Consider the following 72,089-nt stretch of genomic DNA (forward strand, 5'->3'; position numbering starts at 1 on the left):
TCTAGTAGCAGTGGCCGTTGGATGTCCCTCCAACGGATGCTGTGCTTCTTCTTCAATCTTGGATATTCTAGCTTCACCCGCCCAAAAAATGATTCCTCCCACTGACATCTGGGGCACACCGTTTCAGAAGCTAACCTGTGGGCCTACTGAGTTGACGTACCAAGGGCTTTGTCAACTTAGTCGATATAAACGATTCTAGCTGCAGTGACTGTACGATGTCCATCCAACGACCGTCGTGCTTCTTCAACCTCTAGTCTTCTTTTGCTCCAGCCGCCCAAAGCAGCGCCGGTCGTGCCGCCTGATCCTGCCTCCCGTGGCCGGCTGTGCTGTCACGGAGGCCTCACCGCCCCCTACTGCTCCCACCGTTAGCCAGGCCATCCCTCGACTCACCCACACCCCCTATTATTCTGCGGCGACGGCAGCGCAGCCGAACTAGTGAACCCTCGTACTCCTCTCCACGTGTGCATCCACTGCCGCGTCTTCCCCGGCTCCGCGTCGTCCCCTTCCTAGGCCTCCCCGTCCTCCATCGCCCTGGTGCTCTCGGCGCGGCGTGGTCAACGTGGTCAAGGAACGACTTCCATCGGACGTGGACTGTACGTGGAGAGGCTGACAGTTGGGTCCACGGCAGCCGCAAGGAAGTGCCTCCTTATTACAGTTAATGTCAGGAGCGTTAGTATGCTTACGGATTGGAGGCACAAGTTCTTCGACTTCATGGATTTCGGAAGGCTGTCTCTTCCCTTCAGTGTCGTAAGGCGGCTGGAAATGAGATAAGTCTGTGTCTTCTGCCAGTTTGCTGGCTATGGGCCACATCTCCTTTGTCAGCCTTCGGAGATCATCATTGTCGAAGTTTGAACCGTCCTCCTTCACACCTGGATATCCTTAATGATGTCATCCGCTTCAAGATCCGGAATCCATGCTTTGTCCTGGATTAGTGCGGTCAGCGCTCCTGCTCTTGCGGCTACTTTCTTCAGTTCAGTAATCCGGGCTGGTAGCATGGCCAGCTTCTCAAGGGTTTCTTTTATCAGTGTTGGTGCCGGTTTATTGTAGGCTGTAGTGCATATCGCACGCTGGGATCTAGAGTAAAGCTGTTCTATTAAGGTGTACGCCGCTTTAAGCTTCATCCGCATATCAGCGCCCAGATGAGTAATGCGAGTGCCTGTCATGGTTTAATGGCAGCCAGACTGGTAAACAATAAGATCTCATGAATTGGACAAACAGCATAAGGAGATACTTACCAGATACAGCGGACGTCATGGCATTGATTTGCCGCTTCAAACCAGTTAGTTCATCTACAACTGGCTTCAGGGCTGCTTCGGCATCCTCAGCTCTTTTGGTTAAACCGGCCTTTTCGGTTTCCCAGTCAGCACGTTCCTTGTTAAAAGACTCCTTTAGCTTTTCCATAGCTGTCAGGACTTTCGTCAGCTCCTCCTTGGCTTTCGCGGCCTCTACTTGTTGGGACTTCACGTTCTCTTGCAAATCAGCGGTTCGGGCATCTCTATTGCTTAGCTCGGTCTATAACAGCGAAGATATGTCAACAACAGGATATGTATTTTCTAAGTACTAAGCGTATAACAAGTTATGCACTTCGTACTTGGGGGCTAATGCCTTTGCTCTATTATCAATACATCTTTTATAAGTCTCCAGAACAATGCAAGCATTATCCTTGACACTTGGGGGCTAATGTACATTTGTTCAAAACGGATGCATGAATTCAAGACCCGGATTACCTCGCAAAGCTAAACTGACCCTTGGGGGATACACTGAGGAAAGCTACATAATTACATTGGTAAAATATTGGTTTTGTTTTCACTAAGGACTTGACATTTTGAGGGTCAGCAGGAGAGGATTAAAGTATTACTAAGTCCCGGTTTAAGATTAACATCATAAAACGGCCCTTGGGGGCTACTTGGGCTAGTGTTTCAACTTTGGAATCAAGAAATAAAGGGAGATGAAAATACCTCATAGCGTTCCTTCATCAGGTTCACCAAACCGGCTTCATAGTCACAGTTTGAGTGCAGACGGTTTAAAAAACCGGAGTGAAGTTCTTCAGCACTGAGATGAGCATAGCTTGATAAGTCAGTGCTCCATTTACCCTTTTCCCTGGCAGCACGCTCTTCTTTGGCACTATGTTGGGACAATATTACAGGATGGCCAGGAGAGCTGTGGCCCATGCTAGAAATGATAACATCATCTCCTTGGCCTTTAGTAGTTTTTGCGGGTGATGATGGAGTATCAGTACCTCTCACCGGACTAGCCCGGTTTGGAGCTGCTGGTTCAGTGTCAGGCATAGCAGGATCAGCTTCTGGTCGTTCATCAATATTCTGGTCTTGAATGGGCGGTTCATCAGAGGTAGCTTCAGGATGAGGACCCTCTGGTTCACAAGTTTGGTCTGGTTCACCTATTTGCTCTTCTTCAAAAACCGCCTGGTCTTCTGACGGATTGTTGACCCGAGCTTTCTTGTTGGGTCTGGCTTTGGCTCTGCAAACAAAATTAAAAGAGGTTTAGCATCTTATTCAATATTTGCAACGCATTTGAAGAAAGGGTTTGAATGCTTACCCAGCTACAGTTTTAAGAGGAGGGAGTTGGGTTGCTGTTGACTCGCTAGAAGATGAGGGAGGTGTCACCTGATAATTTGAATCAGACGGATTAAGAGGTTGTCTGAAATAACCTGCCTTGGGATAAGAATTGTCAGAAGTGGGGAAGACCTCAGATCGGCACTTCCGAACTGGGGTATCAGGTAAACCGGCTGAAGTGACTTGTTGGCCGCTGTGCCAGGTTGTTCGGCGAGCTTCATGCTGCTGCGTCTTCAAAATAAATGTTGGATCCAAGTAAGCAAGAGGATGAGAAAAGCTTACTTTCCGGATCACTTGACGGGTTTTTTGTGTTGGCATAGAGTCTGAACCGGAGGAAAGGGTAATTACCTCTACATCATTAGCATGGCTGCCTTCTACGTCCTCCTGATAAAGATCATTGTTAATGAGGTGCATGAAAAGGGAGCCAAGTGAGTCAAGTTCTACCTCAACTTCCGGATCATCTGCATCTTCATCAAGTTCCATGTTGATCCGGTCAGCTATTTTCCGCTTTGAGGTACGCTTCACGGCTTTCGTTTTGGGACGGGATGGCTTTGCCGCTTTATCTGCGGATTTCCGCTTCCAGAAGGGATCATCACCCTGTTTATACACAAACAGAAGAAAGTTTACAAGTTGAACAATTTAAAGATATCAAAGATAAAAAGGAAGCATAGTGCGTACAACAGACGGTTTATTTTGAGTGTTCAAGCCGGTTTGGCGACAGACTGATTCTGGTTCATTCAAAATTTTCTTAACGCCTTCAGTGACCTCTTCATCGGTTATCTGAATGTTGATGTGGCGTTGGTGGTCTTCTAATTCACCAGTATACTCACACATTAAACTGGGGCGGCGGCTTAGTGGCAAGACGCTCCAAGATATCCAGCAATGCACAAAATCAATGCCTGATAAACCGTTGGCCATAAAGGCCCGGAGCTTGGCGAGTTGAGGGGCATATTTGGCCCGTTCTGCAGAACTTAAACGTTGCGGCATTGGATGAGTGTTGGAAAGCCGGTGGTCACGGTAGCCTGGGAGAGGGTTCTCATCTTCAGGAGAGGTATCTATGCAGTAGAACCAAGTCTGGTTCCATTCCTTAGGGTGACTGTGCAGTTTGGCATGAGGGAATTCAACTTCTTTCTGCTTTTGAATAGAGACACCACCAAGTTCAGTGTTGGGACCATTTACAAATTCTGTACACCGGTTCAGATGAAAAAGTCCCGGAACAGCTCAGCAGTTGGTTCTTCTTGTAAGTACACTTCACAGAAGACTTGGAAGTTGCATAGATTGGACACCAAGTTGGGTCCGATATCTTGAGGATGGAGTTGAAAACTGGCAAGAACATCTCGGAAAAACTTCGACCCGGGCGGTTTGAAACCACGGCCTATGTGGTCGACAAAGACCACTACCTCACCCTGCCTCGGGGTAGGAGGATTCTCTGTTCCTGGAACTCGCCACTGAATTTCCGTTTTCTTGGGCAAGGTGCCGATACTGACCATTCCATTCAACTGTTCTTCGGTGATCCGGGAAGGAGCCCAGTTGCAAGCACAAAACTATTTGGCCTTTGTGAAACGAAAAGCTGAAAAAGAAATGTCGGTTTACGATTCATTCATGGTGGTGCGCAAGATGCGATGGAATAAAGATATACAGATGTGTGAAATTGCGTAAACCGGAGACTGATACAATAATGAATGACAAGGTCATATCAAGGGTATACATGTGTTGTTAAACCGGACTGTTACAATTAATGTAAAGGGGGTTTGCCGGTTTACCAGGGGACTAATGGTATGAGATAGATTGTTTTTACAAGGGTAAACTGCCTACATGGTAAAGAGGATACAGATCTAAGGCAAAAAAGGCTAAGTAAGGTAAAACAGATTTCACAGTTTGGCATGGGAATTTCAGATCTGCCGTGCGTTGGATAATCAAAATATATTCTGTTCTAATCTCAAGTGCTCAAAAGGTTCAGTAAGTTCAGATGAGTTTGATATCAAGCAGATGCCTTAACAAGAAGAAAGGAGTTTCAGCTACAGAGGGCGCAAAAAACAATCAGATCTAACTGGCCATTGGTGTTACTAAAGGAGGAGCAGTTTTAGGTTATGAAGAACACCGAACCCTAATGGTGGATCTGGGGTGAGGAGAAAGGAACTTACTGGTGCAGGAGGAAGCAGCGGAGGGTCACCGCGTGTCTCTGGTAACGGTCAGGTTGATGCAACAGCCTTTGTCGAAGCAGAGGTGAAGCTCGTTGTCGGCGGCGGCGCTCTGGAGCAGAGATGTCGCGATGAGGAATAAGAAGCGAAGGAGATGAAGGGGAAAAAGGAGAAGGACTTGTGGTCCTATTTATAAGGCGAAGTGATAAAGCGATAAGTGCAGAAATCGAGGAGCTGGAAATGGATAAGTATTAAAGATGACGCCTCGAGGGTTGAAACGATCATTAATGAAAGGCATCTTAGGCTTCAACGGGTAGATGACATCATAATGATTGGTTGCGGATTTAAAGGATGACGTCACGGTGATTTACCAGATTTATACAAAGATGCCAGAGCAAGAATTTTTCTAAGTATTGGAGATTGACATGAACAGGTTCAAATCAATCTCGGGCCTAATGTTGGGGATATAGTTACTGGAGGTAAACCAGCTAGGCATGGCCGGATTAGCTCCATGAAGATTGAAGCCCATGAAGATGGCAAGATACTGGCGCTTTAAGAAGGCCCAAGGCCCAAAGACGGATTAAAGCCTGTAGTTGTGAACCGACATTATCATGTAAACTTGTATTGTAAGTTAGAGGAATAGAGACCGAGCCGGACACCTCTATGATCCGGCCTCGGGACTCTGTAAACCGGCGGGCATCGACCTGTGTATACAAAGGGACGACCCGGCCACGGTTTGAGGACGGGAAACAACAACTCGAGGGCCAGTCAAAGCGGATTCGCTCCCTGGTCATCGAAACCCTAGCAATACCAATGACAACTAGACGTAGGCTTTTACCTTCATCGAAGGGGCCGAACTAGTATAAACTCCCCGTGTCCCCTTGTCCAGTTTAACCCCTTTAAGCTAACCTGTTGCGATGGCTCCACGACTAAGTCCTTTCGCAAGGACATCTGCCGTGACAAACCCATGACAGTTGGGGTTAGAAGGGTGTAGCTGGGTAGGGGTACAATCTGCGAGAGTCTGGGTTTTGTGTGGTGGATCTGGTCCTTGGGCAAGTACAACCGTGATTCTATCTGCATCAACTAGTAGCACTATCTTTTCTGAAGACCGTGTTGTTACTCCCTTAGATACTGCCATCACGCTCTCCAATTCAAATGGCTGATAAACAAGAAAAGTAATTGTAAGTATAGACATTGTATGATAGATAGGTGCAATGGATAGTGGGGAATAAAAGAGGGCATGAAATAATTCATATTTATGTTGTCTAACCAAACAGGATAGCATGGCACACTTTCACATATATGATGGCTAACTAAACAGGATAGCATGACACAATTTCACATTATGATGGCTAACTAAAAAAGATGGAAAGACATAGTTCAAAATATGAGACTATGTAAACAGGATGACATGACATAACTATATAATGTGTTTATTAAATAGGTTGGCATGCCATAATTCACATACATTCACGGATAGAATGCCATAATTTAAAATATGATGACTGTAAACACTAAATAGGATGAGATGATATAACTATATGATGTCTTTATTAAATGGGTTGCCATGCCATAATTCAGATAGATGATGTGTATGTACTATGTAAACATGATGGCATGATATAATTCAAATATATGATTTATATAGTAAGCAAGTAAGCAGATGGCAATCCATATATGATGTAAAAACTAAGCAATGCAAGACAACATGCATGACATGGGTAATATAACCCTGCCAAGTTTGAGCATAGACCTCAGGGGGGAAATAGGACTGGTCATCAGTCTTTGAATCCTCCTCTGAGGAGCTCTCTGTAACCAGCAAGATGTCTGCTTCAGCAGGTAGCATTGTCTGCTTTGAATACCTTGTTTTCGCTCCAGATACTTCCATCACCGCTTCAAATGGCTGATGCACAGGAAGAGTAGTTGAATATACAAATGTTGTCGACAAATGGAACACATAATACAAAAAAATGATAGCATGATATAATTCACATACATGATGATTGGCTAAACAGCATGGCATTGCATAATTCACATATATAATTCCTTTGCAACAAGATAGCATTGTATAATTCACATATATAATGTCTTGCAACAAGATGGCAATGCATAATTCACATATATGGTAATTAGACACTAAACAGGTGGCATTCACATAAAGCATGTATAAACTAATCAAATGACATAGCAATGCGAGACACCATACGCATGATATGAGCAACATAACCCTGCCAAGTTAGAGCATACACCTCGGGGGGGGAATAGGAGTGGTCATCTATCTCTGAATCCTCCTCTGAGGAGCTATCCGTAACCAGCGAGATATGCGCTTCGTCAGATAGCATAATCTTCTCTTCAGACCTTGTTTTCACTCCAGAATTTGCCATCACCGTGTCAAATGGCTGATGCACATGAAGAGCAGTTGAATGTACTAACATTGTTGACAAATGTAATATGTAATGAAAAAAAAGGATGGCCTGATATAATTTACATATAAGATGACTGGCTAAGCAGGATGGCATTGCAAAATTCACATATATGATGCCTGGCTAAACAAGATGGCCTTGCATAATTCACATAAACGATGAATAAAATAAACATATGGCATTCACACAAAGGATGTCTAAACTAAGTAGATGACATATTTGATCTATAAAGTAAGCAATGCAAGACACCATATGCATGATATAACCAACATCAGCATGCCAAGTTAGAGCGAAGACCTCAGGGGGTAAATAGGAGTTGTCTTCTCCTTCTGAATCCCCCTCAGAACAGATATCTTCCTCTCGATTACAATCTGAAATGCGTGGAGGGGGGGCTGCCTTTGCGCCTACCATGGAGCGACGTCTGCATGAAATTTTATTGCCACGCAAGGCTCGTCTCTTTTGCTCCACATGTTCAGTTCCATTGTTTACAATAATTGTCATGCATAGGAATAAAACATAGTGACAGTATGTAAGGAGTGCATGCAGAAATCCAGAGTGATGGTAGCAACCTGTGGATAGACCCAAAACCAATAATAGCAGGCAGATAATGGCTTCAGTTAAAAAATACAGATAATGGCTTCTTTACTGTTTGTTTCCCACCCAACAAGAAACTCATAGTAGACACCAAAGATTAACCAGATAGTAGATAGATACTATTGATAGCAGCCCCGATATGTACCCCACAACCATTTAAAAACTCAAGTTTGACCATTAGTTTGGAGCTGACTCAGAGTCTAATCGGTGAACAGGATGATAAAGTAGCACGTAATATTAAGCGATGCATAACGTAAGCAGACACGAAAGAGTGCGACCTCTCTTGCGGACCCGTGTAGTCCTCGAGGTCATCTGCCTGGTTGATGATGGTAATGCAGTTTTCATGGCTGCCAGCAACGGGGAAGAAGATCTGAGGCGGCGAAAGACAGTCTGAAGGCTGGATCCCTGCTGTGCTAGACCCTTCTGTCGTTGGAGCAGCTGAGCTAGGGTGGACGACGACGCAGCAGGAGCGGGACAAACCATGCAAGGTTTTCTTTGACAACTATCTATAAGAGAAGTAATTCTGTAAGGGCTCGTTTGAATTGGATGTAGCGACCAGACCTCAACCAGTCTGATCTCTGTGCATCAGTGTCATCCCTGGATCAGTAATGCTGACACGCACAGTACTTGCAGGATTTATAACAGAGTAGCAATCACACACTTATTACATTGAATGTCTCAAGAGAGAACTTATTACAATAAATATGGCTTAAGGCCATCTAATAATGATAACAGCGGAAGGCTTGGAAGATAAGTGAGTCCATCACCTCCAACGGCATCACTAAGTATAGAACCACGACCTAAAGGCACCTTACTCGTCGTCTGAATAGTCTGCAACATGAACGTTGCAGCCCGAAACGGGTCAGCACATGGAATATGCTGGCAAAGTAACACATAGAGAGTAATGAAGGAAATAGGCTATACTAAATGCATATATGGCTGGTGGAAAGCTCTATGGTTATAGTTTTGCGTAAAGCCAATTTTTCCCTGCTACAAAGGAATAAATTTTATTTAACTATCATGGTAGTTGTTAAACATTGAGAAGATAGACATCCTCTCAAACCCAATTAAGCATCATCTTTAAAACCCAACAATATTAATTAGAGTAACATGATGAAATTCACATGATAATCCAAGTACTAGATACTCAAGACATCCATAACTGGGGACACGGCTAACCATGATTAGTTTATACACTCTGTAGAGGTTTGCACACTTTTCCCCACAAGACTCGATCTCCTCCGTTGGGATTCTCGCACTACATGATGTTTGAGAAACGGATGACGGAGACATAGTCTTTCAGAAGCGCTAGCACCTTACGATCAGGTAGACAGTACCAATCTACATCCCCTACATCTGCTAGTCTACCACTGTAAGAGTTTGCATGACTTAGTCAACTATGCTAGAGCCCATAGTAGCTTGTGGCTGCACACGGAAGTTTCTAGTATGAATAATCTCATGATCCCTTTGAGCCTAGGTGGCGGTCCATAAAGAAAATAGGCAATCGCTGGACTACCTAGGTGCCTCAACCACCCAGATGTGTGTTTAAGTTGCCACCTTAAATAAACCATTAATTTAACAATCTCACATCTGTCATGGATACACTCACCCAATCCACGTCTACTAACATAGCATGGTAATATAAGCAAACATAGAAGTAACTCCCAAAGGTTTGATAATAAAACAGGAAATAGGTACTACCTCATCTACTTCCCAAAACCCACAATTTAATTAGATCCCAATCATGCAATGTTTGAGGATTGATCTAATGCAATAAAACTGGGTAGTAAAGAGGTATGATCAAAGTGTTACTTGCCTTGTTGATGATCCGCAAAACCTAGAGATTCGAAATAGCAAGCGGCGCACTCCGGGTACTCTATCGCAAACAAACAAGCATACAATAAGTACTCATCTAATGCACAGGTAAAACTCAAATAAGAGAACTAACCAGAAAGTTGAACTTAAGAACTCCGGTTTGCAAAAACAATCAAATCGAACAAAGCAACGAAAGTCAAACGGCGAAAGAAACAAACTTCGTTTACTAATCTGTATCTAGGTCAAATTTTACAGGAGCAAAAACTTGTTTGAGTTGGTTAATTGGAAAGAGGGTTTTGAGATGAAACTCCAGGCGCTTGAATCGCCCGATTCCGATAAACGAGCGAAAAGTTATACTAGAACGAAAATCGGATCAGAAATCGCGATCAGAAATAATCACGGAAAATCCGAGAAAAAGAAAACAACGAACAGATTAACGAACGAACGTTTGTTTTCTGCAACTAAACGGTGAACGCGTTCGTTAAAACGAGCGAACGAGCGAACGCTCGCTAAATAAACTAAATCGGAAAAAACGAAACGGATCTAATAAAAAAACCGAATGGAAAACCGGGCGGTTTTCTCGAGGAAACCGGCGGTGGCGGCGGTGGTCAACCTCGGCGGCGGGGCGGCTCCGGGCGGCGGCGACGGCGGGCGGCGGCGGCGTTGGGCGGCGGCGGCGCTAGGGTTTGGGGCGCCTCGGGCTGGCGGCGCTGGGGCTCAGGGTCACGGGCTTTTTAAGGCCGGCCCGAAAGAGTCCTGGCCGAAACCGGCCCTATGCCGGTTGCGCATTTTTTTAAAATAATTATGTGCAGAAAAACAAATAAAAGAAATACTAAACGGACTCCAAAAATCCCGAAATAAATTTTCCCCGACTTTTAAAATCAAGCCGGACAAGATGAACATTTATTTGGGGCCTAAATGCAATTTTGAAAAACGCGCATTTTTTTCCCAAATTCAAATAAAATAGCAATAAATCCAAAATAAAATCTTATTTGATTTTATTATTAAATCCTCAATATTTCTTTATTTTGGGAAAGGCATTTTATTCCCTCTCTCATATTTTTATAATAGAAATAATTGAAGATAAATTAATGAAAATCAAATGATCCTACTTTGAAAATTTGAGAAAACCCAAATATGAAAATAACGAAATCCCCAACTCTCTCCGAGGGTCCTTGAGTTGCGTAGAATTTCTAGGATCAAACCAAAAGCAAATAGAATATGATATGAAGTGATGATCTAATGTATAACATTCCAAATTGAAAATTTGGGATGTTACAAACCTACCCCCCTTAAGATGAATCTCGCCCTCGAGATTCGGGTTGGCTAGAAAATAGGTGAGGGTGGTCCTTCAGCAGATCTTCCTCTCGCTCCCAAGTGGCTTCATCCTCGGTGTGGTGGCTCCACTGAACTTTGCAAAACTTGATAACCTTGCTGCGGGTGACTCGGCTGGCATACTCAAGAATCTTGACTCGTTTCTCCTCATAGGTCAAATCACTGTCCAACTGAATCGATTCCAGCGGCACTGTATCTCTCAGCGGTATATCAACCATCTCTGCGTGGCACTTCTTCAACTGGGAAACGTGGAATACATCGTGAACTCCTGACAATCCTTCGGGTAATTACAATTTGTAGTCTACTTCTCCCATACGCTCGAAAACCTTGTATGGTCCTACAAAACGTGGCGCTAACTTTCCCTTAACTCCAAAGCGCTTAACTCCTCGAAGTGGAGATACTCGAAGATAAACTCGGTCTCCGACTTCGTAAACTGTCTCCTTGCATTTAGAATCTGCATAGCTCTTCTGCCTGGACTGGGCTATCTTGAGCCTGTCGCGAATTAATTTCACCTTCTGTTCAGACTCCTTAATCAAATCCGGTCCAAACAACTGGCGGTCTCCAACTTCATCCCACGACAATGGGGTCCTGCACCTCCTCCCGTACAAGGCTTCGAAAGGGGCCATCTTCAAGCTGGATTGATAACTGTTGTTGTAAGAGAACTCTGTGTATGGCAAATTGTCGTCCCAACTAGATCTGTAATCTAGCGCGAAAGCTCTCAGCATATCCTCCAAAATCTGATTGACTCTCTCGGTTTTTCCATCTGTCTATGGATGAAAAGCTGTGCTGAACTCTAGCCTGGTACCCAAAGTCTCGTGCAACTGATTCCAGAACTTTGAGGTAAACTGGGTTCCTCTATCTAATACAATGCTCCTTGGAACTCCATGCAGACATACGATCCTGGTCATGTATATCTTTGCCAACTTAGCACTGGTGTAAGTAGTCTTCACTGGGATGAAATGAGCTACCTTTGTCAAACGTTCGACTACTACCCAAATCGAGTCATAGCCTGAACGAGTTCTGGGCAAACCTATGATAAAATCCATGCCTAGCTAATCCCACTTCCATTCGGGTATTGGCAATGGCTGTAACAATCCTGCTGGCTTCTGATGCTCTGCCTTTACTCTCTGACATACATCACAAACTGCTACATACTCCGCAATATCCTTCTTCATTCCGGTCCACCAGAAAGTATCCTTCAAATCCAAATACATCTTGGTATTTCCTGGTGAATCGAATATGGTGAATCATGGGCTTCCTGCAGAATTAACTTCCTGATCTCCGGGTCATTGGGCACATAAACACGGTCTTCAAACCATATGGTATCATGCTCATCCTCACGAAATCCTTTAACTTTTCCTTTGCTCATCTTCTCCTTTATAGAGGCAACCTCCTTGTCAGTCTTCCGAGCTTCTCTGATATTATCCATCAAAGTAGACTAAATCTCCAATGCTGCTACATAGCCTCTCAGAACTATCTCCAAACATAGCTCACGAAGGTCCTCGGCTAACTCCTTCGGTAAATCTCCCGTCATTAGTGTGTTGACATGGCTTTTATGGCTCAGCGCGTCGGCTACTACGTTAGCCTTTCCGGGATGATAATGCAATATCATATCGTAGTCCTTGATGAGCTCCAACCATCTCCTTTGCCTGAGATTTAGATCCTTTTGTGTGAAAATATACTTCAAACTCTTGTGATCCGTGTACACTTCATAATGGTTTCCAATGAGAAAATGTCTCCAAGTCTTTAATGCATGCACTACGGCTGCTAACTCCAAATCATGCGTGGCATAATTCAACTCATGAGGCTTAAGCTGTCGTGAGGCATATGAAACAACTCTTCCCTCCTGCATAAGCACTGCTCCAAGTCCTCGACGTGAAGCGTCGCAATACACCTCATAATCTTTGTTCTGATCCGGCAAAATCAACACTGGTGATGTAACCAAACGTTTCTTCAACTCCTGGAAACTGGTCTCACATTCCTCAGTCCGTACAAACTTGGTATTCTTGATAACCCACAAGTATAGGGGATCACAACAGTTTTTGATAAGTAAGAGTGTCGAACCCAACGAGGAGCTAAAGGTAGAATAAATATTCCCTCAAGTTCTATCGACCACCGATACAACTCTACGCACACTTGACGTTCGCTTTACCTAGAACAAGTATGAAACTAGAAGTACTTTGTAGGTGTTGTTGGATATGTTTGCAAGATAATAATGAGTACATAAATAAAAAGTAGGGCCTGTTTAGATAAAGAAACAATAAAGTAAATATAGCGAGTGTGGAGAAGTGGTGGTAGGAGTTGCGAAATTGCCCCTAAGCAATTGACTACTTTACTAGACCGATAGCAAGTATTATGTGGGAGAGGCCACTGCTAGCATGTCATCCCTGACTTGGAATTCTATGCACTTATGATTGGAACTATTAGCAAGCATCCGCAACTACTAATGTTCATTAAGGTAAAACCCAACCATAGCATTAAGATATATTGGTCCCCCTTCAATCCCGTATGCATCAATTTCTATGCTAGGTTGAAGCTTCTGTCACTCTTGCCCTCCAATACATAGTCCTATCAACATACAACTAACCCTATGGTGTGATCCACGCGCACAATCATATGATGGGAACCAAAGGACAGCAACATAACCACAAGCAAATTAAATCAATCATAGCAATTCATCAACCACCAATAGGACAACGAAAATCTACTCAGACATCATAGGATGGCAACACATCATTGGATAATAATATGAAGCATAAAGCACCATGTTCAAGTAGATGGTACAGCGGGTTGCGGGAGAGTAGACCGCTGTAGATAGAGGGTGGGGAGGTGATGGAGATGCTGGTGAAGATGGCGGAGGTGTTGGTGTAGATCGCGGTGATGATGATGGCCCCCCGGTGGCACTCCAGTGCCACCGGAAGCGAGGGGGAGAGAGCCCCCCTCCTTCTTCTTCTTCCTTGACCTCCTCCCTAGATTGGAGAAGGGTTTCCCCTCTAGTCTATGGCCTCCATGGCGTGGGAGGGGAGAGAGCCCCTCCAAGATTGGATCTGTCTCTCTGTCTCTCTCTGTTTCTGCGTTCTCTTCTGGCTCTGTTTCACCGTTTCGTATATATATGGAGATCCGTAACTCCGATTGGCCTGAAACCTTCGCCGTGATTTTTTCCGAATATTAGCTTTCTTGCGGCAAAAGAAGAGCGTCAACCGCCTTACGGTGGGCTCACGAGGGTAGGGGCGCGCCCTAGGGGAGGCGCCCCCTGCCTCGTGACCACCTCGGGCACTGGTTCGCATTGATTTTCCTTCTGAATTTTCCATATTTTCCAAATATAGGCTCCGTCCATTTTTATCCCGTTTGGACTCCGTTTGATATGGATATTCTGCAAAACCAAAAACATGCAACAGACAGGAACTGGCACTGGGCACTGGATCAATATGTTAGTCCCAAAAATAATATAAAAAGTTGCCAAAAAGTATATGAAAGTTGAATAATATTGGCATGGAACAATCAAAAATTATAGATACGATGGAGACGTATCAGCATCCCCAAGCTTAATTCCTGCTCGTCCTCGAGTAGGTAAATGATAAAAAAGATAATTTTTCATGTGGAATTCTACCTAACATAATCTTGATCATATGTCTAATCATGGCATGAATATTAAGACATGAGTGATTCAAAGCAATCGTCTATCATTTGACATAAAAACAATAATACTTCAAGCCTACTAATAAAGCAATCATGTCTTTTCAAAATAACATGGCCAAAGAAAGTTATCCCTACAAAATCATATAGTCTGGCTATGCTCCATCTTCACCACACAAAATATTCAAATCATGCACAACCCCGATGACAAGCCAAGCAATTGTTTCATACTTTTGATGTTCTCAAACCTTTTCAACTTTCACGCAATACATGAGCGTGAGCCATGGACATAGCACTATAGGTGAAATAGAATATGATGGTGGAGAAGACAAAAAAGAGAAGATAGTCTCACATCAACTAGGCGTATCAACAGGCTATGGAGATGCCCATCAATAGATATCAATGTGAGTGAGTAGGGATTGCCATGCAACGGATGCACTAGAGCTATAAGTGTATGAAAGCTCCAACTGAAACTAAGTGGGTGTGCATCCAACTTGCTTGCTCATGAAGACCTCGGGCATTTGAGGAAGCCCATCATCGGAATATACATGCCAAGTTCTATAATGAAAATTCCCACTATTATATGAAAGTGATAACTCAAGAGACTCTCTATATGAAGAATATGGTGCTACTTTGAAGCACAAGTGTGGAAAAAGGATAGTAGCACTGCCCCTTCTCTCTTTTTCTCTCATTTTTTGTTTTCTTTTTTTTTCTCTTTTTTGGGCCTTCTCTTTTTTTGGCCTTTCTCTTCTTCTTTTTTCGTCCGGAGTCTCATCCCGACTTGTGGGGGAATCATAGTCTCCATCATCCTTTCCTCACTGGGGCAATGCTCTAATAATGATGATCGTCACACTTTTATTTACTTACAAATCGATATTACAACTCGATATCTAGAACAAATATATGACTCTATATGAATGCCTCCGGCGGTGTACCGGGATGTGCAATGATCTAGCGTAGCAATGACATCAAAAAACGGACAAGCCATGAAAACATCATGCTAGCTATCTTACGATCACGCAAAGCAATATGGCAATGAATGCTCAAGTCATGTATATGATGATGATGGAAGTTGCATGGCAATATATCTCGGAATGGCTATGGAAATACCATGATAGGTAGGTATGGTGGCTGTTTTGAGGAAGGTATATGGTGGGTTTATGGTACCGGCGAAAGTTGCGCGGTACTAGAGAGGCTAGCAATGGTGGAAGGGTGAGAGCGCGTATAATCCATGGACTCAACATTAGTCATAAAGAACTCACATACTTATTGCAAAAATCTATTAGTCATCGAAACAAAGTACTACGCGCATGCTCCTAGGGGGGATAGATTGGTAGGAAAAGACCATCACTCGTCCCCGACCGCCACTCATAAGGAAGACAATCAATAAATAAATCATGCTCTGACTTCATCACATAACGGTTCACCATACGTGCATGCTACGGGAATCACAAACTTCAACACAAGTATTTCTACAATCCACAATTACTCAACTAGCACGACTCTAATATCACCACCTTTATATCGCAAAACTATTGCAAGGAATCAAACATATCATATTCAGCGGTCTACATGTTTATGTAGGATTTTATGACTAACCATGTGAATGACCAATTCCTGTCATCTCTCTAAATAGATATAAGTGAAGCAAGAGAGTTTGATTCTTTCTACAAAATATATGCCCGTGCTCTAACAAATATAAGTGAAGCAAAAGAGCATTCTACAAATGGCGGTTGTCTATGTAAAGAGAAACAGGCAATCCAAACTTCAAATGATATAAGTGAAGCACATGAAGCATTCTATAAAGCCATACTCAAAAAATATAAGTGAAGTGCAATGAGCATTCTATAAATCAACCAGGGACTATCTCATACCAGCACGGTGCATAAAAAGAAAAATAAAAACCTAAATGCAAAAGACGCTCCAAGAATTGCACATATCGCATGAACGAAACGAATCTGAAAACATACAGATACTTGTTGAAGAAAGAGGGGATGCCTCCCCAGCATCCCCAAGCTTAGACGCTTGAGTCTCCTTGAATATTTACTTGGTGTGCCTCGGGCATCCCCAAGCTTGAGCTCTTGCCTCTCTTCCTTCTTCTCACATCGAGACCTTCTCAATCATCGGACACTTCATCCACACAAAACTTCAACAGAAAACTCGGTAAGATCCGTTAGTATAATAAAGCAAATCACTACTCTAATTACTGTTGCAAACCAATTCATATTTTGTTTTTGCATTGTGTCTACTGTAATATAACTTTTTCATGGCTTAATCCACTGATATAAATTGATAGTTTCATCAAAACAAGCAAACTATGCATCAAAAACAGAATCTGTCTAAAACAGAACAGTCTGTAGTAATCTATACATTAACCATACTTCCGATACTTTAAAAATTCTACCAAAATTAGGAAAAATAAAAACTTTGTGTAGGAAGGCACTGCAAAAAGAATCAGAACCATTTGACGTTCCAGCTAAAAATGTAAAATCGCGCACTACAGCCAAAGTTTCTGTCCTGCACCGTACAAACCATCAAGCAAATGTAAACATCCTAAAGGCAAACCTTGGCACATTATTTTTATAATACAATGGAATTTTACAAGGGGATAATTATTTTTGTTGAAAAGTTTCTGTAATCAAGATTCACAAAGTTGCCGTGAGCATGAACAAAGTTCAAGGAGCTCTCCCACTTCAACAGTGCTTGTCTTTCTCACTTTCACTTTCCTTTTTGAAAAGTTTTGGGTTCCCCTCTTTATTTTTGTTGTTTTTAAACTATATGAAAGCACTCAAAAGAAATAAATGACTCTCTAAAACTTCCGGGTTGTCTCCCTGGTAGCGCTTTCTTTAAAGCCATTAAGCTAGGCATATAGTGCTCAAGTAGTGAATCCACCCGGATCCCAAGGTATATCAAAGCCAATTTTTAATTAACAATGATTTGTAATTTAGTAGTGAGCACAAAGCAACATATATCAAGCAATGACGAAGTCTAACTCTCTTCATATGCATCGGCATGTCATAAAAGAACAATTCATGCACACCTAGTAAAGGCCAATGCATAGTATAAACATTTTCTTGCAATTTTATCATGTTGGAAACATAGAGAGGTGGAGATATAGTTCCTCTCTCATAATAATTGCAAGTAGGAGCAGCAAGCACATGCATATTATATTTATCTAAATCATCATGTGCAACGGTAAAAGGCAACCCATCAATATAATCCTTAATAAGTGCAAACTTCTCCGATATAGTATAATCGGGAGAAATCAAAAAGATAATAGGACTATCATGCATGGGTGCAATAGCAACAATTTCATGTTTAACATAAGGAACTATAGAAACTTCATCTCCATAAGCATAATTCATATTGGCATCTTGTCCATAAGCATAGCAAGCATCATCAAAAAGGGATATTTCAAAAGAATCAATGGGATCATAACAGTCATCATAGCAATCATCCTTTGGTAAGCACGAAGGGGAATTAAACAATGTATGAGTTGAAGAGTTACTCTCATTAGAAGGTGGGCACGGGTGATCAATCCGCTCTTCCTCCTTTTGTTCTTCGCTCTCCTCATCATCTTTTTCATCCAATGAGCTCACAGTTTCATTAATTTCTTCTTCCATAGACTCCTGCAAAATATTAGTCTATTCTTGGACAACGGAGAAGTACTCAATATATGGTTCAACATAGGCATTAGAAGCATAATTATCATAGCAATATTTAAGTATGGCAAAATTTTCAGATTTGTGAAGAGTAGCATCATACTTTTCAATCAAAGAAGCAATTTCGTAAGCACCCTTAAAAGCAACAAATTCTTCAATTTCTTGAACATCATAGTAATTGTAAACACCCTTAGCATACGAAGATACGATTCCATTATCACTAAACTCGCATTGATAGGGAAGGTGTTTCTTAGGGTTTTCAGAACAACAAGTAAAATCATATATTTCACATAAATTCCAAGCATAGCATTGCAAATGTTGAATTTGACCCCATAATAGTTTCTCTTTTTCAGATATACGGTGTCGCACATAACAAGCATGCTCATCTAAGGATTTGCCCTCAACTAAGCTAATTGGGGTTTCAGCACGAGCACATAGGGATCGAAGATGATCCAAGTAATAAGCTTCAGCAGTGTGATAGATTTTGATTGGTTCTTCAACCATTGGTTCAGTAGGTACAACTAATTTTTTTTTGGTATTTTGCGTTTCCTACCCATATCTAAAGATAGAAAACAACTAAGAACAGCAAATAAAAATTACTTAGTGATAAAGCAAACAAGCACACATAAGAATATTCACCCCACGCTATTGCTCCCCGGCAGCGGCGCCAGAAAATGGTCTTGATAACCCACAAGTATAGGGGGTCACAACAGTTTTCGATAAGTAAGAGTGTCGAACCCAACGAGGAGCTAAAGGTAGAATAAATATTCCCTCAAGTTCTATCGACCACCGATACAACTCTACGCTCGCTTGACGTTCGCTTTACCTAGAACAAGTATGAAACTAGAAGTACTTTGTAGGTGTTGTTGGATATGTTTGCAAGATAATAAAGAGTACGTAAATAAAAAGTAGGGGCTGTTTAGATAAAGAAACAATAAAGTAAATATAGCGAGTGTGGAAAAGTGGTGGTAGGAGTTGCGAAATTGCCCCTAAGCAATTGACTACTTTACTAGACTGATAGCAAGTATTATGTGGGAGAGGCCACTGCTAGCATGTCATCCCTGACTTGGAATTCTATGCACTTATGATTGGAACTATTAGCAAGCATCCGCAACTACTAATGTTCATTAAGGTAAAACCCAACCATAGCATTAAGATATATTGGCCCCCTTCAATCCCGTATGCATCAATTTCTATGCTAGGTTGAAGCTTCTGTCACTCTTGCCCTCCAATACATAGTCCTATCAACATACAGCTAACCCTATGGTGTGATCCACGCGCGCAATCATATGATGGGCACCAAAGGACAGCAACATAACCACAAGCAAATTAAATCAATCATAGCAATTCATCAACCACCGATAGGACAACAAAAATCTACTCAGACATCATAGGATGGCAACACATCATTGGATAATAATATGAAGCATAAAGCACCATGTTCAAGTAGAGGGTACAGCGGGTTGCGGGAGAGTGGACCACTGTAGATAGAGGGGGGAAGGTGATGGAGATGTTGGTGAAGATGGCGGAGGTGTTGGTGTAGATCGCGGTGATGATGATGGCCCCCGGTGGCACTCCGGTGCCACCGGGAAGCGAGGGGGAGAGAGCCCCCCTCCTTCTTCTTCTTCCTTGACCTCCTCCCTAGATGGGAGAAGGGTTTCCCCTCTGGTCCATGGTCTCCATGGCATGGGAGGGGCAGAGAGCCCCTCCAAGATTGGATCTGTCTCTCTGTCTCTCTCTGTTTCTACGTTCTGTTCTGGCTGCTTCACCGTTTCGTATATATATGGAGATCCGTAACTCCGATTGGCCTGAAACCTTCGCCGTGATTTTTTTCCGAATATTAGCTTTCTTGCGGCAAAAGAAGAGCGTCAACCGCCTTACGGTGGGCTCACGAGGGTAGGGGGCGCGCCCTAGGGGGGCGCCCTGCCTCGTGACCACCTCGGGCACTGGTTCGCGTTGATTTTCCTTCCGAATTTTCCATATTTTCCAAAAATAAGCTCCGTCCGTTTTTATCCTGTTTGGACTCCGTTTGATATGGATATTCTGCGAAACCAAAAACATGCAACAGACAGGAACTGGCACTGGGCACTGGATCAATATGTTAGTCCCAAAAATAATATAAAAAGTTGCCAAAAAGTATATGAAGGTTGAATAATATTGGCATGGAACAATCAAAAATTAGAGGTACGACGGAGACGTATCAGTATCCTTCTTCAACAACTCCGTCATAGGCTTCGCAATCTTCGAGAAATTTTCAATGAATCTCCGGTAGTATCCTGCAAGTCCAAGAAAACTCTGGATCTCTCCAACTGTTGTTGGTGCTTCCCAATTTGTCACAGTGACAACCTTGGTGGGATCTACTGATATACCTTCTCGGGATATAACGTGTCCGAGGAATCCAACTTCCTTCAACCAAAACTCACATTTGCTAAACTGGGCATATAATTGATGTTCTCTGAGCTTCTCAAGTACCAAACGCAAATGCTCCTTATGCTCATCTTCATTCTTCGAGTAAACCAGAATATCATCAATGAACACTACGACGAACTTATCCAAAAACTCCATAAACACTTTGTTCATCATGTTCATAAAATAGGCAGGGGCATTATTTAGACCAAATGACATAACGGTATACTCGTACAGCCCATACTTGGTGGTAAAAGCCGTCTTAGGTATATCCTGTTCTCGAATCTTCAACTAATGGTATCCTGATCGCAGATCGATCTTGGAAAATACCTTAGCTCCTTGCAATCGATCAAATAGATCATTGATCATCGGTAGTGGGTACTTGTTCTTGATGGTTACTTCATTCAATCCTCGATAATCAACAACCATCCTTAACGATCCATCCTTCTTCTCCACTAGAAGTACTGGCGATCCCCAAGGTGAAGAACTTGGGCGAATATAACCTTTATCCAGTAACTCCTTAATCTGCTTCTTAATCTCCTCCAAATCCTTTGCGGGCATCCTGTATGGTCTCTTAGATATTGGCCCTGTGCCTGGCAAAAGTTCAATCAAAAACTCAATATCTCTATCCGGTGGCATGCCTGGTAACTCCTCTGGAAATACGTCAGGGAAATCCTTCACCACTGGTACTTCCTCCTACACAACTCCTGATAAGGAATTTACTTGAGTCCTCTTACGGGCACATGCCTGGGAACTACTACTTGATCACTTCTTTCCCTTCTGAGCGGTCGTACCGTCGCTGGAATTGACCTCTTCCTTGGCGCATTGGTGGCATTGTGTTCCCTCTTTTCATCTTCGAGTAACTCAATCCCAACTTTACGGGCATGAAGTGGGGAAGATTTGTTCTTTCCATAGCTGGAATATTACTATTCACTAGACTCCACACAGCTAGCTTCTTCGAGAATGCATATCTGAGTTAGGGGGTCCGAGGGACAACATACACATTTCGAGGAGATATTATTCCCACACATGGCAGCTTAAAGATGGGTAACGTCAGATTCAACCACACACATAGGGTCGCACTTGAAAAGCTGGGCGCATTCAATCTCGTGTTCTCAGGCGTGAGGTGTTCACTAAAACTGTGTAATACTGGGAAAATGACTTTGTAGGTCATCTACCAGAGGGCGAGTTAGGACGAAGCCTTATGGAGCAAAAGTCCCATTAATTAATGATTATCAACCCTCAAAGGCAGCGGGCAAATTCCACAGCAAATTGTTCCACGCATTTTGAGAGCTAGCTATGAATAGATAAAGAAAAAATGTATGAATGCGATGCACACATGATTCTGTCACTGTTCAGAGATGCAGGCGGAGTGAGTTACATAGTTTTAGACTTCTTACACAGCGTCCTCTCCAATAAGAAAAACTATGACCTTTATCTTATGCATCGGCTACGGGCGAGGGGTCCACGTAGTAGCTTCAAAAAGGGAAGCTTCGTCCCCTCAAGAAGTATCGTAGGAGAGTGACCGTTCTATCAAGTGATCCCCGCTCAGACTAAGGAGGAGGCAGAGGTTCTTCGGGTCTATTCTCCCACAGCAAGCTTCCCGCAGTGCCCCATTCTCAACACCATTTCCGGTCGAAAGGATGTCATCTGGACATTCATTGACTGGGCAATATTGTCCGGCATGTCTCTTCCTATGCTCTGGCCACTCGCAGGAGGAACAAGTGCTTGCTTGCGACTAGAGTTCCCTCTCGGTTATCGACCACGGGTGTTGAAATGGTTGGTTAGGGATGGCAGTTTTGTCCATGGGTATGGGTAACCTGCGGGCTACCCTACCCGAAAACAATGGGTATGGGCAAGACTTGGAGAGATTTTGTACCCATGGGTAATGGTACCCATACCGACAAAATATTATGGTAGGGCATGGGTATCGAGAGAATTGTGCCTTGTTGCACCACAGAAGATTCTCTGGGTAACCTCTATCCATCAAGTGAGACATACCCAGATAATATTCACCGATTATGTGATTATATATCCTATGTCTTTGGAAAGGACGTGGTACGCATACGCAAACAATCCACTCCTATGAGCCACTCTAAATACAGCCCTCACCAAGTTTTGCAATGAATCATTCTTCGCATACATTGAACTAGGAACAATCGGTGTTCCACACCATGTCCTCGGACACTTCCGAGTGATACAAATTCCCACCAGCAGCCACCTAGGAACGGCGAGGTCAAACTTCCGTCTGGGAGTACCCGGCGCTTCTCAGTCATAGAATCTCGGGACGGAGATCCTTTGCCACCTCGTATAGGTTCGCTGATCGCGAGTTATCTTGAAGCTCCATACCGGAAAATTGTAATTTACCTTATCTAGTGTTCATTATGCTCACAGGGCACACCATGAACGAGGGCATACCTGTGGCATGATAGTTATTCCCCGGGCTGCATAAGTGTTAAATTTATTTTCCTCGGGTTCGGCCGTCTATGCTACTCCAGATTTTTTTTTTAATTGTTTTTCTATATTTGTTGTCGGCTCGTGTCATGGCTCTTATACATAAACTTATAATGTCTAATCAATTACATGCACGCTATGATGCATTGCATACGCTGTTCGTTGGCGCCTACTAATACAGGACGGACCGTGGGTAGGCATCTGTGCATTCCGCGGTCGGTTTGATCTTTATGCCCAGTTGGGCTATATTGTTGTGCAGCTGGGCGGGTATTTTCGTAAAGCTTTCTGTGTGGCTAAATTCGCGGGTTTGGGGTCCTAGATCATAGTCTCATTTCCTCTCCTGTGTTGTAGTCGTGGATTAACAAATTTTGCCGGATTCGACCCTAGGACTGTTCGCGTAAAGCGAGGCATTCCTGCCGGGTTTACTAGCCTCTCATTCCGGTTACCGGTTACTATCCGGGCGGATTATGATTTACTTGTGCAATTATTTCGGATCCATTAGATGTGTTGGGACTTTCCGGTTGTGGTACCTTACTCCAACGGTTTTAAGGGGTCACGAGGGACGGCTTTGTGCATGATGGCCCGTGGGGAGTCTGCTTGCACCGGCGAAACACCAGAATTGCTCATTCAATTGTCTGTGGATCCATACTACCTCGCAGCTTTAAATCTGCTGCCTCCAAAACCCCTCCATTTCTTCTTAGAGCGTCGTCTTCCTTATATAAGAAGCTAGCAGATCTATTCACGATTCGGCCCCAATTTGGTAAGTTGTTTGAAGCCGTTGTCACCATCAAGTACAATAGATCCACACATCATTCGTTCATCTGTACTTCCACTACTGAAACTTCTACTCTGGCTTAGTCTGACATTTAGGACCCAGTTCACAACACGAGAGACTCTTTCGGGAGGCAATACTACTTCTCGCCTCACGTTACGAAAGATTCATCCCTACGACCATATCGCGGGTCACACTCCTTCCGGCGCCCTGTACCGTCATCCTCCTTGGCGCAGTTAACTCACGCTTCTTCAATGGTCATAAGTCTACTGAAATGGAAAGTACGGAAGCCTGCTGAAGAATGTCACCGTGGCAATAGGGTAGGTGATGCATAGTGGTCCATCTCTCCCCGGCATGACCTGACTGCTGGTCCAACTATCGTTCCGAGTCGGCCAGCACAAGCCGCCACTTAGTGGCAGCATGAAAGATAATTCTGTAGTGGTTAACTCCCTTCCTATTGTGGCGGCCATCATTCTGCTACTAAGGGGCCCACTCTTGGGTGCGTTATGATAAGCCGGCGGCGCTAGAGAGCCCCGGTGGTGCTTCGCTAGAAAAGGGCGGCGTTACGGGCGTGGCAACTCAGGGGATCGGTGGTGGTGGTGGCGGATTGGTGGTTGTTGTTGTTGTTGTTACTGATCCGGGACGCGGTGCCGGCGCGCCTCCTGATTTGGTGGACTAGCACCGGCGCATCAACGTTTCATGTTGGCTGGATCAACCTTTGAGGGTGAGCTTCTCATGGTGCACAAGGGCCTTCGCGCCAAGACGCCCATTGTCACTGTCTGCGAAGGTTAGAAAGCCATCAGCCCTCGAGGATCCTGTGACAGACATAGAGAGAGGTCGTAGAGAGAAAACACTAACACCATCAGACTCTCTCGCCACAGGGAGCCAGCCGACCCAGCCCTCCCCCGCCTCCCTCCACCACGGGGGCCAGGCTTCCCCACCGGCAGATTCTTCGTCACATGAGGCAAAGCAAACAATAAACTTATTCAAATCAAACAAGGGCATACCCCAATCGGTCCTAACTATCGGAAAAGTTGCTGCGGACTACTCTTATTTAGCGAGTGGCGGGAGGATAACTACTCTCTTCACATTACACTCGTGCGCTGGTCTACTAGAAATGTTCTCTTGCGCCAGTTGCCAGACTTCATGATAATCTTCTCCAGCTCATCACATACGTTCTCTCGATGCTCCGCCTTCCGCTGATGCATGGGTCTCAGTCGTAGGTCGCTTCGTATGAGTCGATTGTAGTCTTGTGGTTTACTTCGATGACATTCTGTGGCTTTCCTAGATCTGGTCCTAAGGGTACTGTAGCGACCAGACCTCAAACAGTCTGATCTCTGTGCTCCGGTGTCATCCTGGATCAGTAATGCTGACACCACACAGTACTCGAAGGATTTATAGCAGAGTAGCAATCACACACTTATTACATCGAGTGTCTCAAAAGAGAACTTATTACAATAAATATGGCTTAAGGCCATCTAATAACGATAACAGCGGAAGGCTTGGAAGATAAGTGAGTCCATCAACTCCAACGGCATCACTGAGTATAGAACCACGACCTAAAAACTCCTTAATCGTCGTCTGAAAAGTCTGCAACATTAACGTTGCAGCCCGAAAACGGGTCAGCACATGGAATATGCTGGCAAGGTAACACATAGAGAGTAATGGAATGCAACAGCTATACTATATGCATATTTGGCTGGTGGAAAGCTCTATGGTTACAGTTTTTGCGTAAAGCCAATTTTTCCCTACTTCAAAGGAATAATTTTAATTACTATCATGGTGGTTGTTAAACATTGAGAATGGTTGACAGCATTCTCAATCCCAATTAAGTAACATCATTAAAACCCAACAAAATTAACTTTAGAGTAACATGTTGAGATTCACATGATAATCCAGGTACTAGATACTCAAGATGTCCATAACCGGGGACACGGCTAACCATGATTAGTTTTACACTCTGCAGAGGTTTGCGCACTTTTCCCCACAAGACTCGATCGCCTCCGTTGGATTTCTCGCACTACATGGTGTTTGAGAAACGGATGACCGAGACATAGTCTTTCAGAAGCGCTAGCACCTTACGATGGATAGACCGGTACACCTACTTTCCCCTACATCTGCTAGTCTACCCTGTAAGAGTTCGCACGACTTAGTCAACTATGCCAGAGCCCATAATGGCTTGTGGCTGCACACGGAAGTTTCTAGTATGAATAATCTCATGATCCCTTTGAGCCTGGGTGGCGGTCCAAAAAAAACAGGCAAGTCCTGGAATACCCAGGTGCCTCAATCCACCCAGATGTGTGTTTAGGTTGCCACCTTAGATAAACCATTAATTAACAATCTCACATCTGTCATGGATATCACTCACCCAATCCACGTCTACTAGCATAGCATGGCATAAAGCAAACGCAGAAGTAACTCCCAAAGGTTTGATAATAAACAGGTAATAGGTACTACCTCATCTACTTCCCATCCCACAATTTAATTAGATTCTAATCATGCAATGTGTGAGGATGGATCTAATGCAATAAAACTGGGTTGTAGAAAAGGTATGATCAAAGTGTTACTTGCCTTGCTGATGATCCGCGAAACCTAGAGATTCGAAGTAACAGGCGGCGCACTCCGGCTATTCTATCGCAGACAAACAATAAGCATACAATAAGTACTCATCTAATGCACAGGTAAAACTTCAAATAGAAAATCTAACCAGAAAGTTCAACTTAAGAACCCTGGTTTGCAAAAAGAATCAAATCGAACGAAGCAAAAGAAGTCAAACGGCGAAAGAAAACAACTTCGTTCTAGTAATCTGGATCTAGGGCAAATTTTACAGTAGCAAAAACATGTTTAAGTTGATTATTCGGAAAGAGGGTTTCGAGATGAAACTCCAGGCGCTTGAATCGCCTGATTCCGATAAACGAGCGAAAAGTTATACTAAAACGAAAATCGGATCAGAAATCGCAATCAGAAAATAACCGCGGAAAATCCGACGAAAAAGAAAAAAACAACGAACAGATTATTTTTTTAAACGGCACGGAAGTCGAGGCAGCGGCGAACCTCAGGTGGCGTGCAACTCCGGCGAGTCGGCGGCGGGTCCGGCGACGGTGGCGGCGGCGGCTATGGGCTAGGGTTTCGGCGCAGGCGCGGCTATGGGCCTGGGGCTCGGGCGCTTCGCTATATAAAGGCGCCCCCGGGCGGAGTCCCGCTCGGATACGGCCCATAGTCGGTTTCGTTTTTTTTAAATAATTACGCTCGGAAGAAAAATAAAAAGAAATACTAAACGGACTCCAAAATCACGAAATAAATTTTCCCGGGTTTCTAAAATCAAGCCCGATAAAGTGAACATTTATCTGGGCCCAAACTACAACTTTGAAAAACGCGCATTTTTCCTAAGTTCAAATAAAAATACCAAAAACTCCGAAATAAATCTTATTTGATTTTTTTATTAAATCCTCAATACTTCTATATTTTGGGAAAGTCATTTTATTCCCTCTCTCATATTTTTGTAATAGAAATAATTGATGATAAAATAAATAAAATCAAATGATCCTGATTACATAATTTGAGAAAACTCAAATATGTAAATAACGAAATCCCCAACTCTCTCCGTGGGTCCTTGAGTTGCTTAGGATTTTCTAGGATCGAAACCAAAAGCAAAATAAAATATGATATGCATGATGACCTAATGTATAACATTCCAAATTGAAAATTTGGGATGTTACAAACCTACCCCCCTTAAGATGAATCTCGCCCTCGAGATTCGGGTTGGCTAGAAAATAGGTGAGGGTGGTCCTTGAGCAAATCTTCCTCTCGCTCCCAGGTGGCTTCATCCTCCGTGTGGTGGCTCCACTGAACTTTGCAAAACTTGATAACCTTGCTGCGAGTGACTTGGCTGGCAAACTTGAGAATCTTGACTGGTTTCTCCTCATAGGTCAAATCGTTATCCAACTGAATTGCTTCTAATGGCACTGTGTCTCTCAAAGGTATGTCAGCCATCTCCGCGAGACACTTCTTCAACTAAGAAACGTGGAACACATCATGAACTCCTGTCAATCCTTCTGGCAATTCCAACTTGTAGGCCACATCTCCCATACGCTCCAAAACTCGATATGGCCCTACAAATCATGGCGCTAACTTCCCCTTAACTCCAAAGCGCTTAATCCCTCGAAGTGGGGATACTCGAAGATAAGCTCTGTCTCCGACTTCGTAAACTGTCTCTTTGCGTTTAGAATCTACATAACTCTTCTGCCTGGACTGGGCTACCTTGAGCCTATCGCGAATCAACTTCACCTTCTGTTCAGACTCTTTAATCAGATCTGGTCCAAACAACTGGCGGTCTCCAACTTCGTCCCATGACAACGGTGTCCTGCACCTCCTTCCGTACAGAGCTTCGAAAGGTGCCATCTTCAAACTGGTTTGGTAACTGTTGTTGTAAGAGAACTCTGCATATGGCAAATTATCGTCCCAACTAGATCCATAATCTAGCGCACAAGCTCTCAGCATATCCTCCAAAATCTGATTGACTCTCTCGGTCTGTCCATCTGTCTGCGGATGAAAAGCTGTACTAAATTCTAGCCTAGTACCCAAAGTCTCATGCAACTGCTTCCAGAACTTTGAGGTAAACTGGGTTCCTCTATCTGATACGATGCTCCTCGGAACTCCATGCAAACATACGATCCTGGTCATGTATATCTTTGCCAACTTAGCACTGGTGTAGGTGGTCTTTACTGGGATGAAATGTGCTACCTTCGTCAATCGATCAACTACAACCCATATCGAGTCATAGCCTGAACGGGTCCTTGGTAATCCCGTGATAAAATCCATGCCTAGCTTATCCCACTTCCATTCGGGTATCGGCAATGGCTGCAACAATCCTGCTGGCTTCTGATGCTCTGCCTTTACTCTCTGACATACGTCACAAATTGCTACATACTCCGCAATATCCTTCTTCATTCCGGTCCACCAGAAAATATCCTTCAAATCCAAATACATCTTGGTATTTCCTGGGTGAATCAAATACGGTAAATCATGTGCCTCTTGCAGAATCAACTTTCTGATCTCCGGGTCATTGGGTACATAAACACGGTCTTCAAACCATAGGGTGTCGTGCTCATCCTCACGAAATCCTTTAGCTTTTCCTTGGCTCATTTTCTCTTTTATAGAAGCAATCTCCTTGTCAGATTTCTGAGCTTTTCTGATTCTATCCATCAAAGTTGACTGAATTTCCAACATTGCTACATAGCCTCTCGGAACTATTTCCAAACATAGTTCATGAAGATTTTCTGCTAACTCCTTGGGTATTTCTCCCGTCATTAACGTATTGACATGGCTCTTGCGGCTTAATGCATCAGCTACTACATTCGCTTTTCCGGGATGGTAATGCAATCTCATATCATAATCCTTGATGAGCTCCAACCATCTCCTTTGTCTGAAGTTCAACTCCTTCTGTGTGAAAATGTACTTCAAACTCTTATGATCCGTGTACACCTCACAATGATTTCCAATGAGGAAATGTCTCCATGTCTTCAATGCATGCACTATGGCTACTAACTCCAAATCATGCATAGCGTAATTCAATTCGTGAGGCTTCAGTTTTCTTGAAGCATATGAAACAACTCTCCCTTCCTGCATAAGCACTGCTCCAAGTCCTCGACGTGAAGCGTCGCAATACACCTCATAATCCTTGGTTTGATCTGGCAAAATCAACACTGGTGAGGTAACCAAGCGTTTTTTCAACTCCTGGAAACTAGCCTCACACTCCTCAGTCCATTTGAACTTGGTATCCTTCTTCAGCAACTCTGTCATAGGCTTCGCAATCTTTGAAAAGTTCTCAATAAACCTCCGGTAGTATCCTGCGAGTCCAAGAAAACTCTGGATCTCTCCAACTGTTGTTGGTGCTTCCCACTTGGTCACGGTTTCAACTTTAGCGGGATCAACAGCTATACCTTCTCCAGATATAACGTGTCCGAGGAATCCTACTTCCTTCAACCAAAACTCACATTTGCTGAACTTGGCATATAATTGATGTTCTCTGAGCTTTCCAAGTGCCAAACGCAAATGCTCCTTATGTTCCTCTTCATTCTTTGAATAAACCAGGATATCATCAATGAACACTACGACGAACTTATCCAAAAACTCCATAAACACTTTGTTCATCATGTTCATAAAATAGGCAGGCGCGTTAGTCAGTCCAAATGACATAACGGTATACTCATATAGTCCATATCTTGTGGTGAATGATGTCTTAGGTATGTCCTACTCTCGAATCTTCAACTGATGGTACCCTGATCACAAATCGCTTGGAAAACACTTTAGCTCCTTGCAATCGATCAAACAGATCATTGATCATTGGTAGTGGGTACTTGTTCTTGATTGTTACTTCATTCAATCCTCGATAGTCACAACCATCCTTAACGATCCATCCTTCTTCTCTACTAGAAGTACTGGTGATCCCCAAGGCGAAGAACTTGGGCGAATGTAACCTTTATCCAGTAACTCCTTAATCTGCTTCTTAATTTCCACATAATATTTTGCGGGCATCCTATATGGTCGCTTCGATATTGGCCCAGTGCCTGGCAAAAGTTCAATCAAAAACTCAATATCTCTATCCGGTGGCATGCCTGGCAACTCTTCGGGAAATACATTAGGAAAATCCTTTACCACTGGTACTTCCTCCTGCACACAACTCCTGATAAGGAATTTACTTGTGTCCTGTTTGGCGCATGTCGGGATACATACTTGATCCTTCTTCCTTCTGGCGTTGTGAGCAAAATTGTCTTACTGGCGCAATTGATGTTTCCTCCATACATCGACAGCCAATCCATACCAAGAATCACATCCAGACCTTGGGATTCCAAAATAATTAAATCCGTTGGGAAAACATGCCTTCCTATACCTAATGGCACTTGAAAACATCCTTGACTGGCCATGTACTCTACTCCTGGTGAGCTTACTAGCATAGGTGTTTTGAGAACCCTAGTGGGCAGGCTATACTTTTCCACAAATCCCCTTGATATGTATGAATGCGATGCACCAGTATGAAAAAGAACGAGTGCAGTAAATATCTTAACCAAAACTTACATATTACTGCATCGGGCTGAGCTTAAACCTCCTCCACATTAACGTGGTTCACCTGTCCCCTGTTGAAAGGGTTCGGCTTCTTTCCAGAGCTTCCATTGCCGTTTTGGCCTTCAGGGCATTCATTGGCATAATGTCCGGTCTTGGAACACTTGAAACAGGTGACTTGACTCAGATCTCTCTTGGCTGGGGTTGATGGGGTGCTGCGGTTCTGGCCATTGCTTCCTCCATTCCCATTACCATTCTTGGTGCCATTGTGATTGTGCGAGCTACCTACTCCATGGGTATGCTGAAAATGTCCTCCCGGTCTAGGGGTAAAACGTGGCTTCTGCTGAGCTCCTGGATTATACTTTCCTTGTCCATACTTCCTCTTGCGGTTCTCAATTTGCTGCTGCTTCCCTTCAATCATAAGAGCACGATCTACCAACTCCTGGTAGTTGTTGAAGGTGGCTACCATCAACTGCATACTCAACTCATCATTCAATCCTTCCAGGAATTTCTCCTACTTAGCTGCATCCGTAGCAACGTCATCTGGGGCATAACGTGCTAGCTTACTAAACTCCTCCACATACTGGCCAACTGTCTGTCCTCCTTGGCGCAAGTTACGAAACTCACGCTTCTTCATGGCCATTGCTCCTGCTGAAACATGGGCAGTACGAAAAGCCTGCTGAAACTGGTCCCATGTGACAGTGTCGACTGGGAAGGTGGTTGTGAAATTCTCCCACTAGGATGCTGCGGGTCCTTCTAACTGATGTGCGGCAAACTTCACCTTCTCCGCATCTGTGCATCCTGCTGTGGTCAAATCCCTAGCTGTCTTGCGGAGCCAATCATCTGCTACTATCGGCTCGGTGCTACTGGAAAACACCGGCGGATTCAGCCTAAGAAAACGGGCTAAGTGGTCAACAGGTGGTGGTGGTGGGTTGTTGTTGTTGTTCCCCTGATTCTGATTCTGAACTAGCAACTGCATCAGGGTGTTCTGCTGCTGGATCAACTGGGTGAGCTCCGGCGGAAAGGCAAATCCGGGGTCACGTCTCGAAGGCATCTGAGGGTTTAGAAAAGATGAGATATAAGAATAGAGGGGGTCTAAAGAGAAAACACTACCCATATGCACATGAGGCAAAAGCAAACAATTCACTTCATTCAAACAAACAAAGGCATACAATCGATCTAACTATCGCAAAGTGCTTGGACTACTATATTTACATGGTGGACTACTACTACTGATGAGGTGGTCTACTAGAAATATTCTACGGTTGTAGATTCCATGGTATCTGCTCCTGCTTCATCAACATAGTCATCGTTGCTACTATCTTGTTTCGGGTCGGTGCCGTCGATGATGATGTAGTCTTCCGGGCTAATCTCCTTGGGTTCTTCATCTTCATCTACTGGTGTCGGGCCTCCCATAAATATTCCAATCTTCTTGATCAGATCATCATTCTTCTCCACCAATACTTCAATTTCTTCTTCATAATCTTCACGTATAGCCTTGAGTTCTTCCCCCAGTTCCTTGATTCTAGTCTTAGCCTTCTTCAGATCTATCATGTTGGCGCACATCTGATTCTCCTGTCGTCGAATGTGCTGATTTAACTCCTGAATAAAAGCTGCAATTGATCTATCTTTCCTGGTGCTGATCATCTCCCAGTGTTCATCTCGGCGCCCACAAATCTGGTAGATAGTATCCTTGAGATCCTTGCGGTAGACTTCTGCAATGCGTCCCATGGCGATGTGAGCTGCCATACTCTTTCCTAGACTCCAAGTTGGTGCATCAAAAGAAAACTCTATGGGCTCAGTGACAGGCATGAACGTCCTTCCTGGAACTTTAACTTGAATCATCCAGCGCTCTTCTTCAGGTAAAGTGGCGTTGTGGGTTCCCATGAAGCTTGGTATTCCTATGTTCAGGTATCTAGTGATTTCCTTCAAGTGGCGTCCAAAGGGTGTATCTTCATCTGGTTGTGTGAACTTGTTCCTTGCATCCACCATCCTAAAGAGTAGAAAAGATGAGAAGTCAGAAGAGAAGAGAGTGAGTAGTGATCTAGGTCTTTAGCTTAGTGGTCGTGTCCTACAGTCAGCATGTGCTCTGATACCATCTCTGTAGCGATCAGACCTCAAACAGTCTGATCTCTGTGCTCCGGTGTCATCCCTGGATCAGTAATGCTGACACCACACAGTACTCGGAGGATTTATAGTAGAGTAGCAATCACACATTTATTACATCGAGTGTCTCAAAAGAGAGCTTATTACAATAAATATGGCTTAAGGCCATCTAATAACGATAACAGCGGAAGGCTTGGAAGGTAAGTGAGTCCATCAACTCCAACGGCATCACTGAGTATAGAACCATGACCTAAAAACTCCTTAATCGTCGTCTGAAAAGTCTGCAACATTAACGTTGCAGCCCGAAAACGGGTCAGCACATGGAATATGCTGGCAAGGTAACACATAGAGAATAATGGAATGAAACAGCTATACTATATGCATATTTGGCTGGTGGAAAGCTCTATGGTTACAGTTTTTGCGTAAAGCCAATTTTTCCCTACTTCAAAGGAATAAAATTTATTACTATCATGGTGGTTGTTAAACATTGAGAATGGTTGACAGCATTCTCAATCCCAATTAAGTAACATCATTAAAACCCAACAAAATTAACTTTAGAGTAATATGTTGAGATTCACTTGATAATCCAGGTACTAGATACTCAAGATGTCCATCACCGGGGACACGGCTAACCATGATTAGTTTATACACTCTGTAGAGGTTTGCGCACTTTTCCCCACAAGACTCGATCGCCTCCGTTGGATTTCTCGCACTACATGGTGTTTGAGAAACAGATGACCGAGACATAGTCCTTCAGAAGCGCTAGCACCTTACGATGGATAGACCGGTACACCTACTTTCCCCTACATCTGCTAGTCTACCCTGTAAGAGTTCGCACGACTTACTCAACTATGCCAGAGCCCATAATGGCTTGTGGCTGCACACGGAAGTTTCTAGTATGAATAATCTCATGATCCCTTTGAGCCTGGGTGGCGGTCCAAAATAAAAACAGGCAAGTCCTGGAATACCCAGGTGCCTCAATCCACCCAGATGTGTGTTAGGTTGCCACCTTAGATAAACCATTAATTAACAATCTCACATCTGTCATGGATATCACTCACCCAATCCACGTCTACTAGCATAGCATGGCATAAAGCAAACGCAGAAGTAACTCCCAAAGGTTTGATAATAAACAGGTAATAGGTACTACCTCATCTACTTCCCATCCCACAATTTAATTAGATCCTAATCATGCAATGTGTGAGGATGGATCTAATGCAATAAAACTGGGTTGTAGAAAAGGTATGATCAAAGTGTTACTTGCCTTGCTGATGATCCGCGAAACCTAGAGATTCGAAGTAACAGGCGGCGCACTCCGGCTATTCTATCGCAGACAAACAATAAGAATACAATAAGTACTCATCTAATGCATAGGTAAAACTTCAAATAGAATATCTAACCAGAAAATTCAACTTAAGAACCCTGGTTTGCAAAAAGAATCAAATCGAACGAAGCAAAAGAAGTCAAACGGCGAAAGAAAACAACTTCGTTCTAGTAATCTGGATCTAGGGCAAATTTTACAGTAGCAAAAACATGTTTAAGTTGATTATTCGGAAAGAGGGTTTCGAGACGAAACTCCAGGCGCTTGAATCGCCTGATTCCGATAAACGAGCGAAAAGTTATACTAAAACGAAAATCGGATCAGAAATCGCGATCAGAAAATAACCGCGGAAAATCCGACGAAAAAGAAAAAAACGACGAACAGAATTTTTTTTAAACGGCACGAAGTCGAGGCGGCGGCGAACCTCGGGCGGCGTGCAACTCCGGCGAGTCAGCGGCGGGTCCGGCGACGGCGGCGGCGGCTATGGGCTAGGGTTTCGGTGCAGGCGCGGCTATGGGCCTGGGGCTCGGGCGCTTCGCTATATAAAGGCGCCTCCGGGCGGAGTCCCGCTCGGGTACGGCCCATAGTCGGTTTCGTTTTTTTTAAATAATTATGCTCGGAAGAAAAATAAAAAGAAATACTAAACGGACTCCAAAATCACGAAATAAATTTTCCCGGGTTTCTTAAATCAAGCCCGATAAAGTGAACATTTATCTGGGCCCAAACTACAACTTTGAAAAACGCGCATTTTTCCTAAATTCAAATAAAAATACCGAAAAACTCCGAAATAAATCTTATTTGATTTTTTTATTAAATCCTCAATACTTCTATATTTTGGGAAAGTCATTTTATTCCCTCTCTCATATTTTTGTAATAGAAATAATTGATGATAAAATAAATAAAATCAAATGATCCTGTTTACATAATTTGAGAAAACTCAAATATGTAAATAACGAAATCCCCAACTCTCTCCGTGGGTCCTTGAGTTGCTTAGGATTTTCTAGGATCGAAACCAAGAGCAAAATAAAATATGATATGCATGATGACCTAATGTATAACATTCCAAATTGAAAATTTGGGATGTTACATGTAGGGTCTCCCATAAATATTCCGATCTTCTTGATCAGGTCGTCATTCCTCTCCACTAGCACGACGATTTCCTCCTCATAATCTTCACGTGTAGTTGAGTTCTTCCTCCAGTTCCGTGATTCTTGTCCTCGCCTTCTTTAGATCTATCATGTCTGCGCACATCTGGTTCTCCTGACATCGAATGTGCTGGTTTAACTCCTGGATAAAAGCTGCGATTGATCTATCCTTCTTGGTGCTGATCATCTCCCAGTGCTCATATCGGCGCCCACAAATCTGATAGATAGTATTCTTGAGATCATTGCGGTAAACTTCTCCAATACGTCCCATGGTGATGTGAGCTGCCATGCTCTTTCCTAGACTCCAGGTTGGTGCATCAAAGGAAAACTCTATGGGCTTAGTGACTGGCATGAACGTCCTTCCAGGAACTTGAACTTGAATCATCCAGCGCTCCCCTTCCGGTAAAGTGGCGTTGTAGGTTCCGGTGAAGCTTGGAACTCCGATGTTCAGGTATCTAGAGACTTCCTTCAAGTGACGTCCAAAGGGTGTATCTTCATCCGGTTGTGTAAACTTGTTCCTTGCATCCGCCATCCTAAAAGAGTAGAAAAGATGAGGAGTCAGAAATGAGAAGAATGAGTAGTGATCTAGGGCTTTAGCTTAGTGGTCGTGTCCTACAGTCAGCGTGTGCTCTGATACCATCTCTGTAGCGACCAGACCTCAAACAGTCTGATCTCTGTGCTCCGGTGTCATCCCTGGATCAGTAATGCTGACACCACACAGTACTCGGAGGATTTATAGCAGAGTAGCAATCACACACTTATTACATCGAGTGTCTCAAAAGAGAGCTTATTACAATAAATATGGCTTAAGGCCATCTAATAACGATAACAGCGGAAGGCTTGGAAGGTAAGTGAGTCCATCAACTCCAACGGCATCACTGAGTATAGAACCATGACCTAAAAACTCCTTAATCGTCATCTGAAAAGTCTGCAACATTAACGTTGCAGCCCGAAAACGGGTCAGCACATGGAATATGCTGGCAAGGTAACACATAGAGAATAATGGAATGAAACAGCTATACTATATGCATATTTGGCTGGTGGAAAGCTCTATGGTTACAGTTTCGCGTAAAGCCAATTTTTCCCTACTACAAAGGAATAAATTTTATTTAACTATCATGGTAGTTGTTAAACATTGAGAAGATAGACATCCTCTCAATCCCAATTAAGCATCATCTTTAAAACCCAACAATATTAATTAGAGTAACATGATGAGATTCGCATGATAATCCAAGTACTAGATACCCAAGACGTCCATAACCGGGGACACGGCTAACCATGATTAGTTTATACACTCTGCAGAGGTTTGCGCACTTTTCCCCACAAGACGTGATCTCCTTCGTTGGGATTCTCGCACTACATGATGTTTGAGAAACGGATGACCGAGACATAGTCTTTCAGAAGCGCTAGCACCTTACGATCGGGTAGACAGTACCAACCTACATCCCCTACATCTGCTAGTCTACCACTGTAAGAGTTCGCACGACTTAGTCAAGTATGCTAGAGCCCATAGTAGCTTGTGGCTGCACACGGAAGTTTCTAGTATGAATAATCTCATGATCCCTTTGAGCCTGGGTGGCGGTCCATAAAGAAAACAGGTAATCGCTGGACTACCCAGGTGCCTCAATCCACCCAGATGTGTGTTTAAGTTGCCACCTTAAGTAAACCATTAATTTAACAATCTCACATCTGTCATGGATACACTCACCCAATCCACGTCTACTAGCATAGCATGGCAATATAAGAAAATGTCGAAGTAACTCCCAAAGGTTTGATAATAAAACAGGAAATAGGTACTACCTCATCTACTTCCCAAAACCCACAATTTAATTAGATCCTAATCATACAATGTTTGAGGATTGATCTAATGCAATAAAACTTGGTAGTAAAGAGGTATGATCAAAGTGTTACTTGCCTTGCTGATGATCCGCAAAACCTAGAGATTCGAAATAGCAAGCGGCGCACTCCGGGTACTCTATGGCAAACAAACAAGTATACAATAAGTACTCATCTAATGCACAGGTAAAACTCAAATAAGAGAACTAACCAGAAAGTTGAACTTAAGAACTCCGGTTTGCAAAAAGAATCAAATCGAACGAAGCAACGAAAGTCAAACGGCGAAAGAAACAAACTTCGTTTACTAATCTGGATCTAGGTCAAATTTTATAGGAGCAAAAACTTTTTTGAGTTAGTTAATCGGAAAGAGGGTTTCGAGACGAAACTCCAGGCGCTTGAATCGCCTAATTCCGATAAACGAGCGAAAAGTTATACTAGAACGAAAATCAGACAAGAAATCATGATCAAAAATAATCGCAGAAAATCCGAGAAAAAGAAAAACGACGAACAGATTAACGAACGAAAGTTCGTTTTCTGGAACTAAACGGTGAACGCGTTCGTTAAAACGAACGAACGAGCAAACGCTCGGTAAATAAACTAAACCGGAAAAAAACGAACCAGATCTAATAAAAAAACCGAATGGAAAACCAGGCGGTTTTCTCGAGGAAACCAGCGGCGGCGGCGGTGGTCAACCTCGGCGGCGGCGGGACGCCTCCAGGGCGGTGGGGTCGGCGGCGGGGCGGCTCCGGGCGGCGGCGCGGCGGGCGGCGGCGGCGGCGCTAGGGTTTGGGGCGGCTCGGGCTGGCGGCGCTAGGGCTCGGGGTCACGGGCTTTTCAAGGCCGGCCCGAAAGAGTCCTGGCCGAAACCGGCCCTAAGTCGGTTGCGCGTTTTGTTAAATAATTACGCGCAGAAAAAAGTAAAAGAAATACTAAACGGACTCCAAAAATCCCGAAATAAATTTTCCCCGACTTCTGAAATCAAGCCGGACAAGATGCACATTTATTTGGGGCCTAAATGAAATTTTGAAAACACGCATTTTTCCCTAAATTCAAATAAAATAGCAATAAATCCAAAATAAAATCTTATCTGATTTTATTATTAAATCCTCAATATTTCTTTATTTTTGGAAAGTCATTTTATTCCTCTCTCATATTTTTATAATAGAAATAATTGAAGATAAAATAATTAAAATCAAATGATCCTATTTTCAAAATTTGAGAAAACCCAAATATGAAAATAACGAAATCCCCAACTCTCTCCGAGGGTCCTTGAGTTGCGTAGAATTTCTAGGATCAAACCAAATATGATATGAAGTGATGATCTAATGTATAACATTCCAAATTGAAAATTTGGGATGTTACATTGGAGGATTCCAACAATGCAGGGATAGGAAATAGACAGGAATAGGATAGGAATGCACGTGGAAAACAGAGAATTTAAAAACACAGGATTTCTGCCAATCTGGGTGTTTGATTCATAACAATTGGAAGATCACAGCATGCAAAGAAGCATGGTGAGATTAAGTCAAACCACAAGAAAATGTATGGTTATAATACTATTATGCTACTATCTCTTAGTCTTGTGCTTCATGAATAGGAATTTGAAAAGGAGGACAAGTGAAAATTAAAATTCCTATGTTTTTTCTTTCAAGGAGACACTAAAGGAACAAATCCGTGTGCTTAGTGGACACTATATATAACATGTAGAGTAAAAAGAGATGCAACAAGTGTACAACCTCTTTGGCGAAGCCATGTCGATCTCAGCGTGATTGGGTTGGCCAGTGAGGATGCTCCGGCTGACTTTGCTATCGGAGGAGGGGAAGAAGATCTTAGGCGTCTGGAGATGGAGCCCGAGGTACTGCTCCGCTGTGATGGAGGATTTCGTCGTTGGAGCAGCTCTGGTGAGTTGTACGACGCCGAGGCTGAAGCAGGACAAGAGAGACAACGAACAACGTTAACCTGAGTGGAATTCTAATAGCATCTCCAATACATGACGTAAAATACATAACCACAAAGTGCTAGATGTAAAATACATCAGCCGCTCATCTCTGAACTTAACTGTCGAAACTGAACTTAACTGTCGAAACTGAACTTAATTGTCGAAACTGAATTTTGCTGTCGAAACTGAACGCACTAGCAAGGTGAGGCCACATGTCGGTCGACTGACTTTTTCATCTTTGGTCAGTCGATTTTGCAGCCATTGGATACGAAATCAAGGGCCTGCGGTTCATCTTCAACCTCCACCCCCCTGAGCCGCCAGCCACCACTGGCCAAACAGCAGCCGCCCGCCGCCCGCGACCGGCGGTGCACCTCTCCGCCCGCCCCGAAAACACTCCCAACCGTCGGTCCGCCGCCGCCCTGGCCATCCCTCTAGGCCCCCGTGCCGAGCTTTTTCTCCGTCGATCCCCACGCCACCACCCCGGCAACGCCCCGCCACCGCCGGCGACCACCGCCCCCATCCTGAACCCTAAGATAGATAGTGGGGTACCTCTCCGGCAAGCCCCCCTCCCCGCTGCGGCTGGTTCTTCCTTCACCCCAGCGAGCCCCCCACCCCCTGAAAATCAACTGACCCAAAAGTCGATTTAGTCGACTGAAGTGTAGCTAAATCGGAGCAGCATCGCAAGCAAGAGCAAGAGTGAGAGCAGAAGCGCGAGCAAGAGCAATAGCAAGAGCAGACCAGGCAGGGGACCGAGAGCAAGAGCAGAGAAGCAGCGCGAGCGAGAGCTAAAGCATCAGCTCCTACTGATGTGGACGTCGCCGCCGAGGGAGCGGCGCCGTGGAGGAAGTGGCCGGCGACGCTACCATGGATGGAGCCGCGCCGTGTTGACTCGGGACCGAGCGCCGGCAGCACCGTGAGATCGAATCAAGAAGAAAATGTGGCGATTAGTGTACAACCTCTTTGGTGGCGCCGATTAGGCCGCAGCTTCATCCGAGGAAACAGTGATGATGATGCTCTTCTGGTGGTGCAGGTGAAGACGGCGGTGTGGGAATGGAGGTGGCGCGAAAGACGAGGGGAACATCGGGGCAGCTCCTTGGAGGTGGAGGACGGGGTGGCTGAACCGGCGAGACGATGAGATCGATGATGGATCCTCATTCGGTACGGTGGATGAGGGACGTCGAGGTGTTGCTGTGGACAACGTCGTCGGGGAAGAGGCTCTGGTTGGGTGGCGGACGGAGCAGGGTGTGGGGTTTCGTCGTGGGTTTTCGCGGTCTCGGTGTACGAATGGGTGGGCGGATGGGATGGCAGTGGGGAACCATGGCTTAGAGACGCGCTTGTCTGAAATGTGGGGTAAGTTACCAAAGTACCCCCACCAATTTGAGGCGGTTCTTTCGGTTCAGGGGTACCACGGGCATTTCGCGTGTTGGGATTTCACAGGAGGTGGGAGTTTTCGTGCGCGTTGTAATTTCGGAATAGCAAGGCCCGGGTTGAGATGGAGGGAGTTGTCGGAGCACAACGAGACAAAGATATATCTTAAATATTTTGGGCTAACAAGGCGCGGGTTGAAATTTCCGGACAAGCCTAACGTGTACTGTACCAAATCAATGCGCACTACAAATGTCATTCAAAACTTTGAATTCATGTTATGTTCAATTAAAATATTTCGCTACATGTATAATGCATGCAACCTACTACTCAAATGAATGTTTTAGTGCATTCCAAACGTATATACTACCGCTTCAATATGAACTAAATTTGAATTCATTTCTCTATTTGAATAAGATCTATAGTAATGATTGTTGTGAAGTCAAAGCATTTGAATTCGTTTCTCTGTTTTAATAAGATCTACAATCATCATTATTGTCAAGTTAAACCATCGTTTGTGTATTATCTTCACACCACACCACTTGATTAGTCTCGAGTTACATATGAACTATGTATACTATATGAACTCGAACTAGATTTTTTGAATCCACTTTATTTTGATTTCAAGTCACATTACATTTCTAGCTCTAGCTAGATCTTCATAATCTAAACCATGTCTCATATGTATAACATGTTTATCACATTATGTATGGTGTCCCCCCCCCTACGCCTACAAGTATTTAGATGTGAGTTGCAAACACCACACATTACCACAAATTCAAATAAAATGTGAGAATGTTCGATATATAGTATTGTTTAGATTGTTCGATATTTAGTTGTAAGCTGCAAACGCCACACATTATCACAAATTCAAATAAAATGTGAGATTGTTTGATGTATAGTATGGTTTAGATTTTTCGGCATTTAGCTGTGAGTTGCAAACGCCATGCATTATCACATTATGGTATAACATGTGCACAGCACGTGTATCACCGCTATATTCATGCATGCAATGTTTAAAACACTATGATCTCCTATTCAAATATATGAATCCGCTTTCATATCAAATTATGATCTTTGTTAGTCTCTTACACCCAGACAATCCTCTAACCTTTGTAGCTACCACTAACTTTCTCTCGTGCATGCACACGCCCTCCTCGCCCCCCCCCCTCCCTCGGCATTCTATACACCGGGCACATTCATTTTTTTCTTTAGGTCGTTCTCCCAGAGTCTCCACAACTCCTTTCCGACACACACCGATCGATAAACCTCTCCAGCGATGCCTTCCTACAACATACACACACACCTTCAATCTCCTCCTTTATGTGTCCTTGCCTCATGTCTCTCATACGGTCAGACACACGTGTAAACTCTCGCCCCTCTTTTCGTCGATCTGACAACCGCACACTCCTCCCCGTATCTAGCTAGTAGTTGGGCCTCTCGCACCACCTCCTAGCTCCATTCTCTCTGTCTATCCGTCTCGCTGGTCCTTATTTCCCTCTAACAAATGGACGTACACCGACCGATCTCTCGCTATACATATAGCTAGCTAGGTCCTTATAACTCATTTTTACCCACACGTCAATCGATCTACCTCATTAGTTGTGTCTCTCCCTTCCCCCGACAAACAACAATTGATCTACCGATCTAGTTAGGTTTGCTTACCAAACACATGGTTCCCCTTCACCATCCATGTATGCGTCCCGACAGATCTATCACGCACACGCACACACAGAAACACATCCCCACTCTTATTGATAACATTGCAGTTCCACCCTCAGTTTGTCTAGTACGCCTCTCCCACCATCTTTGAGAAGCAACTCCGTCACCCATCCAACACTCTTCCCCTATCCCTCCCTCTCCCTCCCTCTCTCTCTCCTCTCTCTCTCTCCGTCTCATCATATTTCCCGTCCTTCAGTTATGTATGGATGTCGATCGATCTCCCTCAAGACATAGCTGGGTCTCTCCTTCTCAACACATATACGAGTCGTTCTACCTCTATAGTTTGGCCTCTGCCTACCCCTCCCCCACCCCCTCCCCCCACACACACTGATACATCGAGCGCTCTAGTCATGTCTCCCTGCCACACACAAACTTGACATGTGCCCTCTAACGTTCCGTTAGGCCAGTCGCCCTATATCTTTGACTTGCACACACACACAATTTCGATGGTTCTCTTCATCGATCTTGCACCCACCCACTTGATCCTCTCTTCGACTCTATTGATAGCTATGACCCCTCCCTCTCTTCTCGTGGATTGCCCGACCCTCTATGTATGATATGGATAGGCCTCCATTTCACACACATTGCATGCAAAATTTTGTTTGATATGTCATCAACACATATTCCCACAAATAATTCACGAAATCAACCCCCACCCCACCCCACCCCAAAATAAAAAACACTCACTAACGCGGTTTGTATCTCTCACACACACCCACGTAGGTGGGGGACGTGCACGAAGAGAAGACGTGCATGCATGATGCACGTACTCCCGTCTCTTTCCCAACCACACCCGTGCGGGTACACTGTGGAGCTCATTTTTGTATGAAAAAGGCAGCCCACGTGGTAATTTGGCACGTGTACTGGTTGTCCACTTGGTGGAGGGAGGATCGTCTACCACGGGTGAACAAACAAATTGTGACTTGACGTGTTATGTTAAAAAAGAGGCAAACCATGTGGGGCCTACCTTAGAGGCAAGGCTCTATACACTGGAGTACTTTTGATGTGTCCCGTCAACTTGCAGAACGAGGAGAAGCTTGCTTAGTACGCCGCCTCCCCCGTTCCTAAATATAAGTCTTTATAGAGATTTCACCATGAACCACATGCGGATGTATATAGATGCACTTTAAGTGTAGATTCATTCATTTTGTTCCGTATGTAGTGGAATCTCTACAAAGACTTATCTACTAGTAATAGCTAGCCCCCACTACTAGGAATTCTCTATCCTCTCCTTGAGCCACTTCATCAAAATTGATGTAGCCGTTAGATGAAGTAAATCAGTCCATAATAGCCGTCTGATCTAGACGTTGAGAGGCTCCGCACTAAGCCACATGCAAGCATGCAGAAATACCGTGGCACATGCATGTGAGTGGGTTTTAAATCACATCAACATGTCTGCATGCAAGCATGCACCGGTAGCATGCATGTAAGTGAGCTTTTAAGTCCCATTAACATGTCAAAAAGAAAAATATAATCCCATTATGCAGTAGGAGTTGGCTGATCTTTTTTCCTTACGTGGGATGATCTAAATAATGATGGGAGTTTATTTAGTTTGGCTACTACATTTGTCATGCGGTTATAGAGTTTTTTTTAGTTCTATGAAATCGATAATTTTGCACAGAGAGATATACCGCTGTTCCGCGGCAACACGCGGGGACTCATCTAGTAATATTTAGGAACGGAGGGAGTACTATGTAAAGAGTTAGGTGTCGCACGGTGATAGTGTGAGGTGGGCCATGTAATCATTGAGCCTGCGTGTTTTCACTGCTCTTGCACGCCTCCGCTGTAAGAATGGGGAAAATTGTAATCTAGTACTAGTACCTCCTTTCACCGAAAGCGTGGGACATCCAGCAGTCCTACCACGTCAATAATAAAGACCAATGAGCCGCCAAATCACATAGACCCAGAAGTAACCATCACTCTTGCGCCAGTGAGAGGTCGCGTCCGCTCTGCCCGGGCATGAATGTGGCACCGATTCTTTGGAGCGGTGCTGACCGTTTTGGGCGAGAAGCGCGCGCGGGCGATGGAGGGGCTTTGGGTGGACCGGGCTGGTCAGGAGCGGGCATGGCAGCTGTTCGCATGTCCCTACCGGACACGCCCGGAAATGAGAGGATGCACCGACTCTTCGCGGCTAAAATCGTACACTACACAACATCTCTCTGTAGGAGTAGGTCGATCTGTCGCTCTCTCTAACACACACATGCTATTAAACACACACAAACACGCGCGCGCGCGCACGCACCTTGGTCCCGTTGCACCTTCTAACTTGAGGTCTCGGGTTTGATAACTACACTTCAGCATAATTTGTGCCAAGAGGATTCTTTGACTGGTCAAAATGTTTTCTAGGGTTTGCATGCTTCACACTCTCTCTCTAGTATATATATACACGCTGGAGCCTCGGCGCTTGTAGTTGCTCTCTTCACACTCTCTCACCCTCTCCCTCCGTTCTGAATTACTTGTCGCAGGTATGGATGTATCTAGATTTATTTTAGTTCTAGATACATCCATTTCTTCGACGAGTAATTTGGAACGGAGGGAGTAGTTTCTCTCTTCACACTCTCTCGCCCTCTCCAGATCTAAACAAGACTTCGTTGGCCTCTCTCTCCCCTCACTGCTGCTCAAAGACCCGGCAGGATTCGTCCGCCAGGAAGGGAAGGAGGCTTAACGTTGTCGTCGTTGGCGAGGGACTACCGGCGCAGCTGTTCACTTTCCACCCAGCGGCGGCGCGGGAGGGCCTCCGACCCCTTCTTCTTCGCCGTTGTCTCGTCGCCCACCGAACCATGCCCCAAGAATCTTAAGTTATAATTTACTTACTCCACATGCATTGCTCTAGTTGCATGTATACCATGAATCTAGGACGTGGTTCAAAGAGGAAAGGAGTGGGGGAAAGTAGTGGGAAAAGTTGTATATAGCATGAATCTAGGACGTGGTTCAAAGAGGAAATGAAGGGGGAAAGTTGTATAGCATGAATCTAGGACGTGGTTCAAAGAGGAAAGGAATGGGGGAAAGTAGTGGGGAAAGTTGTATCGCATAAATCTAGGACGTGGTTCAAAGAGGAAAGGAAGGGGCAAAATTACTAGTTCAAAAAGGAAAGGAAGGGACAAGACTGTAGAGTTTGAGCAGGACTAGATTTGCTGCGCTCACATAGGGAGAGGTGTCTAAAGATAACAAAACTGGGACCAACACAAATATGCTCCTTGGTTGTTTGTTCTTTATTGCAACAGACTATGCATGACCACAGTACATCGGTAGATGTACATGCTGCTGGTGCGTCCACTGTCCCATGCAACTCATTAGCTGTTGTTAATCTAAGGCCCTGTTTGGTTAAAAACTACCTAGTCCCTACCTGCTTGGTTCCAGGGACTAAACATGGACTAGAGGTTATTAAATGACATGCTAAAAGACCATGTTACCCCTAGTAATGAACTAATAGAGACAAGGTGCAATGTGTGGCAGGGGCAACTGTTGGAAAAAGTCCCAAAAAGACTCCCTCGGGGTCTTCTTTCTTTAGTCCCAAATGCCCACTTTTATTCCCTAAAAGTCCCTCCTATTTGGTTTAGATGGGACTGACATGGAGTTTTTTTAGTCCCTACACCAAAATGTCCCTGTAAACAAACACCCTCTAATAATGCCGCTGGAAAATTGATGCAATGCCACAGTTAAAAGCAAATTACATGTTTAACGAATTTTATTGTTAATATAATCTCTATGTTAATATTAATCAATGCCACCGTTTTAGAAATGCTACTGTCTTGCTTTCTTTCCCATTTAGATAAGGTAGATGCTTCTTTTTGTTGGCTTTTGTGTCATCCATCGTTATTGACCACTAATTGTTTCCTTTGCACCTCTGTGTAAATAGGGTTATCTACTTCACCTCATTGCCATTGTGACCTTTTGTTCCACTGCACAAAACGCTTTTGTTTTAAGAGTGTTTTGTGCAATTCAACCAAAATGTCACACCGACAACGTTGCTTGATTGCTTGATCTTAGTGGAACTGCACAAGAGGAGATCTTACTTCCTATCCGTTAAGGCGAATTTGGTTCAGATCTTCTTCTTATGAGTTGTTTGAATTCCGCATCATGAGAGGTCAGTACTAGCCTTCTTTCACATGATTTTGCAGTGTGCTTTCATATGTTGTGCTACTTGTACAATAATGTTGCTTGATTTTAGTGAACTGCATAAATGGAGACAAGACTTCCAATCTATATGTGCACCGTAATATCCCATTGAGGTAAGATAAGGATATTTCACAACTGCTAGCCTGTATTTTGCCACTTTCAGCAGAAAATTAAGTTTAGTACTATACTTGTGCTCCCTAATTGACATGCCAAATCTTACATTGAAGGCGAATCTTGTCTGTTATTGAACCAAGTGATGAAGGGGAAGAACAAGCGGAAGAAAAACAAAAATCAACTCCCGGTGCTGTAATGAAGCACTGGAACTGTGATGACACAAGTAATGATATAGTTTTGCATCTTAATTTCTTGCTATGGCTGGAACGAGCAATTGTTTTGCCACTGATTTGATGCCACTCTTAATGTAATATGTAATTATCTCAACTTGTGCAAACAGGGATCTTCTTTGAAGATACCATATATTTTAGTGGAACTGCACAAGAAGATGTTGGAAACATTAAACTAATCGAGGAGTATATAGTAAGCATGGCCACCACCGTAGATAGCAACAGATGGTTCCGGAGAAGTGCTTCATCTGTATGCTCTACACAATAAGCCTCCTGACAAAGGTTGGTACTCGCCCACTGATTTCATCCATATGATTGAGCTTTGTCATCTCTATTGGTGTTGTGCTACTGTTTAGATAATGTAATGAAAAAGTGGTATTGTCCTTGAGAAGTGCTTCATCTGTGCTGTTTTAAATATTTCCTTTCCTTTTTTCGAGCAAACAGGGATGCTAGCATTTAGTAGTCCTCTTGTCTTTGCACAACAGGATCATCTTCCTCTGAAGAAGAATATGGAGTACGTGAAGTGACTAGTTCCGATTATGCCAGGATGAAGAAGCCCTGTCTATCTTCTCATCAGAAGGAGCAGTTGAAGGATGGTTACATTACTCCCCACAAGACCAAACTAAATTTAGCTCCGAAGGACTGACAAATCTCCATCTTTTTGCTGTGATGCGCGAGTACAATGTTGTTCTAGGATTCTTTCTGGTGAGTTCCATTTTTCTAAAAGTGTGCTCTACATGGCCCATGTATGTGCCTGTTGAAACTGTCAATTCATAGTACAGTTTGCTTTATACTAATCACTTTTTTGTATTTGTGCAAACAGGGGTGCTCAGCTTGATTTCAATTGGAACTGCACAAAATGTTCATGAATACATCGAATCATTCATTTCCACCACAAGAAAGGAGGTGCGGATAAGTTCAAGGCGTTGCAACATATAAGGGCGAAATCATACAAGCTACGCGTGAATTTGGTTGATTTTGGTGGAACTGCACAAAAAGAACAGCTGGTTTATTTAGCACGAGGTGCCATGTCAATGTCCGAACTGATGGCAAACCCTGCCCATTCCACAATCGTAGGCATTTGATATTTTGGAATGGGACAACCTTGTCAAATTTTGATCATTGATTTTAGCAAGACATGTGTTTGATATTTTCGAATGGGACGCCCTTTGCTGTCAGCGACGTCGATCAATTTTTTCTTTATTCTTTAGTTGTGAAGTAAATATTGCCTCTGACATGTGAGTCACTGAGATGCATAATCATCGATTGTTTTGAATGTTCTCTATGAATTGCCAGGCCTGTGTGTTTGATTGCAATGTACAGAAACGCTAAAAAGCTACTCAAACTCTTTGTACTCCTTCTGTTCCTTTTTACTTCGCACATTGTGAAAGTGCATACTTTTTGGTATAAGATTGGTCAAAGTAGAGATACTTTGACTGCAGACAAAACTTGTATGCAGACTAGAAAGGATCGGAGGGAGTACATGTGAAACTGCTGCAGACGAGGTGATCACCCTGGGAATAATGCTAGTACGTATTGTTTTGCATGCTCATCCAATGCCAGTGATACAGGAATTCAAACTAATCGAAATAAATTCATTCAGACACGGTCGGGTTTCATATAAACATGCCGGATTTCATTACATTTCATACATTCTTCAACTAAAAAGGGGTGCGCTGGAGGTATAATTAATTAACCGAAGCTACCCACCTGTGTCCCGCTGAGCCGAACAGAAGCTTCAGTGACTTAACTGCAGGTGCAGTTGCGTAACTGACATGTGGCCTGTTGAGCCCACGTGTCAGTCAGCCAACTGCACCAGCAGTTAAGTAGAAGTGGCGTTCTTCTCTAGCGTACCTCTCTGACTCCACGTCACCGCCAAGAAGCTAACCGGCCGTCAATGGTCAACCCGCATAGCTTGGCTTCAACTAGAGGGTAGCAGCAGTGGCCTTACTTGGACCCAAGCGGCGGCGACCTACTGTGTTCTACTCTTCCTTGTTTTCTGTGTGGCGTGGCCTCGTTGGCAGCGGGGCGGGGCCTCAGCCGAGCCGGCGATGTCCCCTGCCTCGTTGTTGGCGGGGCGGGGCCTCGGCCGAGCCGGCGGTGTCCTCTGCCTCGTTGTTGGCGGGGCGGGGCCTCGGCGGAGCCGGCAGTGTCCTCTGCCTCGTTGTTGGCACTGCGGAGCCTCAGCGGAGCAGGGCCTCGTCGATGCCAGTGGAGCGGGGACTCGTCGGAGCCGGCATTGTCCTCTGCCTCGTCCTCGGTCTCACCAAGCAGCACCTCGCCCACTTCATCGCCCTCTTTGCTAGCCTCTTTGTAGGCGCCCGCAGCCTCCGCCACCTGCATGCGGTACCGCCAGCGCTCAAGGCGGCCCTTGCGGGCGGAGCGCTACGAGTCGAGCAGCGCCTCCTACTCCGCCCGCTCCGCGGCAATCTTCTCCTCCCCCTGCAGGTGCTCCTCGAGGAGATGGTGGTTGTAGACGGTGTCGGCCTGCGCCTCCCGGAACTGCTCCTCACGCATCTGCCTCACCCTGTCCATATATTGGGCACGGGCCTCGCCGATGGTCATGGTGCAATGCACCGACGAGGATGGCGCGGAGGAGGGGGTTGGCGCCAGATCGTCGACTACCATGTTCTCCATTAGGACGTCGTCGTCCTCCGGCTGCCTGTCGGCCAGCCGGTCGGCAGCAATGGCTGCCATCTCCTTGTGGTCCGTCGTTCGCCCGTCCCGAAGAGCACTGGAGCGCGAGGAAGCCATGGTGGGCAGTAGTGGTGTGGACAGGAGAAAGGGAACGGATGCGGATGACTGCGGCTATGGCCGGCGCAGCAGTTTATATAGCAATGGTGGGCGGGCGGAGGGACAGACGTGTGGCACTGGAGTAGCCGCCTCGTCAACCGCGTATCATTAATGTGGGCGGCAGATGAACGGACGGACGACACTTGTGTCGTTTGAAGGCGGAGCAATCGCCTGCACCGGGAAGCGGGAGGGCGGCGCTGACTGTTTCGGGCGGAAAGCGCGCGCGGGCGAGGAGATGACTTTACTTGGAGAGGATGACAATGGGGACCCACCAGGTCCATAGCCTCACGTACGCAACTGCCTCCTTATTACACACACACACACACACACACACACACACATATATATATATATATATAACTATAATTTATTTTGCATCCTCCTGGTTTCCTGACATCACGGTCCCACACCATTGTCAACCTATGTAGTACTCCCTCCTTTCCAGTTTATAGGGCTTATCTCAAAATTTTAGTTTTTCCATTTTATAAGGCTCAATTTGGTTGTTCCCCATCACATGTTCAGAGTTCAAGGTGCATTAAATCATTGCATGCAAGTATTAAGAGAAAACTGACCAATGTATGCACTTTATGCATGCATGCATTGCAATTAATGCATTCATAAACATAATTTTTTGAGGAAAACAAGAGAATTAACCGGGTGCTTTTGTAAACTACAAAAAATATTCCACCACTCATCATCTACCTTGGTTGGTGAGATTTTTGAATTGAGCCTTATAAACCGGAAAGGAGGGAGTAGTCAATAAATGAGAGAATTGCACAAGAACCGGCCGACAGCTGGGACCAAGTAGCTCGAGCAGTATTTGTGTTTTTGAGGTGTGAGCACTGTAGAGTTTTTCGATGTTTATCCCAGATATTAATTTTTCTCCTCTGAACAACAACGAAAACATCGCTGCAGGGATTAACTAGACAGGCTGTGGCCCGTCTAGCCCAGGCCAGATATCCAGCCCAGATATTAATTTTTTTCAAGCTGAAAATGGCTGTAAATCTTTCCTAGGAGGGATGCATTAGGCTTAACAAGAAAATATGCTTTAAGAAATAATAAATGGGATGTAATTATAAAAACTGGGCAGTAACTATAAAAAATGCACCAAACACGTGATTACTTTATAAAATATTATTTTTGGATATTGAAAATTTTATTTTCATTAATTGTTGCGAGCACAATGTTTCATTGGATTTTTACGTAATATAAATTTATATTGAAATTGTATTTAATCTGACTAGAAATTTCGGGATAAATATATTTCGGATCCCATCAAATGTGGGAAATTTTATTGGATTCTGTTTTGAACGGTTGGTTGAAATGGGTTGTACTTTTAACAAACTGTAAATGGGCTATAGTAAATTCCATTAGAATTCAAAAATGGGCTACACATTTTTACAAATCTCAAATGGGCTATAAGTTCTCTGCCACACACTTCTGGCCTTACTAAGTTGACGTGTCCCCAAAAAAACAGAGTTGATGCGTATGCAAGGCTTTGTCAACTTATAGTCAACACATGGTTCTAGTAGCAGTGGCCGTTGGATGTCCATCCAACGGATGCTGTGCTTCTTCTTCAATCTCGGATATTCTAGCTTCACCCACCCAAAAAATGATTCCTCCCACTGACATCTGGGGCACACCATTTCAGAAGCTGACCTGTGGGCCTACTAAGTTGACGTACCAAGGGCTTTGTCAACTTAGTCAATATAAACGATTCTAGCTGCAGTGACCGTACGATGTCCATCCAACGACCGTCGTGCTTCTTCAACCTCTAGTCTTCTTTTGCTCCAGCCGCCCAAAGCAGCGCCGGTCGTGCCGCCTGCTCCTGCCTCCCGTGGCCGGCTGTGCTGCCGCGGAGGCCTCACCGCCACCTACTGCTCCCACCGCTAGCCAGGCCATCCCTCGACTCACCCACACCCCCTATTATTCTGCGGCGACGGCAGCGCAGCCGAACCAGTGAACCCTCGTACTCCTCTCCGCGTGTGCATCCACTGCCGCATCTTCCCCGGCTCCGCGTCGTCCCCTTCCTAGGCCTCGCCGTCCTCCATCGCCCTGGTGCTCTCGGCGCGGCGTGGTCAACATGGTCAAGGAACGACTTCCATCAGATGTGGACTGTACGTGGAGAGGCTGACAGCTGGGTCCACGGCAGCTGCAAGGAAGTGCCTCCTTTATTACGCGCAAAATAATTATTCCTCCACCTGACAACGGGGACCCACCGGACGGGCCACCATATTTCGCGAAAAAAATGATTCGCTCCCTGACTGTTGGGACCCACGAGCTACATCTTCGCACGCAAGGAAGTGCGTCCGGAAAAAACGATTCGCCCCCCTGACTGCTGGGACCCACCAGCTACATCTTCACACGCAAAGAAGTGCGTCTGGAAAAAATGATTCGCCCCCCGACTGCTGGGACCCAGCAGCTACACCTTCGCACGCAAGGAATTGCGTCCGGGCAAAAAAATGATTCACCCCCTGACTGCTGGGACCCAGCAGCTACACCTCCGCATGCAAGGAAGTGCGTCTGGGCAAAAAAACGATTCGCCCCCTCTGACTGCTGGGACCCACCAGCTACATCTTCGCAGGCAAGGAAGTGTCTGACAGTCGGGACCCACTTGGTCGAAGCGTACGTAGCGTTGTTATTCTGGTCGCGAACGTGTACGTACATACTGGTCGATGTAGAGGCGCGCACGTGTCATAGTAGAGGTGCGCACGTGTCGTAGTAGAGGCGCGCACGTAGCATGTACACATACATACAGTGGCCAGGGTGCAAGAAAAAAATACGGCCACGTATGTGTACATACGGGCGGGGTCTCGAACGCCTACTCGCGCATACGTACGGCCAGGGCTCATGTACATGGCTGGGTCGGAACGGAGAAACAACGTCGTCATCGTGCTCATGGGGAGGCAACGGAATGCGTCGTGTTCATGGGCAGGCAACGGAATGCGTCGTGTTCATCGGGAGGCAACGGAATGCGTCATGTTCATCGGGAGGCAACGGAACGCGTGGGAGCCAACTGGCTGGGTCAGAACGGAATGCGTGGTCGTGTTCATCGGGAGGGCTTGGACGGAACAGGCGATGGAAACGAGGCCTGGCGTACCGCAGAATGGAGGAAACGGACCTCCTACGGTCGAAAGGGGGGTCCTGTTGATCGGGAGGGGTGTGGCGTACTGCAAAACGAAGGAAACGGACCTCCTACGGTCGAAACGGGGGTCCTGTTGATCAGGAGGGGTGTGGCGTACCGCAAAACGGAAAAAACGGACCTCCTACGGTCGAAACGGGGGTCCTGTTCATCGGGAGGGGTGTGGCGTACCGCAAAACGGGACTCCACAGGATATTGTTCATCTCCACCGTTGAGCACCTCACTGATATAATAAACCGGCCATTGAACTAGATACTCTTTGCCGGGCTCCTTGCGCTCTACCACAATGGCTACGCTGACAGCCCGGGCATTAGCAGCCACATATAATAATAATGGCTCTTTATCGATTGGTGCTGCCAGCACGGGCGGTTCCACTAGCTGCCTCTTCAGATCTTCAAACGCCTTATCAGTTGCCTCACTCCAGACAAAGTTATCTGTTTTCTTGAGCATCTGATATAAGGGGATGGCCTTCTCTCCGAGGCGGCTGATAAACCGGCTCAAGGCTGTAATCCGGCCGGCCAGATGTTGCACATCGTTAACACACGCCGGTTTAGCCAAGGACGTAATTGCTGCGATCTTTTCTGGATTAGCCTCAATGCCTCTGTTTGAAACTAGAAAGCCTAAGAGCTTGCCTGCCGGGACACTGAAAACACACTTCTCCGGATTGAGCATCATCTTGTAAACCCGGAGATTGTCAAAGGTTTCCCGTAGATCATCTATCAATGTCCCCTCCTTTCTGGATTTGACCACAATATCATCCACATATGCATGAACATTACGCCCAATTTGCTTATGAAGGCAATTCTGAACACATCGCTGGTAAGTTGCCTGGGCACTCTTGAGTCCAAAGGGCATGGAAACATAGCAGAAGGCTCCAAAGGGAGTTATAAAGGTTGTCTTCTCCTGGTCCTTAACTGCCATTTTGATCTGATGATAACCAGAGTAAGCATCCAAAAAACACAAATGATCACAACCTGTCATAGCATCAATTATCTGATCAATGCGAGGGAGAGCAAAGGGGTCTGCAGGGCAAGCTTTGTTTAAATCTGTGTAGTCCACACACATGCACCAAGTGTCGTTTTTCTTAAGAACTAGCACCGGATTGGCTAACCACTCTGGATGAAAAACTTCAACAATAAACCCAGCAGCCAACAAACGGGCTACCTCTTCACCTATAGCCTTGCGTCTTTCCTCGTTGAAACGGCGGAGGAACTGTCGGACCGGTTTGAATTTAGGATCAATGTTGAGTGTGTGCTCAGCGAGTTCTCTCGGTACACCTGGCATGTCAGAAGGTTTCCATGCAAAGATGTCCCGATTCTCATGGATGAACTCGATGAGCGCGCTTTCCTATTTGGGATCTAGGTTAGCGCTGATGCTGAACTGTTTGGATGAATCGCCAGGGACAATGTCAACCATCTTAGTGTCTGTAGCTGATTTGAACTTCAATGCTGGATCATGTTCCGTAGTTGGCTTTTTTAAGGAGGTCATGTCTGCCGGATCAACTTGCTCCTTATAGAATTTTAACTCCTCCGTGGCACAAACCGACTTAGCATAAGCCGCATCGCCTTCTTCACACTCCAAAGCAATCTTTCTACTTCCATGTACTGTGATAGTCCCCTTATGACCTGGCATTTTAAGCTGTAGGTAAACATAACATGGCCTTGCCATAAACTTAGCATAAACCGGCCGCCCAAACAAGGCATGGTATGGACTTTTGATCTTCACCACCTCAAATGTCAATGTTTCTGACCTTGAATCGTAGTCATCTCCAAAAGCTACCTCCAAAGCTATCTTACCAACAGGATATGCAGACTTACCAGGCACCACACCATGAAATACCGTATTCGACGGTTTAAGATCCTTATCTGTCAACCCCATATGGCGGAATGTATCATAATACAAAATATTGATACCACTTCCCCCATCCATGAGCACTTTAGTGAACTTGTATCCCCCAACTTGAGGCGCTACCACCAAGGCCAAATGACCTGGATTATCAACCCGGGGCGGGTGATCCTCTCTACTCCACAAAATAGGTTGCTCCGACCAGCGTAAATACTGAGGTACTACCGGCTCAACAGAGTTGACTGCCCTTTTGTAAAGCTTCTGATCACTTTTGCACAAACTAGTAGTGAAGACATGATATTGCCCGCTGTTCAGCTGTTTAGGATTGCTCTGATAACCCGACTGTTGTTGCTGCTGACTCCCCTGATGGTTGTAACCTTCCTGGTTGCCTTGGTGTCCTTGATTGACGTGTCCGGTTTGATTGCCTGGAAACCCTGAACCGGAACCACCACCTCCGTAATCCGGCCCATAGAAACCTCCTCCTGAACCGCCGGGCGGGCCGCTGTCATATTGGAACATATTGGAATTCTTGAAATCCCGCATGATATAACAATCTTTCCAGAGATGTGATGTCGGTTTCTCCTTCAATCCATGCTTTGGACAGGGCTGATTTAACAAACGCTCCAAATTGTTGCCTGGACCTCCACCCCTCTGGGGCTGCTTGCCTTTACAGCGCTGGCCATTCTCCTGCGCGTTGGTATTTGCGACAAAGTCCAAACCACTGTCGACCTTGCGCTTACCAGCGTTTCCATGGCCTGCCGGATTATGTTGTTGGCCTTTGGCATTGCCGCTCTTCTTACCCTTCTCCGGTTTGTCCTCCTCTGAATCCGGATCCTTGGTATTATCTGAATCGGCATATTTAACCAAAGCGGCCATGAGGGTTGACATGTCGTTGCAGTGACGTTTGAGCCTTCCCAACTTCTGTTTCAACGGTTTGAAACGGCAATTGCCCTCTAACGTTAACACTGCGGTGTCTGCATTGATACAATCTGATGAATGCAAAATCGCCGAGACCCGTTTGACCCAATGGATCATGGACTCCCCTTCCTCTTGGACACAAGCGGCCAGATCTACAATTGACATTGGCTGCTTACATGTATCCTTGAAGTTCTGGATAAACTGGTGCTTCAGTTCGGCCCATGATCCAATAGAGTTGGTCGGCAAGCTCTTCAACCAAGTGCGAGTTGTTCCTTCCAACATCATGGTGAAATATTTAGCACACACCGCCTCATCCACATCTAACATCTCCATTTCCATCTCATAGCTCTCCACCCACGCCTCTGGCTGCAAATCGGCGGTGTAGTTTGGCACCTTACGAGGTCCCTTGAAATCCTTGGGTAGTCGCACATTACGCAAAGAGGGAGTTAAACACGGTACCCCTAAGGAACTGAACATTGCCCCTGGCTCCACGGAGGCGGTGGGGTGAACCGGAGTATGCTGTCGTGCTCCGTGTTGAGCTGTCAACTCGGCCTCTCGACGTGCGCGGCCATGGTCCACAACATCTTGCGCATTAGCACCTCCCCCAGCCGGGTTGTTCCCTCGTGGCGAATTTCGGCGACGTGCACTACTGGACACGGCCGGTTCGTCCTCCACGTGTCTGCTATAACTCCGGCTTGGACGGGGAGTGGAATGAATCCTCTCACGGCTGTGTGAATATGCTTGCTATTGATTTAGTGCTGTCTGAAGGAGATCCCTGGCCCGACGCGCTTCCACTGCAACTGGTGACTCGCCGTCGGTTGGGAGCGCCGCCAGGCATGAAGCGGCGGCCACAATGTTGTCCAACGGGTTGGAATAATGCCCGGGCGGTGTTGATGGCACATCGTTGTTCTGGCGAGGCAAGTCCGTCGTGCGCGGCTGAACCGGCGCTCCTGCTCCCAGCGCCCCCATCCGGTTTAGCGTGGGTTGGTTACCAGCTCCTGCACTTGGCGTGTTGAAAAGATTCTGCGGCTCATAAACTGACGGGAGACATGATCGATGCCTTCTTCTCATGACTTCCTCTGAAGCATTCTGATCGAGTCTAATCCGGTAAGCCTGTGCTTCCAACTCGGGCCGCTCCATAGCCATCCTGGCGTTCTCTGCTGCCAGGTCCGCTTTAGCCTGGGCTATCTGATCTTTCACTTTTACAATCTCCGCATCGTGTTGATCCCTGGCTGCTGAGTCTACCTCCATGGACATCAATGTTGCTAGAGCGTCAAACAAATCAGACAAGACTTGGGCCAGAGGTGGCGCCGAGCTTCCTGCCCCTCCTGGTGTGGCCGTCGTTGAACCGGAGAGCATTGCTGCGGCGGTAGATGAATGAGGCATCGATTGTGTGCCGGCCATGAAGATGGTGGCCCGGTTTGGCAGACCGGGGGAATCCGGAATACTGTTGCCCTCGGATCCTCCCTCAATCCGGTCGTCCTGCAACTGGTAAAGCGATTTGGTTTCTCCAGAAGACTCGTCATCAGAGCAGACTACGGTTTCTCCATCGGACACCGGTCCGTCCTCGTACCCCGATCCATGGACGACACCTACGAAAACATGCCTTGCCTCGGGCTGAACCGATGAAGAACTTGCACGCCGAGCCGTTTCGATTATGTCGGTGCAGATGTCCGGCTCGGGGGCCGGTTCGCCGATCTTGCCGATGAAGACGTGAATCCCACCAAAGGGGACCCGGTACCCATATTCGATTGAATCAGCCTCGGGACCCCATCCTGCGTTGTCGATGTAGAGCTTGCCGCGGCGACTCTTCGTCATCCGGCCCACAGCGTATCCCTTGAGTCCATCGAAGCTGCCCTTCAAGAACTCAAAACCATCGTGCGATAGCCCCACAGTGGGCGCCAACTGTCGTGGGTTTGTCACGGCAGATGTCCTTGTGAAAGGACTTAGTCGTGGAGCCATCGCAACGGGTTAGCTTAAAGGGGTTAAAGCAGACAAGGGGACACGGGAGTTTATACTAGTTCGGCCCCTTCGATGAAGGTAAAAGCCTACGTCTAGTTGTGATTGGTACTGCTAGTGTTTCGAAGGCCAGGGAGCGAAGCCCTTTTGTCTGGCTCTCGAGTTGTTGTTGTCTGTCCCTAAACCGCGGCCGGGTCGTCCCTTTATATACATAGGTTGACGCCCGCCGGGCTACAGAGTCCTGAAGCCGGATTATAAACGTTTCCGGTTCGGCCTCTCTCTTTCTATCTTACTATACAAGTTACATGACTAGGCCGGTTTACATTTATAGACTGTAACCCGCCTTTGGGCCCTCCGTAAAGCTCCAGTATCTTTACATCTTCATGGGCTTCTAATCTTCAAAGAGTCAACCCGGCTACATAAAACCGGTTTACCTCCAGTAGTAATATCCCCAACAACCGTCGACCTCCTCCAGCCTCCACGGGCTACCGTCAACCTCCTCCAGCCTCCATCGCGCGCTACTCCACCGGCTACTGTTCAACCACCCCTCCACCGTCTACTGTTCATCCAGCCCTCCACACCACGGGGTCCTATTCAACCACCCCTCCACGGGCACCCCTCCACCGTCTACTGTTCATCCAGCCCTCCACCACACCACGGGGTCCTGTTCATCCAGAGGCAACGCCACCGCTCACTGTTCATCCAACCCCCCCCCCCCCGGCAACGCTCACTGTTCATCCAATCGATCGGCTTCAGTTAGCAGCAGTAGCGAAGGACTCGCTCGATCGGGTTCAGTTAACAGCCATCGATCGATCGCTCGGGTTCAGTAACGCATAGCCTGCAGTGCAATTGCTCGGGTTCAGTTAGAGCCCAACGCCTCGCTCGGGTTCAGTTAGAGCCAACGCCTCGCACACACGCGCGTACGTGTAAGAGAGAAACGCGCATCGCTCGGCCCCCGACCTCCCACCGTAACCGGGAACTCCCCGAAATTTTCTTCGCCCTCGCTTCTACCACGGTTTTTTCCGTCATGGATGGCCCAAAGAATGTCACGCAGCTGAGTCTCCGGCCTGCCCAGGACGAAAAGCCCATTTTCTGTCATGATTTTTTGTCATAGAAGTAGGAGCCCACCACATCTATGAGGATACCGGGTTTTGTCACAATTATCGTCATAGAAGTGTCATATGTATGACAGAAAAAAATTCGTTCGGCCCAAAATGTCACGGATGTGTCTTTTTTTTGTAGTGCAAGCAATTGTTTCATACTTTTGACATTCTCAAAACTTTTTCAATTTTCACGCAATACATGAGCGTGAGCCATGGATATAGCACTATGGGTGGAATAGAGTGGTGGTTGTGGAGAAGACAAAAAGGGAGAAGATAGTCTCACATCAACTAGGCGTATCAACAGGCTATGGAGATGCCCATCAATAGATATCAATGTGAGTGAGTAGGGATTGCCATGCAACGGATGCACTAGAGCTATAAGTATATGAAAGCTCAAAAAGAAACTAAGTGGGTGTGCATCCAACTTGCTTGCTCATGAAGACCTAGGGCAATTTGAGGAAGCCCATCATTCGAATATACAAGCCAGGTTTTATAATGAAAGATTCCCACTAGTATATGAAAGTGATAACATGAGAGACTCTCTACTATGAAGATCATGGTGCTACTTTGAAGCACAAGTGTGGTAAAAGGATAGTAACTGAAAATATGCCCTAGAGGCAATAATAAAGTTATTATTTATTTCCTTATATCATGATAAATGTTTATTATTCATGCTAGAATTGTATTATCTGGAAACATAATACTTGTGTGAATACATAGACAAACTAAACGTCACTAGTATGCCTCTACTTGACTAGCTCGTTAATCAAAGATGGTTATGTTTCCTAACCATAGACATGTGTTGTCATTTGATTAACGGGATCACATCATTAGGAGAATGATGTGATTGACATGACCCATTCCATTAGCTTAGCACCCGATCGTTTACTATGTTACTATTGCTTTCTTCATGACTTATGCATGTTCCTATGACTATGAGATTATGCAACTCCCGTTTGCCGGAGGAACACTTTGTGTGCTACCAAACGTCACAACGTAATTGGGTGATTATAAAGGAGCTCTACAGGTGTCTCCAAAGGTACATGTTGGGTTGGCGTATTTCGAGATTAGGATTTGTTACTCCGATTGTCGGAGAGGTATCTCTGGGCCCTCTCGATGATACACATCACATAAGCCTTGCAAGCATTACAACTAATGAGTTAGTTGTGAGATGATGTATTACGGAACGAGTAAAGAGACTTGCCGGTAATGAGATTGAACTAGGTATTAAGATACCGACGATCGAATCTCGGGTAAGTAACATACCGATGACAAAGGGAACAACGTATGTTGTTATGCGGTCTGACCGATAAAGATCTTCGTAGAATATGTAGGAGCCAATATGAGCATCCAGGTTCCGCTATTGGTTATTGACCGGAGATGTGTCTCGGTCATGTCTACATTGTTCTCGAACCCGTAGGGTCCACACGCTTAACGTTACGATGACAGTTTCATTATGAGTTTATATATTTTGATGTACCGAAGTTTGTTCGGAGTCCCGGATGTGATCACGGACATGACGAGGAGTCTCGAAATGGTCGAGACATAAAGATTGATATATTGGAAGCCTATGTTTGGACATCGGAAGTGTTCCGGGTGAAATCGGGATTTTACCGGAGTACCGGGAGGTTACCGGAACCCCCCAGGGGCTTAATGGGCCTACATGGGCCTTAGTGGAAAAGGAGGGAAGCTAAGGAAGTGTGGGGCGCGCCCCCCAAGGCCCAAACCGAATTGGTTTAGGGCAGCGCCCCCCCCCCCTTTCCTTCTTGCCCCTCCCAAGTCCTAATCCAACTAGGGAAAGGGGGGAGCCCTACTCCCGGTAGGAGTAGGACTCCTCCTGCGCGCCTCCTCCTAGGGCCGGCTGCACCCCCCTTGCTCCTTTATATATGGGGGCAGGGGGGCACCTCTAGACACATAAGTTGATCCTCGTGATCATTTTCTTAGCCGTGTGCGGTGCCCCCTTCCACCATAGTCCTCGATAATATTGTAGTAGTGCTTAGGCGAAGCTCTGCGACAGTAGAACATCAATATCATCACCACGCCGTCGTGCTGACGGAACTCTTCCCCGTCGCTTTGCTGGATCGGAGTCCGGGGATCGTCATCGAGCTGAACGTGTGCTAGAACTCGGAGGTGTCGTAGTTTCGGTGCTTGATCGGTCGGGCCGTGAAGACGTACGACTACATCAACTGCATTGTCATAACGCTTCCGCTTTCGGTCTACGAGGGTACGTAGACAACACTCTCCCCTCTCGTTGCTATGCATCACCATGATCTTGCGTGTGTGTAGGAAATTTTTTGAAATTACTACGTTCCCCAACAGTGGCATCCGAGCCTAGGTTTTATGTGTTGATGTTATATGCACAAGTAGAACACAAGTGAGTTGTGGGCGATATAAGTCATACTGCTTACCAGCATCTCATACTTTGGTTCGGCGGTATTGTTGGATGAAGCGGCCCAGACCGACATTACGCGTACGCTTACGCGAGACTGGTTCTACCGACGTGCTTTACACACAGGTGGCTGGCGGGTGTCAGTTTCTCCAACTTTAGTTGAACCGAGTGTGGCTACACTCGGTCCTTGCGAAGGTTAAAACAGCACCAACTTGACAAACTATCATTGTGGTTTTGATGCGTAGGTAAGATTGGTTCTTGCTTAAGCCCGTAGCAGCCACGTAAAACTTTCAACAACAAAGTAGAGGACGTCTAACTTGTTTTTGCAGGGCATGTTGTGATGTGATATGGTCAAGACATGATGCTAAATTTTATTGTATGAGATGATCATGTTTTGTAACCGAGTTATCGGCAACTGGCAGGAGCCATATGGTTGTCGCTTTATTGTATGCAATGCAATTGCGCTGTAATGCTTTACTTTATCACTAAGCGGTAGCGATAGTCGTGGAAACATAAGATTGGCGAGACGACAACGATGCTACGATGGTGATCAAGGTGTCGCGCCGGTGACGATGGTGATCATGACGGTGCTTCGAAGATGGAGATCACAAGCACAAGATGATGATGGCCATATCATATCACTTATATTGATTGCATGTGATGTTTATCTTTTATGCATCTTATCTTGCTTTGATTGATGGTAGCATTTTAAGATGATCTCTCACTAATTATCAAGAAGTGTTCTCCCTGAGTATGCACCGTTGCGAAAGTTCTTCATGCTGAGACACCATGTGATGATCGGGTGTGATAGGCTCTACGTTCAAATACAACGGGTGCAAAACAGTTGCACACACAGAATACTCAGGTTATACTTGACGAGCCAAGCATATACAGATATGGCCTCGGAACACGAAGACCGAAAGGTCGAGCGTGAATCATATAGTAGATATGATCAACATAGTGATGTTCACCAATGAAACTACTCCATCTCACGTGATGATCGGACATGGTTTAGTTGATTTGGATCACGTGATCACTTAGAGGATTAGAGGGATGTCTATCTAAGTGGGAGTTCTTTAGTAATATGATTAATTGAACTTAAATTTATCATGAACTTAGTACCTGATAGTATCTTGCTTGTTTATGTTTGATTGTAGATAGATGGCCCGTGTTGTTGTTCCGTTGAATTTTAATGCGTTCCTTGAGAAAGCAAAGTTGAAATATGATGGTAGCAATTACACGGCTGGGTCCGTAACTTGAGGATTATCCTCATTGCTGCACGTTGAATTTTAATGCGTTCCTTGAGAAAGCAAAGTTGAAATATGATGGTAGCAATTACACGGACTGGGTCCGTAACTTGAGGATTATCCTCATTGCTGCACAGAAGAATTATGTCCTAGAAGCACCGCTGGGTACCAGGCCTGCTGCTAAAGCAACACCAGGTGTTATGAACGTCTAGTAGAGCAAAGCTGATGACTACTCGATAGTTCAGTGTGCCATGCTTTACGGCTTAGAATCGGGACTTCAACGACGTTTTGAACGTCATGGAGCATATGAGATGTTCCTGGAGTTGAAGTTAATATTTCAAGCAAATGCCCGGATTGAGAGATATGAAGTCTCCAATAAGTTCTATAGCTGCAAGATGGAGGAGAACAGTTCTGTCAGTGAGCATATACTCAAAATGTCTGAATAATAATCACTTGATTCAATTGGGAGTTAATCTTCCAGATGATTGCGTCATTGACAGAATTCTCCAATCACTTCCACCTAGCTACAAGAGCTTCGTGATGAACTATAATATGCAAGGGATGAATAAGACAATTCTCGAGCTCTTCGCAATGCTGAAAGCTGCGGAGGTAGAAATCAAGAAGGAGCATCAAGTGTTGATGGTCAACAAGACCACTAGTTTCAAGAAAAAGGGCAAAGGGAAGAAGAAGGGAACTTCAAAAAGAACAGCAAGCAAGTTGCTACTCAGGAGAAGAAACCCAAATCTGGACCTAAGCCTGAAACTGAGTGCTTCTACTGCAAGCAGACTGGTCACTGGAAGCGGAACTGCCCCAAGTATTTGGCAGATAAGAAGGATGGCAAGGTGAACAAAGGTATATATGATATACATGTTATTGATGTGTACCTTACTAATGCTCGCAGTAGCACCTGGGTATTTGATACTGGTTTTGTTGCTAATATTTGCAACTCAAAACAGGGACTACGGATTAAGCGAAGATTGGCTAAGGACGAGGTGACGATGCGCGTGGGAAATGGTTCCAAAGTTGATGTAATCACAGTCGGCACGCTACCTCTACATCTACCTTCGGGATTAGTATTAGACCTAAATAATTGTTATTTGGTGCCAACGTTGAGCATGAACATTATATCTGGATCTTGTTTGATGCGAGACGGTTATTCATTTAAATCAGAGAATAATGGTTGTTCTATTTATATGAGTAATATCTTTTATGGTCATGCACCCTTGAAGAGTGGTCTATTCTTATTAAATCTCGATAGTAGTGACACACATATTCATAATGTTGAAGCCAAAAGATGCAGAGTTGATAACGATAGTGCAACTTATTTGTGGCACTGCCGCTTAGGTCATATCGGTGTAAAGCGCATGAAGAAACTCCATACTGATGGACTTTTAGAACCACTTGATTATGAATCACTTGGTACTTGCGAACCGTGTCTTATGGGCAAGATGACCAAAACACCGTTCTCCGGTACTATGGAGAGAGCAACAAATTTGTTAGAAATCATACATACAGATGTATGTGGTCCGATGAATGTTGAGGCTCGTGGCGGATATCGTTATTTTCTCACCTTCACAGATGACTTAAGCAGATATGGGTATATCTACTTAATGAAACATAAGTCTGAAACATTTGAAAAGTTCAAAGAATTTCAGAGTGAAGTTGAAAATCATCGTAACAAGAAAATAAAATTCCTACGATCTGATCGTGGAGGAGAATATTTGAGTTACGAGTTTGGTGTACATTTGAAACAATGCGGAATAGTTTCGCAACTCACGCCACCCGAAACACCACAGCGTAATGGTGTGTCCAAACGTCGTAATCGTACTTTACTAGATATGGTGTGATCTATGATGTCTCTTACTGATTTACCGCTATCTTTTTGGGGTTATGCTTTAGAGACGGCCGCATTCACGTTAAATAGGGCACCATCAAAATCCGTTGAGACGACGCCTTATGAACCGTGGTTTGGCAAGAAACCAAAGTTGTCGTTTTTGAAAGTTTGGGGATGCGATGCTTATGTGAAAAAGCTTCAACCTGATAAGCTCGAACCCAAATCGGAGAAATGTGTCTTCATAGGGTATCCAAAGGAAACTATTGGATACACCTTCTATCACAGATCCGAAGGCAAGACTTTTGTTGCTAAATTCGGAAACTTTCTAGAGAAGGAGTTTCTCTCGAAAGAAGTGAGTGGGAGGAAAGTAGAACTTGATGAGGTAATTGTACCTGCCCCCTTATTGGAAAGTAGTACATCACAGAAACCGGTTTCTGTGACACCTACACCAATTAGTGAGGAAGCTAATGATGATGATCATGAAGCTTCAGAACAAGATACTACTGAACCTCGTAGATCAACCAGAGTAAGATCCGCACCGGAGTGGTACGGTAATCCTGTTCTAGAAATCATGCTACTAGATCATGATGAACCTACGAACTATGGAGAAGCGATGGTGAGCCCAGATTCCGCAAAATGGCTTGAGGCCATGAAATCTGAGATGGGATCCATGTATGAGAACAAAGTGTGGAATTTGGTTGACTTGCCCAAAGATCGGCAAGCAATTGAGAATAAATGGATCTTCAAGAAGAAGACTGACGCTGACGGTAATGTTACTGTCTACAAAGCTCGACTTGTCGCAAAAGGTTTTCGACAAGTTCAAGGGATTGACTACGATGAGACCTTCTCACCCGTAGCGATGCTTAAGTCTGTCAGAATCATGTTAGCAATTTCCGCATTTTATAATTATGAAATTTGGCAGAAGGATGTCAAAACTACATTCCTGAATGGATTTCTGGAAGAAGAGTTGTATATGATGCAGCCGGAAGGTTTTGTCGATCCAAAGGGAGCTAACAAAGTGTGCAAGCTCCAGCGATCCATTTATGGACTGGTGCAAGCCTCTTGGAGTTGGAATAAACGTTTTGATAGTGTGATCAAAGCATTTGGTTTTGTACAGACTTTTGGAGAAGCCTGTATTTACAAAAAGGTGAGTGGGAGCTCTGTAGCATTTCTGATATTATATGTAGATGACATATTACTAATCGGAAATGATATAGAATTTCTGGATAGCATAAAGGGATACTTGAATAAGAGTTTTTCAATGAAAGACCTCGGTGAAGCTGCTTACATATTGGGCATTAAGATCTATAGAGATAGATCAAGACGCTTAATTGGACTTTCACAAAGCACATACCTTGACAAAATTTTGAAGAAGTTCAAAATGGATCAAGCAAAGAAAGGATTCTTGCCTGTGTTACAAGGTGTGAAATTGAGTAAGACTCAATGCCCCACCACTGCAGAAGATAGAGAGAAAATGAAAGATGTTCCCTATGCTTCAGCCATAGGCTCTATCATGTATGCAATGCTGTGTACCAGACCTGATGTATGTCTTGCTATAAGTCTAGCAGGGAGGTACCAAAGTAATCTAGGAGTGGATCACTGGACAGCGGTCAAGAACATCCTGAAATACCTGAAAAGGACTAAGGATATGTCTCTCATATATGGAGGTGACAAAGAGCTCATCGTAAATGGTTATGTTGATGCAAGCTTTGACACTGATCCGGACGATTCTAAATCGCAAACCGGATATGTGTTTACATTAAACGGTGGAGCTGTCAGTTGGTGCGGTTCTAAACAAAGCGTTGTGGCGGGATCTACATGTGAAGCGGAGTACATAGCTGCTTCGGAAGCAGCAAACGAAGGAGTCTGGATGAAGGAGTTCATATCCGATCTAGGTGTCATACCTAGTGCATCGGGTCCAGTGAAAATCTTCTGTGACAATACTGGTGCAATTGCCTTGGCAAAGGAATCCAGATTTCACAAGAGAACCAAGCACATCAAGAGATGCTTCAATTCCATCCGGGATCTAATCCAGGTGGGAGACATAGAGATTTGCAAGATACATACGGATCTGAATGTAGTAGACCCGTTGACTAAGCCTCTTCCACGAGCAAAACATGATCAGCACCAAAGCTCCATGGGTGTTAGAATCATTACTGTGTAAATCTAGATTATTGACTCTAGTGCAAGTGGGAGACTAAAGGAAATATGCCCTAGAGGCAATAATAAAGTTATTATTTATTTCCTTATATCATGACAAATGTTTATTATTCATGCTAGAATTGTATTATCTGGAAACATAATACTTGTGTGAATACATAGACAAACTAAACGTCACTAGTATGCCTCTACTTGACTAGCTCGTTAATCAAAGATGGTTATGTTTCCTAACCATAGACATGTGTTGTCATTTGATTAACGGGATCACATCATTAGGAGAATGATGTGATTGACATGACCCATTCCATTAGCTTAGCACCCGATCGTTTAGTATGTTGCTATTGCTTTCTTCATGACTTATACATGTTCCTATGACTATGAGATTATGCAACTCCCATTTGCCGGAGGAACACTTTGTGTGCTACCAAACGTCACAACGTAACTGGGTGATTATAAAGGAGCTCTACAGGTGTCTCCAAAGGTACATGTTGGGTTGGCGTATTTCGAGATTAGGATTTGTTACTCCAATTGTCGGAGAGGTATCTCTGGGCCCTCTCGATAATACACATCACATAAGCCTTGCAAGCATTACAATTAATGAGTTAGTTGTGAGATGATGTATTACGGAACGAGTAAAGAGACTTGCCGATAACGAGATTGAACTAGGTATTAAGATACCGATGATCGAATCTCGGGCAAGTAACATACCGATGACAAAGGGAACAACGTATGTTGTTATGCGGTCTGACCGATAAAGATCTTCATAGAATATGTAGGAGCCAATATGAGCATCCAGGTTCCGCTATTGGTTATTGACCGGAGACGTGTCTCGGTCATGTCTACATTGTTCTCGAACCCGTAGGGTCCGCACGCTTAACGTTACGATGACAGTTTCATTATGAGTTTATATATTTTGATGTATCGAAGTTTGTTCGGAGTCCCAGATGTGATCACGGACACGATGAGGAGTCTCGAAATGGTCGAGACATAAAGATTGATATATTGGAAGCCTATGTTTGGACATCGGAAGTGTTCCGGGTGAAATCGGCATTTTACCGGAGTACCGGGAGGCTACCGGAACCCCCCGGTAACCTAATGGGCCTTAATGGGCCTAGTGGAGGAAGAGGAGAGGAGGCCTAGGGGCTGCAGTGCGCCCCTCCCCCCCCCAAATCCGAATTGGACAAGGAGGGGGGCGGCGCCCCCCCCCCCCCTTTCCTTTCTTCCCTCTCCTCCTTCCCCCCAAGTCCTAATCCAACTAGGGAAAGGGGGGAGTCCTACTCCCGGTGGGAGTAGTACTCCTCTCCTGTGCGCCTCCTCCTAGGGCCGGCCGCACCCCCCTTGCTCCTTTATATACAGGGGCAGGGGGCACCTCTAGACACACAAGTTGATCCTCGTGATCGTTTTCTTAGCCGTGTGCGGTGCCCCCTTCCACCATAGTCCTCGATAATATTGTAGTAGTGCTTAGGCGAAGCTCTGTGACAGTAGAACATCAAGATCGTCACCACGCCGTCGTGCTGACGGAACTCTTCCCCATCACTTTGCTGGATCGGAGTCCGGGGATCGTCATCGAGCTGAACGTGTGCTAGAACTCGGAGGTGCCGTAGTTTCGGTGCTTGATCGGTCGGGCCGTGAAGACGTACGACTACATCAACCGTGTTGTCAAAAACGCTTCCGCTTTCGGTCTACGAGGGTACGTAGACAGCACTCTCCCCTCTCGTTGCTATGCATCACCATGATCTTGCGTGTGCATAGGAATTTTTTTGAAATTACTACATTCCCCAATAGTAACATTGTCCCTTCTCTCTTTTTCTCTCATTTTTTTCTTTTTATTTTTTTTCTTTGGGCCTTTTCTCTTTTTTATGGCCTCTTTCCTTTCTTTTTTTTCGTCCGGAGTCTCATCCCGACTTGTGGGGGAATCATAGTCTCCATCATCCTTTCCTCACTGGGACAATGCTCTAATAATGATGATCATCACACTTTTATTTTTCTTACAACTCAATAATTACAACTCGATACTTAGAACAAAATATGACTCTATATGAATGCCTCCGGCGGTGTACCGGGATATGCAATGATACATGAGTGACATGTATGAAAGAATTATGAATGGTGGCTTTGCCACAAATACGATGTCAACTACATGATCATGCTAAGCAATATGACAATGATGGAGTGTGTCATAATAAACAGAATGGTGGAAAGTTGCACGGCAATATATCTCGGAATGGCTATGGAAATGCCGTAATAGGTAGGTATGGTGGCTGTTTTGAGGAAGGTATATGGTGGGTGTATGATATCGGCGAAAGGTGTGCGGTATTAGAGAGGCTAGCAAAGGTGGAAGGGTGAGAGTGTGTATAATCCATGGACTCAACATTAGTCATAAAGAACTCATATATTTATTGCAAAAATCTACAAGTTATCAAAGCAAAGTATTACGCGCATGCTCCTAGGGGGATAGATTGGTAGGAAAAGACCATCGCTCGTCCCCGACCGCCACTCATAAGGAAGACAATCAATAAATAAATCATGCTCTGACTTCATCACATAACGGTTCACCATACGTGCATGCTACAGGAATCACAAACTTCAACACAAGTATTTCTCAAATTCACAACTACTCAACTAGCATGACTTTAATATCACCATCTTCATATCTCAAAACAATTATCAAGTAACAAACTTATCATAGTATTCAACACACTCATAAGAGAATTTTATTCTTGAATACCTAGCATATTAGGATTTTAAGCAAATTACCATGCTATTAAGACTATCAAAATAATCTAAGTGAAGCATGAGAGATCAATAGTTTCTAGAAAACAAATCCACCACCGTGCTCTAAAAGGTATAAGTGAAGTACTAGAGCAAAATTATATAACTCAAAAGATATAAGCAAAGCACATAGAGTATTCTAACAAATTCTAAATCATGTATGGCTCTCTCAGAAGGTGTGTACAGCTAGGATGATTGTGGTAAACTAACAAGCAAAGACTCAAATAATACAAGACGCTCCAAGCAAAACACATATCATCTGGCGAATAAAAATATAGCTCCAAGTAAAGTTACCGATAGAAGTAGACGAAAGAGGGGGTGCCTTCCGGGGCATCCCCAAGCTTTGGCTTTTAGGTGTCCTTAGATTATCTTGGGAGTGCCATGGGCATCCCAAGCTTAGGATCTTGCCACTCCTTGTTCCATAATCCATCAAATCTTTACCCAAAACTTGAAAACTTCACAACACAAAACTTAAAGTAGAAAATCTCGTGAGCTCCGTTAGCGAAAGAAAATAAAAGACCACTTCAAGGTACTGTAACGAACTCATTATTTATTTATATTTGTGTTATACCTACTGTATTTCAACTTATCTATGGTTTATAAACTATTTTACTAGCCATATATTCATCAAAATAAGCAAACAACACACGAAAAACAGAATCTGTGAAAAACAGAATAGTCTGTAGTAATCTGTTGCTAGCGCAAGATCTGGATCCCCAAAAATTCTAAAATAAATTTTTGGACGTGTAGAAATTATCTATTAATCATCTTCAAAAAGAATTAACAAAATATAACTTTCCAAATAAAAATTCCAGCAGTTCCCGTGAGCGCTAAAGTTTCTGTTTTTTACAGCAAGTTCAACAAGACTTTCCCCAAGTCTTGCCAACGGTTCTACTTGGCACAAACACTAATTAAACAAAAAAACACAACCAAAACAGAGGCTAGATAAATTATTTATTACTAAACAGGAGCAAATAGAAAGGAATAAAAATAAAATTGGGTTGCCTCCCAACAAGCGCTATCGTTTAACGCCCCTAGCTAGGCATAACAAGCAAGAATAGATCTAGGTATTGCCATCTTTGGTAGGCAATCCATAAGTGGCTCTCATAATAGATTCATAAGGTAATTTAATTTTCTTTCTAGGAAAGTGTTCCATGCCTTTCCTCAATGGAAATTGGAATCTAATATTTCCTTCCTTCATATCAATAATTGCACCAATCGTTCTAAGGAAATGTCTACCAAGAATAATAGGACATGAAGGATTGCAATCTATGTTAAGAACAATAAAATCTACGGGAACATAATTCCTATTTGAAACAATAAGAACATCATTAATTCTTCCCATAGGTTTCTTAATAGTGGAATCCGCAAGGTGCAAGTTTAGAGAGCAATCATCAAAATCACGGAAACCTAAAAAATCACACAAAGTCTTTGGAATCGTGGAAACACTAGCACCCAAATCACATAAAGCATAGCATTCATGATCTTTAATTTTAATTTTAATAGTTGGTTCCCACTCATCATAAAGTTTTCTAGGGTTAGAAACTTCCAATTCAAGTTTTTCTTCATAAGATTGCATCAAGGCATCAAGGATATGTTTAGTAAACGCTTTATTTTGACTATAAGCGTGAGGAGAATTTAGCACGGATTGCAACAAGGAGATACAATCAATAAAATAGCAATTTTCATAGTTAAATTCCTTGAAATCCATAATAGTGGGTTTAGCAACATCTAGGATTTTAATTTCTTCAATCCCACTTTTATCAAATTTAGCATCAAGATCAACAAATTCTGAATTCTTGGAACGCCTTCTAGGTAAAGGTGGATCATATTCAGTCCCATCATTATCAAGATTAATATTGCAAAACAAAGATTTAATAGGGGACACATCAATAACTTTTAGATCTTCATCTTTATTTTCATAGGAACAAGAAGAACACGCTTTTATAAAGACGTCTTTCTTAGCACGCATCCTAGCGGTTCTTTCTTTGCACTCATCAATGGAAATTCTCATGGCTTTGAGAGACTCATTGATATCATGCTTAGGTGGAATAGATCTAAGTTTCAAAGAATCAACATCAAGAGCAATTCTATCAACGTTCCTAGCCAAATCATCAAGCTTAAGAAATTTTTCTTCAATCATAACATTAAAATTCTTTTACGAAGTAATAAACTCTTTAATATTAGATTAAAAATTAGAGGGCATCTTATTATAATTTCCATAAGAATTGTTGTAGGAATTACCATAATTATTAGAGGGATTACTAGGATAAGGCCTGGAGTTGAAATTTCCTCTATACGCGTTGTTACCAAAATTGTTCCTACCAACAAAATTCACATCCATAGATTCATTATTATTCTCAATCAAAGTAGACAAGGACATATCATTAGGATCAGAAGAAACACTCTTATTAGCAAATAATTTCATAAGTTCATCCATCTTTCCACTCAAAACATTAATTTCTTCTATTGCATGCACCTTTTTATTAGTAGATCTTTCAGTATGCCATTGAGAATAATTAACCATAATATTATCTAGGAGTTTAGTAGCTTCTCCTAAAGTGATTTCCATAAAAGTGCCTCCCGCGGTCGAATCTAAAAGATTTCTAGAAGCAAAATTCAATCCGGCATAAATTTTTTGTATAATCATCCACAAATTTAAACCATGAGTAGGGCAATTACGTATCATTAATTTCATTCTCTCCCAAGCTCGTGCAACATGTTCATGATCAAGTTGCTTAAAATTCATAATATCGTTTCTAAGAGAGACGATCTTAGCGGGAGGAAAATACTTAGAGATAAAGCATCTTTGCACTTGTTCCATGAATCAATACTATTTTTAGGCAAAGACGAAAACCAAGCTTTAGCACGATCTCTAAGGGAAAAAGGAAATAGCTTCAATTTAACAATATCATTATCCACATCTTTATTCTTTTGCATGTCACACAAATCAATGAAGCTATTGAGATGGGTAGCGGCATCTTCACTAGGAAGGCCGGCAAAAGGATCTTTCATGACCAGATTCAGCAAAGCAGTATTAATTTCACAAGATTCAACATCGGTAAGAGGAGCAATCGGAGTGCTAATAAAATCATTATTGTTGGTATTGGTGAAGTCACACAATTTATTATTATCTTGAGCCATCGTGACAAGCAAG

The sequence above is a fragment of the Triticum urartu genome, chromosome 6 (genome assembly GCF_003073215.2).
Source record: "Triticum urartu cultivar G1812 chromosome 6, Tu2.1, whole genome shotgun sequence".
In the NCBI taxonomy this organism is placed as follows: domain Eukaryota; kingdom Viridiplantae; phylum Streptophyta; class Magnoliopsida; order Poales; family Poaceae; genus Triticum; species Triticum urartu.